Here is a 72,089-nt window from a genome sequence, read left to right as displayed (position 1 = left end):
AGGCACCATTGATGTTTCACTCTTTTCAAATTTAGACAAGTGAATTACAATTGTAATCGCATCTAGTGTTAGTAGTCATCAATAGTTTGTATTGGGTTGTATAAAATTGTTAGAAAATTATAAAGTTGGTAGAAAATTGAAGTAACAATTTTACAATAGAATTGAACGTGTTTTTTGTGATCGGATATTTTTCACTAAATCGACCATAACAGTTGAATGGTTGTCGTGATATGTATACCATTATACTACATTCAATTGCATACCTTAATAACATATTTATTGGCATAGATCGCACCGCCAAAGGTACGATGTATAAGATAACACAATCTAAAGTATAAATTGTCTTGATTTTGTTATGATGATAAATTCGAATTATTATTGGGTTATTTTTATAAAAACATTATCATTTAGGCCATTTGTTTTGCATCGCTTGACGAATTTAGTGCACCATTGACATGATATATCACAGGCACATCTATTGGTATTACAAGTTTTTAGGTTAATTAAATTATGGTCAAGTCAGGTCACGACCACATGTTGGTAATAGGTGCGCATAAGAAAATGATTCCTTGGAGAACTAATTTGTAACGTTAAAATGAAGTTTTACAATGCAACAAAAAGGAAGAGCGAACAGTACACAATGGGTTACAACCAGTTAGGGATATGTTACTGTTACGTTACCACAAGTTAAGACTGTTTAACAGGCATGATTAATATCCAAATATGGTAAGCAATTTGTTTGAGTAGAGATTATAATGAGTATACTTTTATCGCTACCCTGACAAACATTGGACTACATCCCTTGTTATCAGTTGTATCCCATACAACACCTGGGAACGCCGTCATGCATTAGACAATGGGGTATGTACCTTTGAAAGTCATCGTCGCTTGATTTAGTAAAGTCAGATAGGTCCAGATCGGATATAAGCATGGGATCTGCTAAAATGTGCTGAGCATGGGATCTGCTAAAATGTGCTGAACATCAAATTGTTTTCTAATACCATGTCTTTTTGCGGCTTGGATCTCATGAAACCCGTGAAGCCTACGCTCCATCTGCATAACTTCTCGTTGTAGTTTATGTAATACGCTTGCATCACTGGCTTGTGGTCCTATAACAAGATCCGCCGACCTTGTTGTCGAGACGCGGAGGCCATGCCAGCGACAAAGTACCTCTAATTCCATTCTTCGCTCACGAACAGGCTCCCATATGGGTTCATGGTCCATAACGGAATAGCCAGACAGTAGATGATTATTGACGGTATTTTTAAAAATGTGACCAGCTAGTCCCAGAGAGTTGTTGGTGTTAAGCGGAGCGTTCTTGAACTCGCGTTTGGTACTATATAAAATCTTCCCGTCTGGTGTTTCGTACTTGTTGATGGCATTTGTTGGACCCAACGATACTTTCCGTCGTTTTTGCCGAACATTTGATGCTGAGCTTATATGAGATCCTTCGTTTGTGGATTGCACGGCTATGCTGATATCTGCTACTTTTTGGTTGGATGAAAGAAAGGATCGACTGATAAAGAAATAGGTGGGAGAAAAAAAGAGGTAGAAATTTTAACGGAGCACCTGTTTCAGACCATGCATAGTAAATGGTTTCTTCTGGCAACTTGACCAACTGCTTGTTGTGTCATTTCATGCTGTTCTCCACAGGATAGTACTTCTGGGTGAGTAGATGAAGGCATGGCAACCACCTATTAACGAGAGAATAGACTCAACGTTTGGTCAAATGTATAGTGTGTGGATGAAATAATGGTTCAATTCGATTGGATCATGACCTGTACTCCAACAACAATTGGGTCCTGAATACCCAGTTATACGTCAGTCACCTTACTTTTCAAGTGTAACAAGAAGTTACAACTAGCATATGTACGTTACAAGAAATTAATAAACTGTTACAGCTTATTGATGTGCTTGTACAGGCACCTTGTCATTTGCTTGTATGTTAAAACTTAGACAATTTGTTTATAATTGTATTAATGATAAGTATTACAGATAGTATTACAGGCACTTCAATAGGTAGTACTCCTTCAGTACAGAAATGAACTTACAATTGGCGGCTCGGCTTGGTTCCACGTGACCACATAATAAGTAACAGTTTCGCAGAAGAACATGATACTTCGTTGGGACAAGTAATTTGAAAGTAGGGTAACTAATATTTAAAATGCAACAAATTTTGATTACGCCATGTACCATTTTGAGTTACAACTAGTTATATATATGTTACAATTCATTACAACTAATGAATTTGCAATCGGCAGTTTTTCGTCTTATCTAGTTAAAACTAGTGATATTACAACTAGAAATTTCCTGATATTACAACTAGTGAAACTACAACTAGTTAATATCTGATGAACCTTTCCTCTTCTCTTGTTTGTGCAATTGCGCTTGGCACAAACAACAAGTCCTCCCCCCAACACTTTTAATTTCTTAGACACTTTAGTAAGTGTCTAATGAGAACATAAAGATGTTCGATTCGAGCCCCAAAACAATTGATGTAGCGAGGCCTTCTCGAACATCTCATTAAATTAGCGAGATCTTCTCGAACATCATACAACCTACTGGCTGCTATTTGGCACCCAAGAACTTGATTTCTGTGTGAACCCTCTATTGATGACACTGCAATTGAAGTTAGAGGCGGGTTGAAGAATACTAATAATAAATTTCAGGCACGGGTTCATTACCACCCTTCAGTAGAATGATATGGGAAGTGTGAAGTAATTTAAAATGAAAAATGTTTGTGCATATATGAAAGGTGGACGAAAAATTTTTTGTTGTTGAGGGATATACTACTGCACCCGCGCCCTTTTATAGTCCGCCAGATCCGAACAATGTGCTAAAATATCACTGGACAATGCATTCCAGGCCAAACAATTTTGTCATGGCAGTGGAAGCTGTAGAGTTCGATGCATGCCATTGAACTGTGTCACATCTGTTCAGACAATAAAACAAATTATGCAGCTTTTGTCATGAAATGACATGTACACCAAAATCAAGGGTCACGTGGATAAAGAGTTACACATCAGTGGCCTGTACGTTTCACTATGTACGGATTGCATTACAACCAGTTAGGTTTATGTTACAATTCATTATAACTAATGAATTTGCAATCAGCAACTTTTCGTCTGCTCTATTTAAAACTGAATAATATTCCAACTAGATATTCCCTGATGTTACAACTAGTGATAATACAACTAGTTAATATTCGATGAAACTTTCCTCTTCTTTTGTTTGTGCTATTACCCTTGGCAGAAACGATAATTCCTCCCACTGACACATTAAATTTCTTAGACACTTTATTAAGTGTCTATTGAGAATAGTTACAATGATCGTTTCGAACCCCAAAACATTGGGTAGCGAGACCTTCTCGAATATCTCATTAAAATAGTGAGATCGACATTTTTTGCATATGAGGCCAACTAGTATATCACGGGAGAAGAGACTGTAGACTCACATGCAGTGCTTGAACCATGTCGGATAAGTTTCGTTACATAGAAAGCGTCAGATTTGTAGTACCGACAGTGAATATACGTGTTACGTGCTGTTTCTAATCGTTTACAGGACAGCAATGTCGTCCCAAATGTGGAAGCATCATGATGGGTCACATGCTGCTAGTGAACTATTTCAAATCAACTCAGACAATAAAATAAATTTTGCAGCTTGGATGATGTCCTGGTCCTATACACCGACTTTGAGAGGGGTGGAAGACTACTAATAATAAATTTTGTATTCGGGTTCATTGCCACCCTTTAGTAGTATGAAATGGAAAGTGTGAAGTGGAATATAATGAAGGCTGTAAACGATAATGAAAGGGGGCTGTTACAACTTTTGTTGTTGTGGGATATAAAACTACAACCGCGCCCTTTAATAGTCCGTAGGACCCTCCCAATGTCCTAAAATATCAGGGGCCAACGTATTTCAGACCAACAATTTCGTCACGACAGTGGAAGCTGTAGAGTCACATGCAGCTGGTGAACCATGTCATGATTCATTTTGGACAATAAAATAAATTTGACAGCTTTTATCATGAAATGACCTGTACACCAACATTAAGGGTCACGTGGATACAAAGTTACACATCAGTGACTTGTACGTTTCACAATGTGCATACACAGTTACACTCTGTACACGTAAGTAAGAAACCCCAAAACAACAGTTTTTTGGCCAAGATTCATATGTGTAACAGTCTATACCCTTGGTTCCGTATTGTAAGCTTGTTTTAATCCACAATTAGACAATTAATTAGTACTTGTTGACTGTAACTCTAAAATTACTTCAGACATTAGGTGTCTAGTAATAGATTTACGGTGTGTAGCACCAGAATTTTCAGACATTCAATATCTAGCACCAGATTTGCGGTGTATTTTGACGAACAAGATCACTAAATGCAGCCTTGTCGAAAATACTAGCAAATGTCGCATGTGTACGTCACAACCTTTTAATAAACTGTTGCAACTTATTGATGTGCTTGTCGAATGGCACCTTATCATGTTCCTGTATGTTAAAACTTAGACAATTTGTTTATAATTGTTGTATTAACGATGAGTATTACAGATAAACTTTCAGGCACTTCAATAGGTATTATTCCTTTAGAACGGAAATGAAGTTACAACTGGCAGCTCGGTTTGGCTCCACACGATCACATAATAAGTAACGGTTTGGCAGATGAAGATGATACTTCGTTGGGACAGCAAATTTGAAAGCGGGGTAACTAATATTTACAATGCAGCAAATTGTCATGACGACATGTACATATTGAGTTACAACCGGTTAGGTGTATCTTACAATTCATTACAACTAATGAATTTGCAATCGGCAGCTTTTCGTCTTCTGTAGTTAAAACTAGTGATATTACAAGTACAAATTCCTAGATGTTACAACTAGTTAATATCCGATGAACATTTCCTCTTCTCTTGTCTGTGCCATTGCCCTCGGCACAAACCATAAATCCTTTCCCCGACACATTAAATTTCTTAGACACTTTATTAAGTGTCTATTGAGAATATAGAGATGATCGTTCCGAACCCCAAAACAATTGATGTAGCGAGGCCTTCTCGAACATCTCATTAAATCAGCGAGATCTTCTCGACCATCATGCAACCCATTTATTATTTTTTGGCTCCCAAGAACTTGGTTTACGTGGGATGCACTCTATTCATGACACTGGAAGTGAAGTTGGAGGGAGGTGGAAGACCGGTAATAATATATTTAATATTCGGATCCATTACCACCATTCAGTAGTATGAAATGGGAAGTGTGAAGTGAAATAGAATGATGAAAAGTGTAAACAATAATGAAAGGGGGACGATCAAAGTAAAGTTGTTGTGGGATATAAAACTGCAACCGCACCCTTTTATAGGTTGCAAGACCCTCACAATATGCTAAAATATCAGGGGCCAACGCATTTTAGGCCAACAATTTCTTCACGGTAGTGGAAGCTGTTGATGGCACAAGCAGCGCCTGAACTATGTCATTTCATTCCAAACAATAAAACAAATTTTGCAGCTTTTATCATGGAATGACCTGTACACCAACATTAAGGGTCACGTGCATACACGGTTACACATCAGTGACCTTACGATTCACTATGTGCATACACAGTTACAGTCTACAGGTAAGTTACAAACCTTCGGCAACATTTTTTTGGCCCAGGTCAGATGTGTAACACTCTATGGCCTTGCTAAGTTTATGACCCAAATTTACTACCTCTGTGAGCGATTCGTACCTCCTCAACCGAAATAATAGTGTATTATTTCTTTTTATGTTATATAGTAAAAAAATTGGCTTTTACGGTGTTATCGTTTTTGACACAAAGGTGCATTATCAACATTGACCCTGTGACTCGTCGAGATCAACAATAATATTGTTTTTAGGTATAAAACCTTATTTGGTTACCACTTGCACAGCTACAACACCTGCTGCGCCTGAACTATGTCAATTCAGAATATTTAGGTACAAAGCGTGAAATTTGTAGTACCGCCACTGTTGATAAGTGTTACGTCGCGTGGGTAATCAGTTACAGACAATAACACAAATTTTGCAGCTTTTATCGTGAAATAACCTGTACGCCAACATCGTGGGTCACGTGGATACAGGGTTACACATCGTTGAAGTTAAATTTCACTATGTCCATATACAGTTTCATTATTTTTCACGACAACTTGCAAGGTTATGTAAGATAAATTATTGAATTAGTACAGGGCATCTATGGTTTACTACAGCTTGCTCATCAACTAACAAAATGAGAAGCCAACAGTTGTTAGAAGCACCTACTTTGCGTTAATACCATACAAGGATGACAAACTACCCGCCAAACCGTTCACGAATACGGGTCCAATCTGGATAAAGTGGAGTCAGCGAAAAATTGCTATTAGTAGCAACAGAAGGGCGACCGCTACTGAAATCCTCATGAAGGTTTTCATTTGTCGAATGTCGTGTTCGATGCCGTGCATATGGTGCGAGAACGAGGTTGAATCATGGAGCACTCTTCCGGGACTGTCGAAGGAGCTTTCTCTGCTTATAGCCTGTCGATTAGGTGAGGTGGGACAGTAGTTTGTCTGAACTTGCTCGTGATCCCTCCCTATCGGATGTCACCAAGCAAAGAAAGTACATGCTTTTGTTTCACACACGAAGTACAACAACCCCTTCGTTGGTTTCTGTGACTCGACGATCTTCAGGGCTGCCCTTCTTCCACAACTACAGTAGCGATATTGGTACCTTAGATCAGTAGATCCGCCTCCAGTATTGCTAGATGAAGACATTTGAAAGATCTAAACCTCCATTGGAGCAGATGTTAGGAATTGATGTTTGTAATAAGGGATGATGTAATGGTAATGTTTGTTGAACGAGATCAATCACAAAGGTTCACATTTAGGTATGTGGGAAGAGACGATATAGGGAAAAATGTACTTTTCATCCCCAATATTTAAGGTGTTCACTAATTTCGGCCCTAAAGGTTCACACAAAACATATTTCATCCTCATAATTTTGTAATTTTGAACAATTTTGTCCCTAAAGCTTATGTAGAACACATTTCATCCCCATTTGTATTATTAATACGTAATTCAATTATTGATTAAATTATAAAAATAATAACAACTATTTTTTGATACAAGACTATCTCTTTTTTTCCCCTTTAAATGGTGATATGATATATTTGAGACTAAATAAATAGATTAAAAGATAAATAGGTGATTGAAAAACATGTATATGATACAACAAAATAAAATCTTACGAATAAATGGCAATCTAAACCATTTATTCTTTTGCATTAATATTTTTCTCACATTTGTTGGAATGGGTATGTTTGACATTTTTCTTTTATGGCCTATAGTGGAATTGTTTCTTTCCCACTGACTTCATTTTCTTTTGCCAACATTTTCGTGTACCTCATTGTGATTAAGAAGAAAGTAATGGTGGCTAAAAATTTCGTAGTCTTTTTTGTACTAAAATGAGAAAGTGAATAAAGAAAAGATTTTTAAGCTTTTAGTTAATCCATTTTTTTTTTACTAATGGGCATGTTGTGAGCTTTTAGTTCATACTTTATACCTTACCTGTACATTATTTCATCACACACTTTATCGTCTTGACCCCATATTTAATATTTGATGCACAAGTAGTTGACGTGGCTTTACACCTTGTTCAAAGAAGTGTTACGTTTGAGCAAGTGTGGTAGTTACTGACAATAAATGGATACAGATGACAAAGCCTCCAAACTTTAATGCCTGTGGTCGGTATTACAAGTTCTTAGCATATAGTTACGCTTTGTTTTTATAAAAATACTTGTAGAAGGGAGGTTATTAGTGACAATAAATGGTGTCTTTGGCCCATATAATAGGGAGATTTGGAAGGGCAGCGTCATTCCTGTGACGGCCTCACCTCCCCCTAAGGCGAACCAGAGGGTTCGGCGGGCCGCCTGCCCAACTCTCGCCGGGACTCACTCACTTACTACATTCCTCAAGTAAATTACAAGGTACAACTCAAATAATACATCCAATTCTCCAAAAATTACATATCATAAGTGAAGCGGAAACTAGTTCTAAGCGTAGAATGTAGATATACATCCGATTCAATTCCAAATATTTATACAGGCCCAAAAGTACATAAACCAAAACCAAATCTAAACTATACAAGATGTACGCCATCCAGCCACACAGAGATCCAAATACAAGTTCTTCCTTTACTTCGATCCCTGTGGGGAGAAGAAGATAATAGGGGGTGAGCTAGAAGCTCAGTGAGTGACCAGTAAAATCAACAGCCAAGTATATTTCACAATAAAGCATTGATATGATGTCATGATGCGGTAATCAAATGTTCATTTATTGCTCATGTGAGCTAGTGAAGTTCTTGTACTTAAATATCCAACGCTCGTTTAGATCAGGTAACCATGAAACAGAAGTAAGGAGCCATCGTCCTCCAAAGAATGTGTAAACAATAGTGGAGACATTGGTTCTAAGCACAAGACTTTCCAGGAACTCATTGGAGCCAAATTATGTCATGGCACACACCCAAACCCAAATGATATGCAATGGAGTAATAACTGCAAGAATTAGTTCAAAAGTAACTTTGGAAATAGTTGAGGGATCACTCACCAACCACGACTCACGAACCTCATCCATCATTTATTATTGTCTTGCTCAAGTCCAAGCCCTAGATCACAAATGGAAATAAGGACTAAAACAATCAAAGCGGAAAAACAGTAAAGGAATGCATCGGGCGTGCGCGGAAATGAAAATGGTACAAAATGGGTTACACGATTTTGCCCATAACTGGAGCTGTGGTTATCAGATCAAAATGTACTAGGTAGTGTATCGAAGCTTAGACAAAGAGTTACAACTTTCATGAAGACACCTTAACCTAGTTTTCAGTGTATCCAAGTCAAATTTGCCAAATATAGAACTAGAACTCCAAAGGCTAGTTTATCTTTCTCTTGAAAATTTGGCAGCATGCGCCTTGTGTTTACCTAATTTTCCAGCCATTTAGGCTTCATTATTTTTCTCTCAGCCAATCCCAAAGTCATACATATCATAGATTCAAGTAAATAGCCGTTCCATAGGCTCATAACAACATAAGAACAAAAATCAAAGTGATAACAAGTGCGGAAATACAATCTAGCAAAAGACAGATTCGACGTGTGGTTACGGAAATAACACATCCGAGGCTACGCTTATCGGATTGAGGCGTAACTTATGCCATTTCGAAGCTAAGACACAGGGTTACAATGTTCATGAAGATCACTTAGTCCAGTTTCCGATGCAACTTAGTCAAATCCTCAATTTACAGAACCAAAATACAACTAGTCAGCTATTTAACCGCACTGTACTGGAATGGTCGTATCTCAGGTTACCAAGGTCCGATTAAGGTGTTCTTGGAGGTGTTTAAAATATAAGACAGAATACTAAAACTTTCATGTTTTGGTAAAAAGCTAAATCAGTACGGATCCTAGTGAATAAACGTGATAAACTGGATAAACTGACCAAACGGACTACTGGGAAAAACTTTAAAACAGTAAGGGTATTTTGGTCTTTTCATGAGATATGTTGCTCCGATTGAGCTGAAATTTTGTAGGCACCTATAAAATACTATTCTATACGACTTTCATGTTTTACCCTAAGGCCAATTCGGCCTATAACATGCAGTAACAAAACCGGGCAGAAAGAGGGGAAATTTTCCAGAAATCTGGAATTTTCAGTTTTCAGTGCAACCTTCCTTGATTTCTTACTTCCAACACTACCAAAACCCCTTATATAACCTTAAATACAACCTATATGAATCATACATCAAGTTTGGCAGCAAGTCCTCAAACCCTAGTTCATATAACCAAAAGGGAAAAAACCCTCAAAACATGATAGCATCCATGATTCACCATAAATTTGAGTTACCAAGCTAATTTACACAAGATTGAAAGTAAGAATTAGGGAACTCATCATATTTACCTTGATTAGTGTCCACCAAGTGTAGCCTTAGCTTTCCCCTTCACAATCTCACCAACACTTCACTAACTAAACACTCAAAGGTGAGTTTAATCGGTTTATTTCCTTTGTTTTCTCACTTTGTGGTTGGATTCAAGAAGAAATGGAGAAATCTTCTCTTGGTGTTTTTCCCTTCTTTCTCTCGGCCAAGGAGTAGCAGAAATGGAGAGGAAAGTGCAAAATTTGGAGATAAATAGAAAGACCAACTCTTGGTCAAGAAACTCTAGGGTGGCGACACCACCTTTCATTTTTCTCTTTCTTCTCCTTGCTATTTTAAGCCTTAATTTTCGGTCAAAGCAGCTGCCAATTAAGAAGATATTTTGTTCAAAAGTCAATAAGCTTGTATGGTAAGAAAATGGTGGTCAAGTGGTGCGTTCAATCGGTAGTGCGCGGTACCCGCCGGTTCGCGCCGTTTTTCTTAAAAACACACGTACTAGGGTTTTTACTTCCTATTTACTAACCTTGTATCATTGCTTCTAATCACATATTATTTCTCACTTAAAAGTCACTTTTAATCTCCAAATTTGATCCTTGCTCCGTACCGAAAATTCATCCGGCGAAAAAATCACGAAAACCCTAATTTTGCTCCAATCTTGAAACCAAACGTGAAACCCTACTTTCTAGGTTCATTGGCACTTATTGTTGGTGATTGAGTAGTAGGGCCATTATAAAGTGGTATTTGTCAAAGAAAAGGGAATTTTTAAGAAAAATATAAGGAATTTGCACGGCTTCTGGCCGGATTCTCCACAAAACACTATTCACCAAAAAATTTTCCCTTTCCTTCTGCCTCGGGGCGTCACAATTCCCACCAGGCTTGGACTTCAAGGATGCATCTTAATGATTTGAAAATGTGACTAATTTGCATATTTGGAGAACATCTGTAGGACAAATGCAACGTTGCATTTTTTACTGACTTGTTCACATGTCAATTGGCATAGAGACAAGTTACATCCACTTGCATAACGAAAAAATTGCGGTACAATTGGGCGATTGTTCTACAGTTACACATTGTTGAAGGTAAGTTCCAGTATGTGCATACCGAGTTACACTCCGTGCATTTTGCACAAAACTTTCTTGATTGAAGGTAACTATGGTCAAGTGAATGGTGTGTAACACTCTGCCCTCGTAAAAGGGCATGTCGTTAATGTCTATATTTTTTTAGGGTTTTCAAGTAATTGGTCTTCATTGTCCATACTCTTCATCGTACCACAATCTAAATGGTATTGGTGCCATGGGTTTTTATTGTCCATACTCTTCATAGTGCCCATAAAATGCCGTAGTTGGCATAGAGTTACGGCAAATATACATAAATATACTTGTTCGGCTAATGTTATTACTGACAACTACAGCTTGAAGACCGCAAAATACATGAGTTAAAATCACATTTTATGACCAAAACCGATAAATAAACAGTATGATACAAAAAGACGCAGATTTCGTCGCTAATATGGCCAGGTCGAAAAACCACTGTTTCAAAAACATCCTTTGCTACTATACAAAAAGAGTCCTGAATTTACATCCTTAACTATGATGATCTTGCAACCTTTTACTGTTTACTCCCAACCGTGGCGACAATAGTATCCTGAAACTTTGTATTATGCTCCGAACTACAAAGCCGCGCGGTGTACATAATTCGATATTTCGCAACATTTTCCTGCACAATTTCACCTCTTGTATTAGTAAACCTGGGGATTGAGGTATTTATTAACCGTTTTATTGCCACAAGTAGAAAAAATAGATAGTTATAGAATATGATCACACCTCAGTAATTCGCACAGCCAATCTTCCACTCTAGTGTTCAAGAAAGGTCATCGTGAAAATTCCACTATCGAACCTGTACAGATCAACATATTGTGACTCAGAAATATGGACAATATACTAAAGTGATTGTAGTACGCATTGCAATAGTAAGGTATCGGGGTGGTATTCAAAGATCCCATATTTTACATGCGATCGGGTGACACATGAGGTACATCAGCAACTAAGAGTTTGAAAGTTGCAAAGTCAAGTTCCATCCCAAATTTAGCTGCCATTATCAGTCCGAGGGCACGTTGCTGCATGAAACAGAGTCAAGTAACTATTTGTATGATAAAAATTAATGAACAACTCCTATAAACACTCATACCAAACGCTTTAGAACTGTAATATCTTTGCTCTTTGCTTGTTGTGGGTCAGGGTCTAGCAGATGCACTATGCGTTGTGAGACATGGAAGGAGTACACAAACCAGCAGCTGTCTACGAGGACAGGAACAAGAATCTGCAGCATAAAAAAAAATTTCATCAGCACGAGCATAATAGAGTAGTTTACCAATAACTTGCCAATATATAGCGTGTCTCATCAATAGTTACGATAAGGTTATATCCATACCAACTGACACTTAGATGGATCAGCCGCTTTATCAGGCCCGCGGATCTTGAACAACTTCATAAGCTTAGTAGTTAGGATGTCATCGGATTGTGTTTCGAATTTTCAAAGATTCAAAATGCCATCCTGTTAGCAATCAGTACAAGGGGATATAGATGTTTAGGGTGAATTTCACTGACTCGGGTAATAGATTGGTACATGCATTTGTGCGAAACTTTGATAATATTTTATTGAATGGTAGCCATTATCTAACAACAATTTTAATGCTTACAACTGCTATAGGCTCGACAATATAGCGCTTGACTCTACTGGTTGTACTAGCCTCCCCACCCCAGTTTATATGCCGGGCAAATATGTCCATGACCTGCGTAGAGTTACAGCCAAGTAACAGTTACTGCCATTTGAAAAACGTATCGCTCTACCTTACCAAACCAACACAATGTATTATTTCTCGGGCAGAAAAAATATGCCTAACCCGAGTCGAGACATGCATGCCATCACAAAGAGTCCTGAGGTCATCTCGTGTTAGAGAAAGTTGGAACATCTGAATGAGTGTCTCCCTGCCAATACGTGAGACAAAGAGTTACTTTTAAAATTGGCAGTTGTTAGCAACCATGTTCTACAAAAAAATAAATGCTTTATCATAGAGTTACATTCAACTTCAGCCAACAAATACTAGCGCTAATAAATCATGCATTCCCTAATATTCATCAATTTTACTACCTTATGCTAGTTCTTCATTACAAAAAGGATGTTCAAGAAACGTAACTCGGGAGAAATGTTACAATCTTATGGTTACAATTGATACCATTTTAGCCTAAATTGAATTCCAATTCGAAGAGCATAAAAATGCATGAATTGATTACGAATGGACTGGAGGGATGCATTTAACAAATAGTGGCACCAATAAATCCTTAAGTGCCTGTATTATAACCTCATAATCGTATGATAAATATATAGGAACCTTACTTGGGATTCTTATGTACCTCCCACGCGAATGCAGCGATCCTTTTGTCGTAAATGCTGATTGTCACGTGCGAAGGCAGAACGTACTCGGCTGACCGTAGCATGCTGCTTTTCTTCGTTGCCCGAGCTGGCCTGTGCTCATTCTCATCTTCAACAACTGCTGCAGATATCAATACATCAGAAAATCGAAATGTTATGTAGTTCACACTGACAGAATAATGATTAGGTATACATGTTATAGAAAAATTTAATGGGGCAGCACATTGCAATAACGTTTAACCGATCAGCTAAGAATTCTTCAATTCATATGCAAAACTCAAATGTAACTATTAATTCAGACTAAATACTATCAAGGTTTCTATCCTATGGACACAACATAATAAACATTATTTGTGAGTACTTGTACATCAAATTCAAGACACTGTTTTTTGGTTCACTAACCTTTCCTTTTGCGACTATAAGACCGCAACCTTCTCGGTGTGTGTGGCAGATCCAAAGGATGCTCAATTCGAAAGGGACCTGTTGAGTCATCTTGGATGATTGTTGGGGTATCATTTGACTTGTACGCACTGTCTGAAATGTCCTTCCCATCACTTGTGTTGCCAACATTTTCTGCCTCCTTCCCATCAGTGGTTCTCCCACTTTGCTCTTTTCCAACTGTCTTCTGCCTGATCGAATGTCGATTTGTTGGTTCAGTCTCATCGACAGCTCTGGTTGAGGTCCCAATGTCATCATCATTACCGCCTGCATCTTGTTCTTTTTCACTATCATCGTCGTCGTCAGCATTGGAGTCCTTTCCTGCTTCTGCGGATTGATATTCCGAATGATCTTCACTGTCCATATCAAGATGTATTTGCTCTGAATCAGACATCCTCTGTTTCTGCTTTTCATTTGAAACGACCTCTGTTGTTACTGTTTTGGCCCTAGGATGAGAACACAACAATTCTGCAATATTTAATATCCTTTTTTGGCAACTCACTGTCATACTGTACACTTCTGAAAGCTCAACCTGCTTATACATTAACAAACCACAATGAATAACCCGTTTCGACTTAATCTGAACAGATGAATTCATCATATTATGCATTGATCTGTATTACTTCCTCATGGACCTCATGAAATCTGCCTGTTCGCTTTCAGGTGGTGAAATATTTTTCAAGAAAAGTTACATGAAAATGACTAAGGTGTATTTGGCACAAGAATTGCATGAAGTATACAATTAACTTTGTATTTTGCATGAATAATATTCGAGAATTTTGTTTCTCTCTCGTTTCTGTCATAAAATATGGAACAAACGACGTGAGCACACTACGTTTCAAATGTAGCTAGATTATAGCTGAGCACTAGTGTTATTTGTGATCGGCGTTCGAAAAATCTTCCCACCTTTTTACAAAGCTTAACTACTTCTTTGTCCCATACTCCATTTACAACTAACTTTCCTGATTTTGTATGTCAAGCATAGCAAACACAAAATGATTGTATGTTGTACGTCAACACTTAATGATTGTACTTGACAAGATTACTTTCCTAAGTTACGTAGCTGTGGCTGCTTACAAATGATTGTTCAAATTATAAAAAATGTATAACTTTAACTTAAGCAACAATAGAGCATAATGAAGTATCAGTTTTAACAGTTAGGCAGCTTACTGCGATATCATGATGCCCGCTGTCCATCATTATTCCAACTAGTTCAGGGGGTAGTTCATTTATCTGTGCACCAGATTAAGCCTCTTCCTCTTCATGCGTCCCAATCTATGAAAACAAAATCAAACCATCACTTCATAAGTACATGGTATGTGTGGCCTATACATACAAACTAGTAAGTTAAAATCCATCAAAAAAAAATTATCGCTCTTACTAATTTTCCTTTTCCATAACCTCCGAGATTATCGATCTCCAATGCATCCCGTTCTGAAATTAAAGCATCTGTCCATGCCTTTGCTCTTGGTGTAACTCGAGCCACTCTATGCTTCAGTATTGTCACTCGATCAGGGTAATGCACCTGCAATTTAATTAGACACTGACACATCAATTATATTACCTGCAATTCAAGTACTATGCATAAACAACCTTCATGTGCCTACTTAAAATTTCTTTTCGTTGCATCCCCTACTACTTAGATCACTTACTAACTTTCAATATCACATAACTAAACTTACCAGTAGGACAAACATGCAACCCCCAACATATTGGTGCTGCTTTCCGCTTTTCTTCTGTACTTCTAATATCCTATTGCATAGTACATTTCTAACGTACTCTGCCCAGTTTAATGAGGGCACCTCAGTAACCACCTTCGTGCAACCCCATAGCCGAATTTTATGCTCAGCCTGTGTAGTTGGAGCTAATAGACATCCACAAGCAAATGCAACAAATAGTCGCTTGAACTCGTCCCCACCGCTCATGCTTACTAACTCTTCGGGCAGCTCTTTCCATTTGTATGTTCGGCGACTTGGTCCAGAATCTCCACCCTCACTGCTATCAGTATCTTCAACTGGTAAGGGGCCATCATTTGGGATTCCAAGAATTAAACTGATGTCTTTTGCTGTTAAGGGTAGCACACAATCTCTATGTAGCTGAAAGCTACTTAGTGTAGGATTAAAATTGTCGATCAGCCAGGTTGCTATGCCGTTTGGAATGGAGCGACACTTTATTTCCAGCAGCCCTCCAAACCCCAAATCTCTGATTTGCTGTTTTTTTGTTTCATCAATGTTCGATGCTAACCAAACCATCTGATTTGGTGAACAACGAATGGTGTACTTCGGATTCTATAATCAAGTTCAAGCACAAAAACTAGTTAGACATACACACATTATCACGTAACAACCTATTTCAGCATCCATGTCTTGTGCTTACCTTAATCTGCTGTTTTCCCGGTATAGTCTTTCCAAGCCGCGCCATTTCTCTCTTGTACTCCTCTTTCTCTTTTCGATAGTTCTCTTTTCGATTCTGGACTTCTTCCTCGCTCAACTTATCATATGCTGCTTTAACCATTTTATTATACTGCATTGGATGCATATAATCGTGAATCATGTTATATGTAATTCAGCATTTTCTAACACAGATTAATATCAGAAACCTCCCCTAATGTTTATTCTAATCACATGTAGCACCCCCCAAGTTTTCGAAATCACACATAGCATTCCCGACAGTAGGATGTGACAGGTTCTCCTAATCAAAAGGTGAGAAATTACCAAAAAATCACCAACATCTATCCCATGCCACAAACAACCTTAACTCGTTCAGAGGCAAAAAGAAATTCGAATAGGTATTGTTATACCATAACCAAAGTTGAACGGTCATAATTTAAAAATAATCAATGCAGTATACGGAGACCAATACTCCACTACAAGAACTAAGAAGAAAACTGCATACCAAAAAAGATAAAAAAATATCAAAAAATTCTTTTGACAAACTGCTGATAACTGTTCTGAATTATGTAATATTCTTTGTACAACGTGTAACTTTAATTGAACTATCTGTAAAACTTATCAACACAAGTACGATTATTACATACTATACCCATATCTACACTAACAACTTATCACACTTCTGTTGCAAGGATGTACAAGAAGTTTATACAAAATTACAAAATGATCAAAAAATGTTACACTATTTAGGGATGATTGATCTAACAACTGTTCTTATCCCCCTCCCTAATATTAATTAGTCATGCCGTTTCCAGTAATGTTAACTTTTGGCAATGGACATAGTGCCATTGCCAAAATCGCAATTCCTAACTACATAATAACACAATCTAAATGTAGTTCAAAGATGATGGGAATTCATGAGTATATACCCTAAGCGAGCCATTTCTACTACATAATGGGGTATCGCAATCCATATGTTTCCAAAACACCATCTACAAGCAATAATCTAGACACTGAGAATTGCAATATTAATAACTTACAAACTCCATTCGACTACGATGCAGAAAAAAGCTATTTATACGACCGCATTTTCCCAAATATGGAAGAGCAAGTTTATTTACAACTACAACCACATTCTGAAACTATTGCTGCCATTATGAGAATCCATACTCACATTTTTTATCCCCGTTCGGATCAATGTAACATTTTTTAAATAATGTGTAACTCTACGTGAATTATTTGTAAACCTTAATAGCAGAGACGCAATCTATTGTAAAGATATACAAGAAACTTACATAAAATTACAGAATGTTCAAAACGTGTTACACTATTCAAGGATGATTGATCTAACACCCTTCCCTACCTCGCATCCCTCCAAACGATACATATCAGCATACTCCATGGTGTATGAAGATATGTAATTGTGTTACAACCCTGATGCTATCCTATTATTTATTAGATGATCATTTACATATACTAAAAAACAAGATTTAGACCTGTTTTGCTACTAGGAAATAAACTCTTTTTGGGCTATGGGTACAGGTGGAACAAAAATAAAGTCTCTATCCTACAATTCATTTTTTTGCTATCATTTTGAAATAGAGAGGCTGACAATGACACCAAAATTGTCATTGCAGGGGTGCTAAGTGTGATTTCGAACACATGGAGGGTGCTACGTGTGATTAAAAGAAACCTCAAGGGAGGTTTCTGATATTAACCCTTTTCTAATTGTGTTTTTTACTTTTACCGTGCAACAACTATAAACAATTAATGCTTTATTTAGTTCTTAATACATACCTCTGTTATCTTAATGCCTTTCGCTGGAACGGTGCTTTGATACTCCTTCCTACACACATTAAATATTAACCAATTAGATGTGCATTCTACTCATGATTATTATTTTCAATAAACATCAATATTACCTAAACTTCATCCACGCATTCAACGGTGGAACTGGTTCTCTAACTTCACTTGTACCCGCTGCCTCTATTCCTTCATTTTCGCCTAAACTCTTGTTCCGTCTTTCGCTTCTTATTCGTGTCATCCTGTTCATGCATAACAACAAATACAATAAACATATACCACCGAAATCTCAAATACGACATACCAGTTACACGCTAACATTTCTACTATGTTTCTTCTATGTACTTGTTAATCCACACCATATAACATTTATCCAACACTGTGTTCATGCACAATAAACAATACAACCTAACATACATCAATGCAGTCTAAAATATGACATTCCAATTTCAATCTAACAATTCTCTTCTCTTTCTCGCTGGTACCTGCTAATCCACACCATGTAACATTTATCCAACACCACGTAACACTTATCCAACACTTTGTTCATGCACAAGAACTAATACCATAAACATACATCAATGCAGTCCCACGTACGACATTCAAATTTCAATCTAACATTTCTCTTCTCTTTCTGCCTAGTATCTGCTAATACACACCATGTAACAGTTATCCAACACCATGTAGCATCTATCCAACATTTTGTTCATGCACAACAACTAATACAATAAACAAACATCAATGAAGTCCCAAATACGCCATTCAAATTTCAGTCTTAACATTTCTCTTTTCTTTCTGTCCTGTACCTATTAATCTACACCATGTAACAGTTATCAACCAATATGTAAGATTTATCCAACATTGTCTTCATGCACGTGAACTAATAGAACAGATACACTAATGAAAATCACAAAATGAGACATACCAATTTTACACTAACATTTCTACTCTTTGCTTCTCTGTGCCTGTTAGTCCACGACATGTAAGACTTATCCAACATTATGTTCATGTACATCAACTGATACACTAGACATACACCAATGAAATCTCAAATATAACATACCAATCTCTGACTATCATTTCTAATTTGTCCTTCGCCTCTACCCTTTGTCATTTTCTAGATCTTTTCCTTATACTATGTACTACATCTCACAAGTTTTGACTTTCTTATGTTAATGTTTTACACTTTAACACACCGTATCAATGTTTCTCCATGTCACTTTTTTCCCACATAACATAATTTTTAGCCAACATGCTATATTACCCTTCATTGCACTGAATTATCTTGTCACTATTTAGTTTCGCAGTGTATGATACACTCAACGCATTGTACTATCTACTTAGCATTTTGTAATTCAGCATCTACACCCATTTTTTATGCCTACGAAATCCCAAACCCATTCACACATTTTATCAAGCAGTTGTGCCGCAAGATTTCCCCCTCCTTTCCTATTTCTACTTTGTTTCGACGATCACATACAAGTTTACATAACACTTCTATCACGCTGAACTTTTTTACTTACTATACACAAAAGCGTCATAGTGTACACCAAAAACAACCACAAGTAAGGTCCTTCCACTTTGAAGTATAAATTACACACATTACCGTATCATCCCAGGTTTCCACATGTTTTACCTTTATGATTTGTGGTCTTTAACTACTCAGGATCCCACGCTCTTCAACTTTGAAGCTGAGGTTCACGTTTCTTCTTCTTTTACTAAAGCCGATTTTCAACAAAATTGGCCTTCTGCCACCACTTCTTCCTTCTGCTTCCTCTGCTCAGCCTTCAACAATGCCACAGTTCCACAGCTTGACTCCAATGTCACACTGTTCTTGCCAATCTCCTCTTTTTCTCTATTATTTCTCCTCTCGTCTATTGCCCTAGTTTTTGACAGTTATGAATTTCGAATAGTGGCAACTGCTTCGTGGGTCTAAGTGGGAGAGGGTCTAAGTGGGAACCTTCATTTTCAACCTTTCATTTTGGGCGGGAGGACGCTTACCAACGTTGCTGCCGTTCCGTAACTTGCCGTTACCCCAGATACGATTTTAGATTTTTTTCCCTTCTCAATTAATAGAACGTCGTCGTTTTGGTCTCACCTGAAGGCTTGCTGACTTGGACCATTTCTCGCCTCACGTTCAGTCTTGTGAGGGAACCGTTCAGGAGCGGTCCTCAGAAGGACCGCTCCTGCCCCGTATCCTTATCAAATTGGAAAAACTTTGGTATCATTTCATATATTACATATACATGTTTTATTGAGAAGTGAATGGCATACATACAAGTGGCATGGAACATAACAAGATCATATTCATAGAAAAATTATTGTAAATTATATAACATATCAATTATGTCATCTTATTTCGTAAAACATAGTTCATGAATAAGTACATGCAATATCCAGCTATTGAGTATTCAGTCTAGGGATTAACCCCTTTTAGGTGGACGACCAAGAGATCTCATGATTACTCCTTGATCACACAACATAACATAACATGAAATGAGTCAATCAGCTGGGCACAACAACTACCATGACCAACATAACATATCAAGACTATAGCCCCTATTATCTAGTTCACGACCATTTAGACCTTTTCTTAACATAAAATCTTCTAACATGTCACATGCATATTTCTTTCATTTCATGAAAAAATGTCACTAATTTTATATTTCATAGCATAGCAAAATAATTCAAATAAACATACATGATCTATTTTACATATATCAAGTAAAGCTTTCATTTGAGAAACTCATGTTTAACATTTTAAAAACACAGGGGGCAAGTACCAATTATCTCAAACTACTCGCAAGAAATAACCTCAACCCTTGTTATGCTTGTTTCGTACCTATATCAAATGCATATATGTCCTAATTAGTTTGTATTCCCTATTTGTAGATTACATTTCTTATTCTAAGTAGATCTACGATCCATGTCTGGGCATTCTATAGAGTGTGATTGAAAAGCTCCCCAACATAAAAAATCTTTTGTTTTCTAAAAGTTTCCTCATTTAGTAGTTTTCTTGTCAAGTACCAGCTATCTCAAACTACTCACAAGAAATAACCTTAACCCTTGTTATGCTTGTTTCGTACCTATATGAAATACATATATGTCCTAATTAGTTTGTATTCCCTATTTGTAGATTACATTTCTTATTCTAAGTAGATCTACGATCCATGTCTGGGCATTCTATAGAGTGTGATTGAAAAGCTCCCCAACATATAAAAAATCTTTTGTTTTCTAAAAGTTTCCTCATTTAGTAGTTTTTCCCTTTAGAGGCTAAAAAAATAAATTAAAAATGGAAATAGAAAGAAAAAGAGTACAGATTGCTTACGTCTTATGTGTTTCAAAAAAATCTGGGAGTCCTGTTTGCTCACATTGCAACTCATGTACAGATTGCTCATATGTGCTATTGCCAACTAGTTTTCTTTATGTTCATTGTTGAATCCAAGCCAGTTCTGATTCTTTTGTTATCACATTGCATTATCATCATCTCCTTTCATCAACATTATTCATTCTTCATGTTCTTTTTTTGAAATTAAATTCTAAAAACCCTTCAGGAACAAGTTATTGTAAAAAATACTAAATTAAACTAGACGCAGACCTACTAAAATAGAAATAAAGAAAAATTAGGCTTACTCATTACCTTAAAAATGAAAAAAAAAGGAAATCAGATCAAAGATTGTACACTTCGATAACTCAAAGGTGATGAAGAAAAATGAAATATCAACTTAGCAAAAATCGAAGTTTATTTAGCTAATCAAAATTTAGAAATGAAAAAAAGGTTACCTTAATTCTAGAGTTTGTAGAAGAATTGCTAGCTGAATTTAGCCCTTACTTATATCTCAAAGATTCCATAGTCATATTCCGCAGTAGTCGCAGCTATGGCTGAAGCATAGAACAATTTCACTGCCATTGAGGATCACCTAGAATTCAATTGAAACCTGACAGCTGGAGCTACATTTTCTCCCTAAAAGAATTTAATCATTAAAAATTATAATGAAAAAAAGAAGATCTTAGAGGAAAGAAGTACCAAAACTCTTGCTTTAATCCAAAAATTTGACATGCAAAAATATCATAGAAGAATATCAAAAAAAAAAAGAAAAAAAAAATCAAAAAGCGAGCTTGAGAACCTCAACAATCTCGATCCTGTGATGAGTTGAAATTGATCGGAGCAATATTTGAAACCCTAAAAGCGAGAAAATGTTAAGAGAGAGATACAGATTTGGAGAGAGGAAACCACTATTAGGCAGGAAGAGAAAAAAATGGAAAAAAATAGTGAAAACAATGGTGGATTCGACTTCAAGACTTTAATTTGACTATTAAGATTATAAATTGACGCAGTGAGAGAATGAGAAAGAGAAAGAGAAAAATGGGTTTCTCTTTAAGATTAGACTTCCATAACTCAATTTGACTGTGAAGCTTACAAACGAAGATAAAAAGGAAAATGTGTGACAACCCCACCTTCCCCTAAGGCGAACCAAAGGGGTTAGCGGACTGCCTGCCCAGCTCTCGCCAGGACTAACGGTTTAGTTTGGAGCGATCTACTACATTCCGGAACATACAAACGCGCATAAACAAGTCAAAATGTCAAAAAAAAAAAAATGAAACCGGAGTCGGCCATGAATAGTAACCGACACGTCAAAACCCAACCAAACATCAAGCAAACATTCCGGAACATACAAACGCGCATAAACAAGTCAAAATGTCAAAAAAAAAAAAATGAAACCGGAGTCGGCCATGAATAGTAACCGACACGTCAAAACCCAACCAAACATCAAGCAAATATTTACATGTTGAAATTAAGCATATACAACCCAAAGTGGCACACAAAAGTATTCAAAAGTTGATACATGTACGGTTTGCCAAATCAAAAGAGAAACGGACCCAGAAATACATTTAGGGTTTCAATCAATGAGCTATACAAAAGATATGTCCATCTAGCTCAAGTCGGCAACCAACTATCAAATCCAGTCCAAAAGGATTTATTTTCCTGTAAGGAAAACAAAAGGGACAGAAAGGGGTGAGCTTGCGCTCAATGAGGTATCAGACATATAGCAATAAAATCATGGCATTTCACATGTAACAATTCAGGTACACATGCCAGATGTAAAGTAAAGGAACCAATGATTCAAATAGGAAGGATACAGGTGGCTCTCAGGAGCCAAATTCCCATTTGCGTCACCGAAGCTTGATCGAAATAACAGTTGATACTCCGTCAACGCTAAAGGAGTAACCAATACCGTAGACTCCACTTTCTTCGATTCCTTCCACCTCACATACCCCCACCGGGCCCGAAATCCAATCAGATCAGAAATGGTAATACTCAAGTATACCGGAATCAAGAGTCTCAATACCCAAAGATCCCAAAACAGACTACCGTGGTTCGTTATCTAATCGACTAGGCCCTTGCCGGCCCAACTCGAGTAACTGGCCACAGGTGTTGAGCTCAGAGGTCCCAGAAAGGTCGTTGGATACAAGCTTCCAAACGACGTCAGAACAGATACAGATACAGATACAGATGACAGATAACATATTCAGATTCGCACCAAAATTTGGCATATGAACAGACAAGAGAACGAGTGTGATAAAGTACACCCTCATCTCAAACAGAATAAACAGATAGTACAGTCATTCAGATCACAGATTGCAAGTACAGAAACCAAGTTAAGTAACAAATAAGGGGAGTGGTACACTCACCGGTGTCAGTACAGATACCTCAAAAGTTTTTGCCCAAAAGAGAACTTTAATCACCAAGAAACCCTAAAATAATCAAAGTAAAACAATTGAAGGTTCCACTTTCAAAAATCGAGTATACAGGATGCACATGTGAGGCTCGACTACCAGTCGTATGCCTCGCCAAATAATTACTAATGCAAGGGTGCAAAACATGATTTTTTGAAACGAAAAGGTAACATGAAGACCTAGGCTCAAACAACCCAAAAGCCCTTCATTTCTACCAAAAGGCAATTCAAACTTAAAGGAACCAAACGGCCTAGAAAATTGGACAGCATTTCCACTAAATTTGCTTACTTTTCTAGCCGTCATGGCTTCATTATTTCCTCAAATCAGTCCCAACATCTCGTACAAAAATAATCTCATTTCCAAAAGCCGTTCACTAGGCTTAAAGTCATTCAAGTCATTTAGCTAGGAAAATGTCCGGAAAGGAAAGTCAAGCCCTAAAATATTCCAATAAACACAATAAGACTCGATTATAAGTCATAAACCAATGCCAAATACTACCGAAATAGGGTTCCATAAGCATACATAGGCATTAGAGGAAACCAGAAAAATCCGGAAATGGAGTAAGTGTTAACCCGGAAAAAAATAGTTTTTGACATTATTTTACGGTTTTGGTACGAATGGCACTACGATTATCGGATGAAGGTGAAAGACCCACCATTTAGAAGCTAAGAGATAGGGTTACAATATTACAGAAGGTCACTCAGCCCAGTTTTGAGTGTAACCAGGTCAAAAATGCAATCTACTACACCAGAACCGCAAAAACAGATTCACAAAACGCATTCTAGTACAAACATCATAAATCAGCCTACCTAAGTCCAAATCCAGAAATTCCAAAGCCATCTGAAAGCTAAGAAACAGGGATACATTTCATCAGAAGACCTCAACAACCAATTCGGAAGCATTCCTAACTAAAATAACCAATTACAGAAGCAATTCCCAAATTCGGGTAAAACCAGGGCAGCAAGGATAATTCCATCTTTTCTCAAGCTACGCTACTCCGGTTGACCTGAAATTTTGCAGGCACCTCTAAAATATCATTCCCTACAACTTTCATGTTTTAATGCAAGGCCAATTCAGCCTCTAATTCTGAGCTACAAAACCGGGCAGAATGTAATTCAAAGAAACCCTACTTTCCAATTTTCTTTCTAAAACAGAAATTGCTTGCAATTTACCACTTTTTCCACCTTCTAGCTTCCTTAAATACCATTTCCAATCATCATACATAACCACATAATCATATTCATATGAAAACAGAAAAATCCCCAAAAATTATAAAACTTCATCAATTCAACCAAAAATCAAGATATAAACCATAAAAGTGCATCTTATACTACCACCAATCATGATTTAAGCATCATTAGAGGGAGGAGAGGGGTCCTTCTCAACTTACCTTAGCAACACAAGAGGGAGAGCAACTAATCACTTGAGCCTTCCAAACAACTCCACAAAACAACTCACTATCACTCCCTTAAGTGTTTCTATGGAGCAAAACCATGATTCAATGGTTGATTTGGTAGATTGGAGCAAGATTGAAGCCAAAAACTTGAAGAGTTTTCTTTCTTTTGTTGCTTGAAGAGGTCGGCCAAGATGAAGGAGAAAATGGTGAATTTTTGGTATTTTTTTGATTTATTTGGTCAATTGGTAAGAAAATGAATAGTGGTCATACAAGTCAATCCAACCAAATGGTGACACTTGTCACCCTATTTAATGCAAGTCTATCACTTTGTTTCCTCTCACACCAATCCAAATTGCAACCTCTACTTATCTCTTAACACCCGGTAAATTAATTCCAGTATCCAAAACTTAACCTAGTTGGCCGAATTTTACCGAACTTTCCGCACTAGTGGGTCCCACGTCCGATATACATTCTTATTTCTCAAAAACTAACCGATACTAGAAAAATCATTTCAAACCTATATTTACTCATAAAATTTATTTTTTTAAAATTTTTGAATAAAGAAAATGTGGAAAAACGTGCAATTAAAAGAAATTAAAACCTAGAAATTAAGAAAAGTACGGGTCCTCACAAAATGATTTTGATGTTATAAAACTAAAACTAATGTGATGTAAAATTCGAGTTGTTTATGTGTTAGGTAATATGATAAGAAAGTAGTGAAAACACTATTAGGCAGGAAGGAGAAAAAATGGAAAAAAGTAGTGAAAACAATGGTGGATTCGACTTCAAAACTTCAATTTGACTATTAAGATTATAAATTGATGCAGAAAGAGAGAAAGAGAGAGAGAGAGGAAAAATGGGTTTCACTTTAAGATTAGACTTCCATATAACTCAATTTGACTGTTAAGATTATAAACGAAGAAAAAAGTGAAAAATGATTTGATGTTATAAAAATAATACTAATGTGATGTAAGATTCGAGTTGTTTATGTGGTGGGTAATATAATAAGGAAACAAGAAAAATTAAAGAGCTCAAGCGAAGAGAGAAACAAGAAAAGAGCTATTATTTCATTCACTCAAATGAACCTTTAGTTTTCCATTACTTTTCTATCTTATATACAAGAGGGGATTAACCCCTATTTAAAGGAGAAATCACAGCAGCTAGCTTCTTCGAGATGGTGATACAATCTTCTTGTAAAACGTGACAAGCTTATCACCTCATAAGTTTGATAGCTTTATCAATAATCATGCCATCTTTATCAAAAGTCGTGCCAATTGTATCACCTCAAAAGTAATGATAGCTTTATTATCTTGAAAACAATGAAAGCCTTGTCATGTGAGACCCCGCAATTTAACTTTTCTTTATAACCTTTATGTGAACTCACTTACATTTGATTCTTGGTTGCTTTAATGGTTGAATTTGAGTCAAGGGAGTGAATTTTGTTAAAAAAAGTTTCATAATCTCAAGTTGTTAGAAAATCTAGAATTTTCGCAGGAGGCTCTGCGCAGTTTTGGGAAATTGGCTATAACATCGTATAGGAAAGTCGGAATTGAGTTCGTTTATTGCGTTTGAAACTAGATTCAGAGGGCTTCCTACGGTGTAAAATTTAGAGTTTGATTCAATGTTTATAAATTCTAGGAAATTGGCTAAGTTGGCTGAAAATTCTGCCCTGCACAAGTAAACATAGGAATGTTGAAGTAGCTTATGGCTCAATTTGGACCAACTTATGAACTAAATCTGTGACGTCCCCACTTCTCCCAAGAGTGAACCCGAGGGTATCGGTGGGACGCCTGCCTAGCTCGCGCCAAGACTCAAAACACAAAGCTAATAAAACTATATAAACCAAAAGAGTACTATTCACAATATATTCAATCCCAAAAAGGGTATTACATCTTCAAAAGGAGTTATCGAAACTACTATAGAACCAAGAGCAAAAGTAGACCCGAAGACGGGTTCTTTATACATATCACCAAAGTAAAAGAAATATCTTAGTTGTCCAACCATTACAAACCAAACCTAACAATACTAGTGATAGTGCAAAAGGGTTCCCCCACGTCATCCCCAGTTAAGGAAAACAAAGGAAAATGGTAAGTTAAATGCTTAGTAAGTAAACCGGGGAGGGGGGGAAAGCATAAATTTCACATTAAGATAAACAACTATTTCACAAAAATGTCAAGTCAAGTGCAAAAGTAACAATACAAATGAAGGATACAGGTTGGCTCCAAAGTCACGTCATTTGCCAGGTGTGACCTCCTGCCGACCCTCCGTCGACTACACTTAAGGTCCGTAGAACTCCACTTGTACACCCACCTAACACCTTATCACCCTCACTGGCCAGTCACCTCACAAAATTGCTCGAGCGAACGAAATTGAGCTTGGCTCACAAGCTCGGTTCACAAACTTGGTTCACATTCTCGTTGAACCGGATTCACAAACTTGGTGACCTCAGACTAGGTTGGACTGGCTTCGACCAAGCCTCGGCTGGCTCGAATAGTCCATCTAGGTTGGAAAATCAACCCCAACTTACAAACGTCACCCCGAGCTACAAGCTCAAGGGGTTCAAACCCAAAATAATTCATTTAGACATGTCATGTATAAATATGCATATAAATTAGGGTTTAGGTCGAGTGCGATGAAGTACACCCTCGCCTAGGTACCCTTTCATTCACCTCAAAACACATAAGCAAGTTATATACAAAAACAGCCCGAATACTTACACAAAGATCAAGTATAGCAAAATGTGAATATTACGTCACGTATTCCAGCTAGTAGGCCCCACTGGCACCGTCTAGCCCGTCACCGTCAGAAATAAAAGATTGCACCACATTATATCACAAACGGCTACTAGAATGCATAAATAAAGAGAAACGGCAAAACGGGTACGCGCGCGCACGGAAACGACATACGGAAACGGAAATGGCCAGCAAACGGAAACGGAAACGGACAGATTTGCTAGCCCGAACCGTTTGGATTAAAAGTTAGGCTAAGAATGTCGGATCAAAGTGTATGAGACACCGTTACGAAGCTAAGAGGAAGGTGACAATTTTCATGAAGACACCTTAATCTAGATCTGAATGGAAGTAGGTCGAAATTATGGAAAACAGTACCAGAAGTTTGCACTTTAGGGTGACGGACAGGGTCTGTTTGTCGAACCATAACTCCCAGCTCGTAAATCCGAATCAAGAAATTCCAAAGGAATTAGAAACCTATGTCATAATGCTAAAACTTTTATGTTTTGGCAAAAACCTGAATCAATACAGAGCAGGGTGAAAAATGGGTCCAAAGTTCCTGTCAGAACTGTCCAAATTCAAAGGCAGTTCTGACGACCGATCTTGTTTTGATTATAACTGGAGCTACGGAACTCGGATTTGGATACAATTTATACTGTTTCGAAGCTAAAACCAAGATCTACATTTCTTATGAAGGGGTCAACACCCAGTTCGCGCGTTATCCAGGCGAACCGAGCATGATCAGAGGCTAAATCCAAAAGCGTAACACATTCCAGTGTTCAAAACAGGTGCAAGTGTTTTGGCTATAATTCGGGCTACAATGATCCGTTTGACCTGAACTTTTGTAGGAACATTAAGGACTTAAGAAGCTACTGTGACGACCCCACCTCCCCCTAAGGCGAACCAGAGGGTTCGGCGGGCCGCCTGCCCGGCTCTCGCCGGGACTCAGTCGTTCACTACAATCCTCAAATGAATTACAATATAAATATCAAAAATACATCATATGGTCCACAAATATACATCCAAGTCTCCAATAATTACATGTCACAAATGTAGCGGAAACTAATTCCCAAGCGGAAATAATTCCCCAAACTAAACATAAAAATGATTCCAAATCCAAATTGTACAAAATATAGGCCATCCATTCACGTGAATAAGCACAACAAGTCCTGCCTTCGCCTTGAGCCCTGTGGAGGGGAATAAAATATTTTTGGGGTGAGTTAGAAGCTCAGCGAGTAACCAGAAAATCAGTAATCAAATCGGTTTAACAATATTTCTTTTCAATGATGTCATAAATCAAATGATAAGTCCAGAAACAATTACAACATTTACAAAACATTAAATATGGTGTATCAATAATTCAAGAAACATGTACAATGGAAAGCGATAGTAACATTCATGAAAAGATACGTTCGTTCTCCTGTCATTTCTTTTTTTTTTCATTTGAAATTGCATCATTTTCCACCAACCTCCACCAACCTACAAAGGTAATACTCGAGTATACCAAACGCTCACCCAGGTCCCTAATCGCCCGACCGAGTCCGTTTCTGGCTCGAGACGACCGGTAACAAGGGGCAATGGCCAGTTCAGCCCAAAAGGCTTAAATTCATGCGCAAGTAGCATTTAATCATTTATCATGAAAATTTCACATTGATTTAGGTCGAGTGCGATAAAATACACACTCGCCTAGAAAGCTCGTTTTGGAAATCATTCAAAGCACGTAACACGTTATCAATCAATAATACAAGTCATGAAGTCAAGGAAATATATCAAACAAGGAACACTTTCATATAAGCACGCATGATATGCAAGAAAACAGTTCAAAAGTAGCTTTGGAAACAGTTCAAAAGTAAATAATGTAAGAAACATTTCACAAGTACTTTGGAAATAGTTTAGGGTCACTCACCTCCATGGCTCAGAAACCATCCATCATATATCATTGCCTTGCTCAAATCCGAGTCTTAGATCACAAACTCAATGCAAACAAATCCCTTCAAAGTTCGGACAACACTTCCCTTGAATTTACTAACTTTTCCAGCCATCACGACTTCATTATATCCTCATTCCAACCCCAAAGGTACACACACAACAACAAGTTCATCCAATAGCCATTCAGCAAGCTCCAAGTAGTACTAGTACAAGTCAAGCTAGGGAAAAGTTCGGAAATGAGAGTTAAGCTCAAAACCAGAAAAATAGTTTTGGACGTCATTTTGCGGTAATGGCACCAAAGGCACTACGATTATCAGATGAAGGTGCAAGATACACCATTTCGAAGCTAAGAACGAGGGCTACAACAATGTAGAAGGTCACTCATTCCAAATCCCAGCACAACTAAGTCAAATATGCCAAATAACAAACCAGAACCGTAATTGCAGGTTTACAAATTACACTATGCTTTAATCAGTACAACTCAGTCTAAACAGGTCCAAATGTAGAAATTCCAAAGGCATATGGTAGGTAGGACATCAAGCTACATTTCATCAGAGGACCTCAACACCCAAATCCAAAACAATTCCAATCAAAACAACCCATTTCAGACACAGTTCTAACATCCTGATGAACCCAGAACAGCAATAGTAATTTCGGCTTATCTCATTCTACACTACTCCAATTGACCTGAAGTTTTACAGGCACCCTTAAAAAATCAATACCTACAACTTTCATGTTTTGAGCCAAGGCCAATTCGGCCTCTATCTATGACCTAAAATTTCGGACAGAATGAAGAACCAAGAACCCTAATTTTCCAGATTTCTTCCAAAACAGAATTTACTTGCAATCTTCCACTTTTTCCACCTTCTAGCTTCCTCAACTATCATTTCCAATCATCATACATAACCACATAATAACAATCATATGAGAACAGAAAAATCCTAATTAAATATAAAACTTCACTAATTTCAACCAAAATCATGAAATCATCCATAAAATCACTTATTCAACCACCACCAATCACTAATTGAACATTATCAAGATCAAAGGAAAGGTTCCTTAGTCACTTACCATGCAAACCCAAGGAAAGACCCAACTTAGCACCTTTGCTTCTCAAACCACTTCACCACACACCTTAATACCACCAAGAGAAAGGTTTTTATGGAGCAAAACTAAAATTAAACGGTTAAAAGTGAAGATTAAGCAAGCTTGGAGCAAAGAAATTGGAGAGCTTTTCTTCCCTTATTGCTTGAAGGTGGTCGGCCATATGAAGCTTAGAAATGAAGATATTTTGGGTCATGTTTGGTTATTTAAGTCAATGGTAAGAAAGGTCTTAAGGTAAGCCCAATCAAATGGTGACACTTGTCACCTTTAGGTTTAAAACTTATCTTTTTGTCTCTCCAATACAAATATCTTAACACTTTGTAAAATAATATCACTTAATACAAAAATCCAACAAGTTGTCAAAAATATAATGCATTTACCGCACTTGCGGGTCCCACGTCCAAAATACGCTTTTAATTTCTCAAAAACTAACCGATACTAGAAAAATCATTTTAAAACTATTTTTGCTCATAAACTTTATCTGGGGAATTTTTCTAATCAAGAAAATGTAGAAAAGGCGGGCGTTTAAAAAAATAAACCTAGAAAATTAGAAAATTTTCGGGTTCTCACACTTATACTTTTCGGGGCGTCACAATCTCCCCTCCTTAAAAGAATGTCGTCCTCGACATTCCATCTTGTACCAATCAAGTCGAGACATCCCGCAAGGATCACTAATATGGCAAACCAAACCCACAGTCCGACATCCTAAACTTCAAGCCTAGGATACACTACAGAGATCTGAAGCCTAAGCTCTGATACTAACTGTGACAGCCCCACCTCCCCCTAAGGCGAACCAGAGGGTTCGGCGGGCCGCCTGCCCGGCTCTCGCCGGAACTCAGTCATTCACTACAATCCTCAAATGAATTACAATATAAATATCAAAAATACATCATATGGTCCACAAATATACATCCAAGTCTCCAATAATTACATGTCACAAATGTAGCGGAAACTAATTCCCAAGCGGAAATAATTCCCCAAACTAAACATAAAAATGATTCCAAATCCAAATTGTACAAAATATAGGCCTTCCATTCACGTGAATAAGCACAACAAGTCCTGCCTTCGCCTTGAGCCCTGTGGAGGGGAATAAAATATTTTTGGGGTGAGATAGAAGATCAGCGAGTAACCAGAAAATCAGTAATCAAATCGGTTTAACAATATTTCTTTTCAATGATGTCATAAATCAAATGATAAGTCCAGAAACAATTACAACATTTACAAAACATTAAATATGGAGTATCAATAATTCAAGAAACATGTACAATGGAAAGCGATAGTAACATTCATGAAAAGATACGTTCGTTCTCCTGTCATTTCTTTTTTTTTTTCATTTGAAATTGCATCATTTTCCACCAACATCCACCAACCTACAAAGGTAATACTCGAGTATACCAAACGCTCACCCAGGTCCCTAATCGCCCGACCGAGTCCGTTTCTGGCTCGAGACGACCGGTAACAAGGGGCAATGGCCAGTTCAGCCCAAAAGGCTTACATTCATGCGCAATTAGCATTTAATCATTTATCATGAAAATTTCACATTGATTTAGGTCGAGTGCGATAAAATACACACTCGCCTAGAAAGTTCGTTTTGGAAATCATTCAAAGCACGTAACACGTTATCAATCAATAATACAAGTCATGAAGTCAAGGAAATATATCAAACAAAGAACACTTTCATATAAGCACGCATGATATGCAAGAAAACAGTTCAAAAGTAGCTTTGGAAACAGTTCAAAAGTAAATAATGTAAGAAACATTTCACAAGTACTTTGGAAATAGTTTAGGGTCACTCACCTCCATGGCTCAGAAACCATCCATCATATATCATTGCCTTGCTCAAATCCGAGTCTTAGATCACAAACTCAATGCAAATAAATCCCTTCAAAGTTCGGACAGCACTTCCCTTGAATTTACTAACTTTTCCAGCCATCACGACTTCATTATATCCTCATTCCAACCCCAAAGGTACACACAAAACAACAAGTTCATCCAATAGCCATTCAGCAAGCTCCAAGTAGTACTAGTACAAGTCAAGCTAGGGAAAAGTTCGGAAATGAGAGTTAAGCTCAAAACCAGAAAAATAGTTTTGGACGTCATTTTGCGGTAATGGCACCAAAGGCACTACGATTATCAGATGAAGGTGCAAGATACACCATTTCGAAGCTAAGAACCAGGGCTACAACAATGTAGAAGGTCACTCAGTCCAAATCCCAGCACAACTAAGTCAAATATGCCAAATAACAAACCAGAACCGTAATTGCAGGTTTACAAATTACACTATGCTGTAATCAGTACAACTCAGTCTAAACAGGTCCATATGCAGAAATTCCAAAGGCATACGGTAGCTAGGACATCAAGCTACATTTCATCAGAAGACCTCAACACCCAAATCCAAAACAATTCCAGTCAAAACAACCCATTTCAGACACAGTTCTAACATCCTGATGAACCCAGAACAGCAATAGTAATTTCGGCTTATCTCATTCTACACTACTCCAATTGACCTGAAGTTTTACAGGCACCCTTAAAACATCAATACATACAACTTTCATGTTTTGAGCCAAGGCCAATTCGGCCTCTATCTATGACCTAAAATTTCGGACAGAATGAAGAACCAAGAACCCTAATTTTCCAGATTTCTTCCAAAACAGAATTTACTTGCAATCTTCCACTTTTTCCACCTTCTAGCTTCCTCAACTATCATTTCCAATCATCATACATAACCACATAATAACAATCATATGAGAACAGAAAAATCCTAATTAAATATAAAACTTCACTAATTTCAACCAAAATCATGAAATCATCCATAAAATCACTTATTCAACCATAACCAATCACTAATTGAACATTATCAAGATCAAAGGAAAGGTTCCTTAGTCACTTACCATGCAAACCCAAGGAAAGACCCAACTTAGCACCTTTGCTTCTCAAACCACTTCACCACACACCTTAATACCACCAAGAGAAAGGTTTTTATGGAGCAAAACTAAAATTAAACGGTTAAAAGTGAAGATTAAGCAAGCTTGGAGCAAAGAAATTGGAGAGCTTTTCTTCCCTTATTGCTTGAAGGTGGTCGGCCATATGAAGCTTAGAAATGAAGATATTTTGGGTCATTTTTGGTTATTTAAGTCAATGGTAAGAAAGGTCTTAAGGTAAGCCCAATCAAATGGTGACACTTGTCACCTTTAGGTTTAAAACTTATCTTTTTGTCTCTCCAATACAAATATCTTAACACTTTGTAAAATAATATCACTTAATACAAAAATCCAACAAGTTGTCAAAAATATAATGCATTTACCGCACTTGCGGGTCCCACGTCCAAAATACGCTTTTAATTTCTCAAAAACTAACCGATACTAGAAAAATCATTTTAAAACTATTTTTGCTCATAAACTTTATCTGGGAAATTTTTCTAATCAAGAAAATGTAGAAAATGCGGGCGTTTAAAAAAATAAACCTAGAAAATTAGAAAATTTTAGGGTTCTCACACTTATACTTTTCGGGGCGTCACAATCTCCCCTCCTTAAAAGAATGTCGTCCTCGATGTAAAATAATATCACCAGAAACGATAGAAAGCAAAATGAGGGTTGCACTCTGTTGAGTTTATTAAAAAGTTGGAAGTGATGGTGATGGCTCCCTCTTCAGCTCCTCATTGCCACTCTTCTACTTCTGTTGCTCCCAGTATGATCATCCCCACAAAACCCTCAACTCTGTCCAAAGCCCTCTTCTCAAAGCCAGATGGTACCCCTTTTCCCTGTCTTTGTCGTTTCCCAATTCCTTCTCATCTACTACTACTTCTTCCGGCTGCAGCTGCGGGGGCCGCCTTGTATCTGCTATGGCAATGGGCGGTGGTGGTACTAGTAGTAGTACTAAAAAAGAGCAGCAGCAGCAGAAGAAAGCGGAAGCAGAGGAGGAGGAGGAAGTGGAGGAGGAGTTGCCCTGGATAAAGGAGAAGGCATTGGACTTGGTCGAGTTCACGGCTCTGTTACCCAAGCCCTGCCCGGGCCTAGAGTTGGGCAGAGCTCCTTGCCATGGGTTTTGGCTGTTCCCTTGGCTTATTTGGGGATCACCTTTGTCTTTGCTTTCGTTAGAACAGTTTGGAAGTTCAATTCCACCAGAGGAAAACGTCGTCAATTGGTTAGTATTTCTACCTGCATTGCAGCTTTTTTTTTGTTCAGTTCTTTTTAGTTTTAAAAATGTATGCTTGATGCCTTTATCCTGGAATTGTATGTTAATTATTTAAATTCCATGTTTCTTCGAGCATTTATATGTATGTGGTTCGAGAAAAGGAAGTATAGTATTTATGACGTATAGGATTGAGTAATGCAGTTGTGCAGCCTTTTAGGAGACTAATAGCCTCATTGCGCCTTAGATAGGGGATGATTGTTGCACAAAAAGTAGTTGAGCAAGCACGTGATCAAGAATTTAAAATGGTAAAAAAGCAATGAACTTGTTGATTTCCTTATGGCACGAGACATTTGTCTATCTATTTGTCTAGGTTTGGAATCTGGAGCATGGAATACTTGTGTAGGTAAATGAAGAGTCATGATTCGGGAATCGACATGATTATAGCCATGCCACATGTGAGGCTCATTATATTAGCACAATTAAGTTGTGGCTGTTGTGATCTCTATGAGATTGTGGAATTCTTGCATATGCCGGTGCCAGTTCATTAACATCTCACAGGAGTTTGAGGATGAAAGTACATCTCCTGCTTAACTCATTGTAGCATGAAAACATGTACTCAGTTATTGTACAAGATAGGTTATTCTAACATTAGCAGACTAACTGTGTCCTCAACTTCACAACCATAAAAGATTATCTTGTCTTTCTCAGTGTTCCTCATCAGTCATCTCATGATTTCCGACAGCTGGAACAATCATTTAGGTGGTTTCTGATTGATATACTTGCACGTCTTCATAAAGTGGTATCATGCTTGATTACTTTTGTAAATTTATGACTATCCCTTCCTTTTGCACTACAATGCATTTTGATGCGATTGGGTTTATCTGAAGAGCGTAACCTAATGTAAGGGTTATCCCTCCTCTATGTGGTTTAATTTGACCACCCTTGGGGGGTTGAATTAGTGTTTTCTCATATAGTTAACCTCCTTAAAATTAAATTTTCAGGTAAATAAAAATGCTGCACTATGCAAGTCAATAAATGAGCAATTTGATAAGGGAAAAAATCAAGTCGAGCAATAAGCTTTGAAGGGTCTGATGCAGAAGGCAAGTTTCTCTCAGTTGCATATGTTCCAAGAGACTCTTATATCTCTGATTTACATGTAATGCTTGGAAAGTAAGAAGCCTCTTGAATACTAGTATTAGCTGCCATCTAATAACTGTTTACATGTATGTTTAGTATCTACGGTTGTATCATTTACAAAAGTTTCATGTTACATGCCCAGTGATTTGTGTTTAAGCCTTTCTTTAAAGATAATGCCTATGGAATTCTCAATGTCTCACTCATTCCCTAGTCCTCTCCACTTTCTTCTCTTGCTCTATTGTGCCTGTTCCATTCTCCTTTTTGAGCATCTTCTCTTCCCTACTGGCTTCTCTCTTCCTTTTGCCCAGATTGGATTCATTCCTTTCACCGTGTTTCTCTGAGTTCTTCCAATTATTTGGGTTATATTAGCATGTGTTGCTACTTCTATTTCTTTTATTTAATTAAACCTTCAAATTTGGACCAGCACATGCAGCGGACCATCAACACCACTGGCACATCTTAGTTGGCTACTTTCTTTTAGCCGCACCCACCGCAAAAAAACCCAAAACCCAAATCTCACCCCCGAAAGCATGAAAAGGAAAAACAACCAATTTTTCCTAATTCAGATGGATAAGAGCCCCCTCTAATACTTTCTTTTGGAGAAGTGCACTAATGATCCTTCAGTTTTACCATTACAAGGACGTCCCACTAGTTTTTCTGAATTACATTGTTTTTCCTCATCATTCTTATAGACACACACACACACACACACCAAGATGTTGTAATAACTTATGAAAGTCTGAAAAGAATTTAAACCCTAAACTCCAATGCAGAGGTGCACTCATGGGTATTGATTAGTTAAAACACTTTTTCTACATTGTGCTTGACCTCTACCTCTATAAGTATCATCCTGTTCCTAAGTTCTGGCCGTGCTTTGTTATTTTCACTCTTCTTGCACTTGTAACCTTAAATTTTGCATTTGATGAGATGGATTATCTTACTAAAAAATGATCTACAATATGTGCTTTTTTTTTTTACTGGTTATTCAGTTTCTTTCCTTTTTCTTTTTTTTTTCCTGCATACTTGTCAGGGAGTTATATTTCTTTGACAGCATAAATAATGTTTTCACAGACAGGTTTTGACATGGAGGAAATTCTGTGAAAATATATTCGTTATGTGTTGAATGTGATGCCATTCAACCCAGATTTGGTAGCAAATTTGATTCAACTGAGGAAAGCATTAGGATTGGATGATGCTCAAGTAGCTGGAATTCTCAATGAGATCTCAAGACAGATCGTAAAAGAGAAAGGTAAGAAACTAGTATTGTTGTAGTTGCACTTCTATTCTTTCCTATCCTCTTGTAATCTTTGAAATGAACTTAGGACTGGAGAAGAATGTCTTGAATTATAAGATCTCTTCATTTTAGATAACTAAATTCAAACTGCTAATGGCAAAGTTTAACTATCTGTAACATGTAAAATCAATAGAATTTTTAGCAACCACACATGAATTGCATAGTGGGCTTTTTTGAATATGATAGAAATCGCATTACTTTTGCTTCCTCTGCAGATCCATGTGATCTCTCACAAAGTTTTGTTTTTTGGTAAAGGATCTCAATCAGTGGAAAGTGAAAGGAGGAAAGAGAGCTGATTAACAATTTCATTTTGTCCAATTAATGGTGTCATCTATGCGGTTTCCACAGTCTCTAGGACCCTTATTGTTTCTTCCAGTAATCATTTTGTGCACACTGGCTGAAGAAGCAGCCAACAGTTTGGATCAGCAAGCAATTTTGCCTTACAAATTGATGTAGTTAGCCATAAAGAACAGTAGAGGAAGACGTTGCAGGGCTTCAAGTCTTTGTGAAGCATAAAGTTGGAATGTAAAATAAGAAAGTTTGACAAAATTGATGCAACAGAGCTTGTATTAAGCAATAATATGTGCTTTGTCTGCTAAGGAAAAAGGCCTACTGCACAGCTCTATCTCTCGCACCTGATGCATTTTAAAGCATAAGAAGAAATATTAAGTCATAAGCATGTTCTTTTATGAAAAAGTCTTGTGGTTCAGATGTCTGTGTGCAATTGTGCTGGATAATCATTGCATTTACTGACATAGCTCATCGTTTCTATTTCTGATGGCAAATGAGCCAAAAATGAGCGTTCTTTGATCTGCTTTTTCTACTTTCTCTTACTTATGATCTGCGTAGAAATTAACTCTAAAAGGCAGATATGCTTACTGCTGGATGGATGTTAATAGATGTTATCTGCATTCATGCTCATGCAGCATCCTAGACTAGGTGTAGCTAGGACCCTGCTCTTTTGCTATTTCTTGTTTCATTTTTTACCCCAAACTTTCCCTACCTCATATATGTACGTGTATTTTTGGCCAAACTTGTGGAGTTTCTGGGTTTTCCTATAACTTTGGAGCATTGACGAATATGGCATCATGTGATGAAGTTTGACCCACAAAGAATAAGCCTAATAACATGAAAATATGCAATTATGCTTTCAATATAAGTTCACTATTTTTTTTCCCACTTTTCCTTTTGTTTTCACTCTTATTTCTCTTTTAGTGCGCTATTTGCTTGTGGCACGAGGATTTATTTGAAGAACGCAAATTTTAGGCACCAATCTGAACAGGCTCATGCGTACTGTGAGCCAAAACACTAGTATAAACGATAAGTCTTACCAATAAGATTATCAATCAATTAATTACCTAAGTTACAATCAATTATAATTATCAAGTCATATCTTACATCTCTTTAGTAAATACGAGTAATGAAGCATATGCTTTGCACATGAACATGATGCTTTTAGATTTTTTTCCTTTAAAATTTTTAAAATCAATTATTTTGAAGGAATAAATGTAATTGAGACAAAAAAAAAAGTAATATTTAATATTCATATTAATTTTATATTTTTTCTGAACTTAGTTTGCCCTAATCAATACAAATGCAAAACTAATAAATCATTCTTTGTTCCACGAGCACTTTTATTTTGTAACAGTATTTTGTTTTTTGGTTAAATTTAGATGACCTAAATGTTCTTTTCTATTCCATTTGAGTTTAAATTTTTTATTTTTTGAATAATTTATTGCTCCCCTTTAATCATTCTATGAATTGTTTATTAGTTTTAGTGAGATTTTCTAATTATTATTATTTTTTGCTAACAATGGATTGTAAAATGATCTATAATACTATTGTAATTATAAGAGTATCTAAATATATTGAAATTCCATTGTTCGAATTTGAATAGCTTAACTTTCAAGAAAATTGTTTTGATTTGATGAAACTTATCTGTATTTCTCACTGATAACATGCTTTATGATTATAGAGTTTATGTGATTAAAATTTATAAGACATTAAGATTATTTACTATGTAATAGTCAAATTGAACTTGGATATATTTTTATTCACCTTTGAAGTACTCCTTGAAATTGATATTTTATGAAAAAAAATATTTTTTGGCTTAATTCACCATAACTCAAAGGGATGTTTCACCTTTGTAATTATTATTATAATTGGAATTGATGAATATAATATTCATTAATTGTAGTTTAATACAGTTAGTTGTTACAAGAATATGATTGATAAAGTTCATTAAATTTAATCTTTATTGCAATTTAAATAAATAAATTCCCAACATAAAACTCTTTGCCTACCTTGGTACTCTATTTCCTATTATATTTTGTATTAAAGTTTTTTTACTCAATACTAATATACGCAAATTAAAAAGGTGCTCTTAAGACTTAATTTTACTTGTATCCAAAAAATAAATAGACTCATGGTGCTTTTTAAGAGACTCATAGTACCAATGGAAAAGTCTGAAGTAACGATAGTTATGGTAACGAAACTATTTTTACCTGGTATAACAGGTAAAAATACTTTTAGCGACCATTTGATTACCTGTTGTACTGGTCATCTAAATGAAATAGTTCCTAAAATTTTGGTTAGTAAGTTTTGCATAAAAAATAGTAAGTGAACTCGATATATTAGTAACTTTTATGTCTCAAAAAGTAAACTTGAATAAATATGGAACTAACTTTATTTTTTTGAAGTAAAATACTACTATATATCTGAAACTTAGTTTTTGGAGAGTAAGTTTAGTTCAATTAATAGTAAGTTTTTATAGATAAATAATAAATATTGTTGATAGAATAGTAAATTTGGTTAATCATCAAAACTTAATAGTTTGTGGCATAAATTTACTATTTTACTTAAAGAAACTTACAATTGTACGTATTATTTATAAATGTTATGTGTTTGAAGCATTTTAAATATTCCATGAAACCTTTTTTTTTTTGCATATGACCTTATGAAATATGTAAGAATAATTTGTCATATTTTAAATTTTTAATTATGGGAAAATAAACAACTAAGTTCCCAAAATATTTCACTTTTATTGTTTAAAAAATCTAAACTTGTTGGTTAAATTTAAAATAATTCTATTGTCAAAAATAGTTTTTCTCAAATTAACTTTCATGATTAGATGTGAGATACAAATATGCTAAAATTTCCCTCATACATATGTAATGGATATTTCAGACTTATAGTAAAAAAAAAAAAATCTTGTTGTTAAAATAACATATATCATAGTGTACTAATTATTTTAGGACCATTTTATAGGTGAACTAAATTTAATTTAAATTATACAATAGATTATACATGCATGTGATTTTCATTTATAATTATTGGATCCTATTCTTATGAACAATCTCCCAAGGAAAAAAATCCAGATCATACTGATTTTCTTATATGAATTGTTATACTCATTTTGTCATTTTTATTATTATATTATTTCTCATTTTGTTTAGGCTTTTACTCTTATTATTTCTTGTGTCTCAGATGTAAATTTATTAAAACTTTATCATCTTATTATATTCATAGGTGTTAAATTATAAAAATTTTGATATATAAACAAGTAATATTCTATATATAACTAGGAAGATTTGTTGTTATTGTTATTCGAACTTTCAAACTTTTCAAAAATGGAAAATGATTAAAAGCTTATAATACGACAAAATTTTATTACATATTTCACAAGATTTTGTGAAAAGTCAAACTATTTTTCATAGTATTTTAAAATATATAAATAAATTTTTTAAATTATACCTATAATCATGTATTATACAAGTATATTATGAGTACTTACTAACTAAGGTACCAAGAATTAATCATTAATAAAACATCTTATCATTATTTCAAATAAATTTCCTAATACTATTTTGAAATATGTTTTAAAATAAAATAGTACATGTGTCCCATAAATCAGTAAGTTTTGATTATTAATCAATTTACCATGTTATTAGTAAGAGTTACTATTTATGTATACAAACTTACTATTACTTGAATTAAACTTACTCTCTAAAAAGTAAGTTTGGGATATAAAGTAGTAATTTATTTATTTAAAAAGTAAGTTTAATATTTATTCCAACTTACCTTTTGAAGTATAAAAGTTACTAATTTATTACGGTTAACTTATTATTTTAGATAGAAAACTTACTTTCTTATTTTTAAGTGTTATCCTATTTAGGTGGATAGACCTATCAAATAATCAAATGATCGCTAAAAGCAAATAAAAAATGAATCAAAAATGGTCATCCAAGTGTTATCCTATTTATGTCTTAAAAAGTAAATTGAAATAAAAATGAAAGTTACTTTTTAAAAAAAAATAAATTACTACTCTATATTCGAAACTTACTTTTTGGAGAGTAAGTTTAGTTCAAGTAATAGTAAGTTTTCACGGATTAATAGTAAATCCTGTTGATAAAACAGTAAATTTGGTTAATCATCAAGACTTACCAGTTTGTGGCATAAATTTACTATTTTACTTAAAGAAACTTATATGAAACAAGTATTAGGAAGTTTATTTCAATTAATGCTAAGATTTTTTTATTAATGATTGAAACTTAATATTATAGTTAGTAATTGTTGGTAACGTAAATGTATAATATATGATTGCATGTATCATTCATCAATGTTATGTGTTTTAAGCATTTTAATAAATGTATGTATCATTTACAAAGGTTATGTGTTCTAATAAATTTATTTTCTAGGTCACAAGTATAAAAGTTAAATTTGTACTAATGTGGCGTAATCTTTGAAAACTATAGTAAATTTACCCACATATTAAGTTTCGTGAGATTCAAATATATTTTGTATCATTTACAATATGGATTTATATGCACATTTTTCTTTATCAAACTTACTTTTAATTGGCAAATAGTATGTAAATTATTATAAAATGTCATTTTATAATAATCATAATTTGTATAGGTGAATGGTATATAAACTGCTAAAATTGTCAATTTATAAATGATCAAATCTTACTACTTTATGGCATATATTAGTTTGGTCAACTAAAAAATTATCGTAATTAAGTACACGTTGGTTGTTGATTTGAAATTTGCACCCCTGTCACTATTTCGTTATTTCTACCACAAGTTTTTCTAATCAAAGTAAAACAAAGTCAAATATCTTTTCCTTTTGTATGTAGTATTTATATTTAGTAAAAAATTAAAAACCATGATTACATTTCATAATTTCTAATGAAATTAGTAACATTTTCTAAATAAATTGGAATAATTTGTAAAATATGTTATTTTTTTACCAATATAATTAGGGATGGCAATCGGGTCCAAATTGGAGTGGCGGGTCGGGTTTAGACCCAGGTATAAGAGAAAACTGGCTGATCCGAACTTGACACGCCAACCTGAAATGGGTCAGGATATCTGACCTGAATCAGAAAATTCCGGGTTGTCGGGTTGGCGGGACGACCCCAATGACCCAAAACTTAATTTTAATTTATTAATTTACCACTATAAATTCTAATTCACACAAGACTAATTACATAATCAAGTAATAAAAATTTAAATAAATAATCCCAAACCAAATCTTTGGGTTAAATTAAAAACACCGTAAAAGCGTTTTATTCCAAACCAAATATAAAATAAATAAAAGCAATATAAAAGTAAAAAATAATATAATACATTATTTGTCCAAATATAATAATTTCAACCTCGAATAAGTTAAATAAATTCATTTAGGATTAAGTGATTAATGCCTTTGCAAAAAAAAGAATAACTTAGTTTAGTTAGGTAAAATAATTTTTAATTCATAAACAGGTGATCGAGTAGTATTGGATCACCCACGGTTTGACCCGAATTCGACCCATTTTCTTTTCGAGTTCGTCAAATTCTACTCGATTCTGACCCGAACCCGCGAAACCTCAATCCGAATCAATTAATTTCGTGTTAGATTCATATCGTGTTTTCAGGTCGTATCGGAAATTACCACCCCTAAATCTAATCAAAAGAAATTTGCACTACTAAAAAGCAAGTGGAAGAAAAGATGATGGCATAAGTATAAATGTGAGCAACTATATACATATCACAACATAAGTTTAGGTTTGATTTGTTCAAAACATAGGTAATTTATTCGTTAGTAGATATGAAATGCATATTAATTTTCTACAAATGCAAAATATAATTTCATATATACTAACCATTAACAGAATATGTAGTTTGAACAGGATCAATTGAACGCATATTTCGTTTGTTTAGCTATCATTTATTTTGTTACTTGGGTTGAATATTTACATTTGAATAGAGTATTGATATTGGAACTTCAATTATTCTTAATGAACTTCAATTAAGTGTCAATGACAACAATTGCTAAAGTATAGTTTTCTTAAATTTTTTTGAAAAATGACAAAAAAAATTACATTTTTTTGTGAAAATATCAAATTGTTAATTCAATTCAAATAAATTTTATAATAACAAATATTATTCCTCAAAATGGTTGCTTAATCCGTATCTATGCCCGTACTAGTGTCGAATGGATACCTAAAATAGGAAATTGCAACAAAAAATAATTTTTACAGGAAAGGTGCAAATAAGTAGAACTTTTGCTAACTTTAACCCAAAATAAAAAAAAAGGATAGGCTTTTTTGTAGTTTTGAATTCAAAAGTGTTGTGGTTGTGCTAGAATTCTTTATTAAATTTTGAAACAGTTAAGAATTCAAGAGATAAGTACCAAGGTGACTTTTATTAGCCATTAATTTTAGTTAGAGTAGGAAAGGTCGATGCCCTAGTAACGCTTGGATTTCTTTATGCCCTAGTAACGCTTGGTTTTCTGATGTTGAAAGTACATCAGACGAAAGTCTCTTCCTCCACCGCCACCACTAGTACTTATTTGGGGTGACAATTTGTGAATTATGGATGAGCGACAAATAAATGATGTAAGTAAATTATGGTGTGAGATTTTATGCTTGTAAGATCTTTTGTATATTTTATTCCCTCTCATAGGCATGTTCTATTATAGGTATTTTTTTATATTCACCATATTTACTGAATATTTATTCCTATGTTGCTAAAAGTTATTTTCATTCTCTTTCTTTTGGAAGCAAGGTGAAGAAAACAAACTCCTTTAAAGATAGATTTTTTTTTTGTAATAGAACGCTGAGGTTAGAAGTGTAGCATAATTGATGTCGTTCATGGTAATGCACCCCATAATTGCAATAGGAGGTTAATATTGATTGGCTTAGGATATAATATGGTAACGCACCCCATAAAGAGTTTAATAATTGTTGTCGTATCCGCATGTTTCCTTAATTTGCTGATAATATTCTTGTGATTACTTTTCCTTGAGTGACCATTCAATTGTAGTATGGAATCTTTTGACAATGGTAATATGATAATATTAATTTATGGATGAAACGTAAACAGAAAGGCAGAAAGACTTGCACTACTTATAATAAATATATAATCACTTGACTTCTCGTGGCCAAGTACCCATAGTTATAGTACTACATGATTAAGTAGATTTTGTTTCTGGGTTTTATCGACAATCTTATTTCTTGTACTGTCTATTGATTAATATGGAACTATGTTGATAATTATTATTGTTTTTTATGTAGGCTAAAGTTGTACGAATTAAGTGGAATTCACTATCCCCTACAAAGAAATCAATATACAAAGAGCGTCATCGAAAAACTAAAGCTGACTACATTGCAAACAATAGAGATGACAATGCCAAGGTAATGTAATGATATGAATTATAAAATTACTTATTGTTCTAGAAATTTGTAATACAATCTACTAAACTAGGTTATTAATCTTTCTTTGAAATATGTGGCATTGGTGATGGAATTTAAAGATATCACTTATTGCTATGTTTCCATAATATCTGATGTTAGAGATTAATCATAGTTGTGCTGCGTATTTCAGTTAACTATTCCAACCAGAACATCACTCCGAGGCGTACATGACATCATACAAAATCTAGTTCCGGAACAAAGAACCTTAATCACGGGAATTGGCATGGGAAGCTTACTTGAAATTAGGTGCAAGAACATTCATAATGCTTTATGTGAATGGTTAATAAATAGATTTGATTATAAAAATTGTACACTGAATGTTCATGAAAAGGTCATTCCAATAACTACAAAAGATGTTGAGATAGTCTTAGGTCTAAGTTGTACTGGGCTTGACGTGAGTACAAATCGATGCATAGCAGATGATGTTAAAAAATTGTCAATTGACCTTGGTTTTCAAGAGTCTGGTTTAACGCTTAGCAATTTGAAGGCAAGGTTGCTGTCAAGTAATGGTAGCTGTGATGACAATTTTAAAAGATGTTTTATTTTGTACATGTTGGGAGCTATCCTATGTCCAACTACCGGACTAAGTGTTAAGCGCGGTTTTCTTCGAGTTGTGCAAGATGTTTCCAATCTTAGCAATATCAATTGGAGTAAAATGATTCTTCAAGAGTTGATCACATCTGTGAAGAAGAAGCGTGAAAAGAATCAGCTTGGGTTGCGTGGCTGTATTTATTTTCTTATGGTGAGCATTTTTTAATTTTTCTCATGTCTTGTAGTATTACTAAATGTTCTTAATGTTATTATGCATTTTTTCACTTGTGAAGCTCTTTTATTTGGATCGTGTCACTCCGCAAGGATTGGTATTTGAACCCTTTGCAAACAAGTCACGTCCTCGAGTTAAATTTTGGAGTGATGAAGAAGTAAAACTGAAGGTTTATTCACTTACTTCGTACTACGGAATTTATGGCCTAGATAAGGTACAAATTAAGTGTATATATACTTAAATTCTTGATTTACTTATGTTTGATTATGTAGTTTGCATGCTAAAATTAATTATAAATTGATGAATTTATAGTTCACCATATCCTTATATTTTTTTGTTTGTTCATTCTTGTTTTATGTTTTCATGCCTATATTAGCATTTTCTAGTAATGATAATTTCTTATATGAATATGTTGGTAGTGATAATTTGCTTTAATTTAACATGTATAGATTCAAGTTATGGTCGATGACAGCGACGCATCTATTCCCTCTCCAATGGCTTACATAGCAGATATTATGCCCATTTTGGATAAACATTATTCTAAAAAATTTGACAAGGTTGATGACAGATTGGAGAAGATTAACGACAAACTTGACAATCTTGCAACGGCGGTCTATGAGTTGTCTACTATGATTGCGATGCAAAATGATTTGCATGTGCAATCTGGTCAATTTAAGAAGGAGACATCATTGCATAATAAGGATGAGTTGCAAAATATAGAATATTGCAATGAAAGGCAGACTTGTGGTAGTCACTCTAGCATTAAAAATAAAGGCGGTCCTGTGGATGAAGAAATTGATCCGAAAATCCATCGCTCACCTGTTGCACGTAAAGAAGAATCACTTGACACACTATTTGGTCCTAATCATTATAAAGTGCCACCTTTAGGGTCCCCTCCAGATAAATATGGTGTGTTAAAAGACTTTCGAAAAGGAGTGATGCGCATGGTTAGGAAAAATCACAACACCCTTGTTGACTCGCAGATTGTGAAGAGCAATAAAAACGTCCGACTTGATGACTTGTTTGATCATTTGAGGGATTATTCTGATGGCGATAAAAAGGAACTAGTTGATATGGGAGACTCTTCCACTGCGTGTGAAGAACAGGAAGTAAGAGCATATTCAAGTTTTGCCTCTCTTATGGAACTATGTGATGATATAGGTATCAAACATAATGCCAATGATATGGAGAACACAGATTCAAGTCTTAGCAATAACACAACTAAGAAAAGGAAACTCAATAAACAGTCAGAGTTCAAAAATTATTTGCCGATTGAAGACAAGGTATGCAATATGGTTGTTTCATTTCAAATGATACATTTAACATATTACATCTTTATGATACATATTTGAAATAATTTTTACATTTCATATGGTTTATTAAACAGCTTGCAGGGCAAGAAAGAATGTTTGCCGAAAAGTATATATTGCAGCAGTTTTCCAATGATAAAGCGCGAATCCTGGACTACATATTTAATGAAAAATATAATCAGCAGTAATATATTTAAGCAACACAATATTGGATTTTTCATAACAACTATTTTAGCATTAGCATTGTTATTAATTGTAGACTCAATTAACAATTATTTGCAGCGAACCAATTGTGCATATTGGACAAGAGTTTGCCTCAAGAAGTGATCTGGCATGCTTGAAACCGAGAACCTGGCTTACTGAAAGTGTGAGTTTTCTAATGCTTAAAACCCTGATTTTTGAAGGTAGATATACCATCCAACATGTGATGATTGTACGGGGTAAAGGTGAATTGTAATATATTTGCAGCCAATCAATCTTGTTGCAAACATGCTTCGGATAGACTTTGAGGAGAACCATAAAGATCAAACATATAACACATGGTACATGCCAACTTTCTTTACGGTAGGTTGACATATCATTAACGGGTTATGTTTGTCATTAATTCATATTTTTTTGATAATTTTGTAAATTTTGGTAAAATTGTGCAGTGCAAATTACAAAATGCTGAATCTGACCTTACAACTATTTCAATATATTTTGATGCTGATAGATATGGAGGAGACATTGAGATGTGTGAGAAGGTTCATTAAATAATGTTTACAATTTATGCATATTTTTTGGGTTTTAAACTAATTTTTATTAAGTAATTACATGTTCTTGTAGATATTTGTCCCAATAAATGAAGAAAACCAACATTGGTATTGCACACTAGTTGACTTTGTTGAAAAGAAAGTGTACATACTGGATTCGTTGCCTAATTCAACAAAGCAACGAGGTGTTGTGGTTAGAAAGCTAGTAAGTATCATTTAAAGTTGTGTAGCAAATAATGATATGGACATTTTGTGTTACAATCGCGATTTTATTTTTGGATAATAGGTGCAAGATCTTGATACTGTACTACAGCACAAATTTGGGGATAAGTACAAGTTTCAGGCATCGTTATTTGAAGTTGATGAATCTGCTAACATTCCTAAACAGCCGAATGGGTAACTTTCATTAATTATGCTGTTGTGCAGTGCATTGGAATCTCTTCCCTCATTTATTGTGATGATTGATTTACATGCAGCTATGATTGTGGTGTATACGTTATTAATTTCATGAAGTCATCTGAAGTAGAACAAATGAGTTCACTCATGGTACAGTTTTGTAATTTAATATGAGTTTTTTGTGGTGAATAATTTTGAATGTCATTGGTACCGTTATCTTTACTTGCATGGTTAACTCACTAATTCTATTATGGTGTCATGATTTTTCAGTTTCAATCCGAGACTGAACGTTTTAACATTGCAATGGAATTGGTCCTACACCGTAAGAATGCATGGGGATTTCTTCTACAAGATCATTTACAGAGAAGATGAACAATAAAAATATTTGTAGTTGGGAAAAAATTCTAATTTATCTTGGCTATTTCTAGCTGAATACCAAGTATTTTATAAGGCAGAAGAACGTGCTTTATATTTGCTATTCTCCTAGCTCAATAAATGTGCTTTATATTTGAAGAGAGAAGCGGTATTCTCCTGAGTGCATATAACAAACACTAATTTGCTGCGAGACTTATGGGATATACTTGTGATAAAAGGAAAAGTGATCCATCCATTGTCATCCTTTTGGCGGGATTCACTACAAGAAATTTGGTCATCAGTGACAACTGATTATTATTACAGAAAATGTAAAAGTCGTCACTAACGTGTTTTACTGACAACATTTTAGTTGTCACAAAGTCGTCAGTGAATCTCTGTCGGTAAAGGTACACAGTCACAACATTAAATGTCGTCGGTAAATGTTATTCATTAGTGACAATATTTTTTGTCAATAATAAATACATATATAGTGACGACATTTCACCTTATCAATGATGCTCGTAGTAGTGTCGTCAGTAAAATCCTTTTCATAGTTGCCGTTGGTATTGATTGGTGACTCACAACTCTTTAGAGTCGTCACTAAAAATGGCTCTTTACTGACAACATTTATCATCACTATATACCTTTTTGTTATACACCCTATTTAGTGACAACTTTTTGTTGTTAGTGGAGAAATTTGATTAGTAACAATATATTGTCACTATGAAACCTGATACAAACGATTGTCCTAAAAGCAACCAATCCAACAATACATCAAAGTAGAACCATATAAGGCCTGCTAATTAATATCTAAAAGCATCCATTATACTAAAAAGGAATCCAACAATTCATCAAATCAACAGAACCATAAAAGGCCTGCTAATTAATAGCTAAAAGCATCCATTATGCTACAAAGGACCAAAATATAATGTTTAAGTTCAATGTCATCCTACAAATACTACAATAGAAGTGGTACTGTGTAACCCAAATTGTTCATGCAAAGTCAATCAAGTTTACAAAAAGCATCCGAGCCTCAAAAGTCATAAAAACTTCCAAAATACTTCACGAGCCAAAAAAGAAGCTTTATCTTCATCCTTCTTGAGTCCACTTAGTAGCTGTGAATTTGGCACAAAATCTGACATAGTAGCATTTGTCTGCATAAAGTAGTATAACAATAGTAAGTAACAAGCATTTTGAAAAGGAAAAAAATCTTAGATTTACTTATCACAAACTCAAATAATGAGTAGGAAATTATTAAGGAAAAGAATAAAGAAGGTGAAGAATTATTAAGGAAATTATTAGACAACCAAGTAGAAAAGCTTCCCAAGCATGTCAAAGCAGCTACACAAGAATCATATAATATCATGCCAGATCAACAACACGAGCATCACAGGGTAGGGAGGTCCAGAATTAACTGAATTTCTTACAAAAAGTAGAATTAATTGAATAAGTATTATGATCCTGAATCCCTGATGCCAAAACATAAATTAAACTAATGCAATAACAAAACTTTTAACAGCTAGACTTACAAAATATCCAAGAAAATCTTTTTGTTGAAGCTCCAAATAGGGTACATTCGATATTTGTTAGACACACAGGCACACTGAGAGAGGGAGGGGGCAACAGAGAGAGATAACAGAATATGCATGCAGCAAACCAAAATCCTTTACCCAGTCATAATTCTTTGAAAGGAATTCAGCTACAGTTTATTTGTGCCTTGTCAAGAGTTCCTGCAATGTGACGAACTTGTCAAACCTGATGCTTGATAAATCCCAGATGAAATTACAAATGATTGCTATCACTAGTCAAAGAGTGCACAGTTATCACAAGACAACAGCAGAATGGTGGATTGCCAATTGTGGAAAAAGAGTAAACAGCATAAAAATTAAGCAAATGCTATAGAAACTACTCTCCAATTGCAATCCCAGACATAAAACTTGGTCAACATTTCTTTTCCAACATAATTTTATAGAAAAGACTAGCAAAGCACATAGCTTGTAGCACCTTTCTACTTGAAGCATTAGTAGGTACATGAAGCTCAACCAGCAACATAAATATTTACAAATCACTTGAACAAATAAGAACAACAAACTATGGAAGGAAGGGAAACTAGCCTAAGCACAGCTTATATACATTTGCTTTACACATTTACAGGAAAAAGGACTTTCTGTAGTAAAACAGCTCTTGCACTTTTAGTCAGAAGCACCTTACCTTGAAAGTTGCAGCAGCATCAGCAGCAATATCGAAATTTGGAAGTTGAATATAATCAAAAAATTTCTTCATATGCTCCGATTCCAAGACATACCTGTGAATGATGGCAAGTTTTAGAATATGGAAGTTAAATAGGTAAAACAGCTCATAAAGAAGATTACTGTCAAATAATCAGAGCCAAAAACAGGAGGCAAACGTATGATGTTATTTCCCTTTCCAATACTTAAGCCCAAAAATCAAATAAGCAAAATTACAACCAAAACAAAGATTAACTTTCTGCACCGTGCAACAGTCTGATGGCGTATACATTCTCTAAGCATAGCACCATAGTGTAAAGCCATATCTGTATTCTCCAACTTATACCACCACCAACCTTGGCCGATTTGTTAGATAACTGTTCTAGTTCATCTACATGAGCTGTCATTTCTTCCATTTTCAGCATGATGCTAGAAGCTATCAAGTCAAAGATGCTATCATGTCAGTCAAAGAGGCTATCAAGTCAATGTTTGTGTTGATGTATGTTTTCTGAGATTTTTACTTAAATTCTTTGCAATACAAATGAAAATATTACAACTTTGGACTCCTACGCAATCTATACTCAAGTTGATCATACCCAAAGATTGGCCCCCAAAGATTAATTCTTAATTCTTAGTCATTCAAATCTTTTGATGCGAACTCCAATAGCTCCCAAATAAAACAGCCTAGTAACTCAGTTTTCATCGCTAAAGAATCAAATACTCATAGCTATCATTACTTTTTTATGCAAAAGTCGACATTTTTAGGTAAAGACCCCGGTTACTAGGTAACGAAAACCAGCAGACTATAGCTCAATGTAATAAACTAAACATAAAAGCACAAGCAATAATACAAAGGGTAAAAAATAAAAAAGTCGTTTATGGTTAAGCAAACATATAGAAAAGCCCCTTGTGATATCAAAACATACAATCCGACATCTCGTGATTTGAATTAAATTGAAAGATGATGAAAATCGTTAAAACTAACGTATTTGAGGCACATGCGCTTGCTTTGCAACTAATAGTACCTTAAAGCAATTTTTTATAATTAATTTTCATTTGATATACCTATTTTACCCCTTATAGAGAAGCCCCTAGTGGTTAACTTAACCTACAAAAAAGCCCTCTATAGCTTCGAAACATATACGTTGGATTTAATTCGAAACTTTCAAGAAATATATTGGAAAGAGAGTAAATATTCTTGATAGAAATCAACCGCGGGTCTTATGTACACTACTTTTGGGATATGGTAAAAGTTTTAAATTTGGGTTTTTACTATTATAATATTATCTTAGAGTCTTTTTTAAGAACTTAAAGTAAGAATTTTGAGAGTCTACTTTTTTTTTGTATAAAGTGAAGGAAAATTTGACAAAATAGTTACTTATATCTTTCTCAAACTTTCGAGTCAGCAAGCAAAACTAGACCCTACGATACTAGTATAAGATTTGTAAGTGTTCATGAAAAGCGAAAGTAAAAATTGTCAAGGTCGACAAAGCCATCAAAAGAGGATGATTGTGAATTTTTTTGTAATTATGGTGCTATCCCACATACAGATATTAATCAATCTAGAACAACTATTTTATGTATGACAGGGATAAATGTTATATATTTTGAAACCACAATGGACTTTTCTGTAATTTGGCTTAACCATAGGGGATTTTTCTGCATTTTATCCTTATATGTATCTGGATATTTTTGTCATTTTATCTATCCACATTAGTTTTGACAATTTCTATCACCTCTCCAATTTGGTTCAAACTATGACATGCTGAATTGTATGTTTCAAAACTACAATGAGCTTTTTCGTATATTCGCTTAACCACAGGTGGCTCTTTTGTTTTTTACCCTAATACAAAAGCATACTTCATATCTCAATAATAAGGGGAACTAAGATTGATAATTAGGCCAAATTCACAATAAAAATGCTAGAAAATTATTTACAATGCCTAGAAAAGTTAGCCAAAATTGAAAAGATCTCATAATACCAAATATTCACCAAAGAAATGCTGTATAGTAACACCATTTAACGCTTAACACATACACAAATACAAACCTAACAGTAATAAAACTTGAAATATAAGCCATTGCCTTTCAGGAAATCGACAAAAATTTTAAACAATTTAATCATAAATTTCACTTAACCTTTCTACCCCTCTCCTACACTTAAGATAACATTGTCCTCAATGTTAGGGATAAAATAAAGAATTAATAACATGAAAAGAACTGAAAGTGAAATTCTCCTGACAACAAATGGAGTGCCAAAGACCAAATGCAGTGAAATATGAAACATTTCACCAAACATCTTATATGCATTCACAAATTAATCACATTTAACTTAAACGTCTAGTCTCAAGTCCTTTCCTAGATGTTTCATATGGCTATTAAGCATATTTTACCCGTAGACAATCAAAACTACAACCATTTCCTAGATGTTTCAACGGACATTTTCAGCCCCAAAATTGCAATAAAATCTTCAAATTCTCAGCCTTGATTTCGCACGAAAATCTTGACAAAAAAACAAATGCAATATAAATAAATTACAGCAATGTAGTCAAACGATTTCAGCAATGTTTTCTGTGACCTGTATTGGGTTGTTTCACAGACATACTGGATTCTCTAAGTACTATAACTCACTATAACTCAGGATGCTTACAGAATTAATACAATAAGACATTATTTTCACTTTTGATGTTTATATTCGTATATTAAGCATGCTTACCATCCACAAGTAAGCAAAATCTGATTTGTTGTTTCCCAAGCACTTGAGTGATGGATGGATTTGTAGATGACTGTGCTTTGAAACAATGTTTCAAGTATCTGAAGGCTGGTCATTTTAAGTCACTGAACTACTTTTTTTTTTATAAACTTGAATATTCACTAATAAATGCGGTAACTTATCAAGGTTTTTGTAACTTATTAGAGGCTTTTTGGTCTGCATTCTGTCCAATTCAAAATGTAAATCAACTTTGGAAAATTATAACCTTGCCTACCCTCTTTAATTTGCTAGGTCTTTGTTCACTCAGTAAAAACTGCACAAAGCTAGTTAAGTTTCCCGCTAATAAACATGCACAAATATTTCAAATACCTCTGTCATGCCCAATCTACACGTCATTCTCTTCTTACTAGATTGTCCATCCCAAATCTGGAATTTATGCTTTACTCATTAACTGTCATTAATTTTACTTTGAGATACATTTTCTGATAACTGTTTTCTCTTCGTTTTGTCTCATCTATGAGATGCCTTTTGTTTTCTTTGTTCAGGGAAAGAAACAAGAACTAAGACTAGAGTCCCTTGCAGCTCTGGAGAAGGCATTGAGGAATGTTTTGACTGTTTTAGGACTGATGCCAACTAGTTACTCAGAGGTACATACCATTAATCTTCTGTTGTTTTCTTCTTTTTATGGTTACTTTTTCAGATATTGAATGTGTTACTTCTATGTCAATTTAGCATTGACGTTGTGCATATCTCTACGCTATTGAAGATCTATTTACTAACTACTTTCAGTAAACATGGTTTCTTCTGGACTGCCTGTCTTTTCAAACTGCTTAGATGCTTACCTCATTTTTAACCTTTCCTGTTCCCAATAATTTCACAGTACCGTACAATATTGTGGGCAGAATACCAACTGACTGCATAGACAATGCCTACTATGGACAACTTCATATTACTCAACTGGGAAGAGTCTCCCACAAAATGGAAAAACTCTGGACTGTGAATTGGGATGGCAGCAGTCTGTTCTTAAAGCAAACAAAGAAACATGCATGAAGGAACCTTACCAACCATGTTGCAAAGGGAAAATGATCAAATAAATTCTCCGTCAAGAGAAACAGCAAATTTTGCATAGAGTTCAGCAATGTTAAAAAATGGCCAATGCTCAAAAGTTAAAAGCATGATTATGTGTATTCTGTTTTTCTAAGCAACAGTAGTCCATAAATTGACCAGAAATCCGAGAACGATGATAATGCAATTAAATAAACAAAATCTCATCTTATCAATCACGTCTTAAAAGAATAACTTATTTTGCAGGATGACAAAAAGGCTTCATAAATATGAAAGAATCTATAGTGATCTATCCATGACATACCAAGAACGATCCCTTGAGCACCTCTGTAGTATGAGCTTGTCAAGGTCCTGAACCTCTCTTGTCCAGCTGCAAAAGGTGTCATGAGCCCCATCAGATCACGGAGAACAAAATATGCAGTAATAGGACAGTGGAAATAAATAGCCAGAGGGGCGTACTATCATCAGAAAGTAGTAGCTTGGATTATTTATGAAAAAGGAGGCTAAGCTTATTTTAAGTCATGAATCAAGGATCCCAACAATAAATTTCCATTAGCAGCACTAGGAAAAAGAGGAATACAAACCCAAATTGGGTCTGATCATGGTGAAGTAGGACTGATTGTCAGTTTCTAATCTTAAGGAGGAAGAAGTTGCATGATCAGCTGCGATGGCAAGACAAAACCTTCTGACAGATAAGAAGATTTACATATAATAACAACTTCTGGGGAAAATGTTAATTAGGATGGCACGGCATGTTGAGAACAGTAGAGAAAGTACAAACATTTGACTTGTACTAGGTAAAGCGCAAAATGTCCTGCTGTATTTTGTGAAATTACAGCTAGTTCTATGTCCAAAGAGATTTACCACTTGAGCCTATGATAGGAAAAAAAAACAACTAAAAGTAAAGGTGTATCATCATATTTGCACAAAAGAACTTCATAAAGAGAATTCGGAAAGCTGCCATAAACAGTTAGCAAAACTATAAATGATAGGATCTGCTTACCGGTATCCCAAATTGTAAGCTTCAACTTCTTCCCACCAACAGTGAGCGGCTTGATCTTAAAATCCACACCTGGAATGAGGCACAAAATCGTGGGTTAGCAGATGCAGATTAAGCTGGCTCACAAATTCAACTCTATATTGGAGGGAGAATCCTTGTTGTCTGATAGGATACATAAAAAAAAAGGGGCTGGTGTATCGACCAGTCATGTAATTGTAGCCAAACGAACTACAGATTCTAAGGATTTCACCAAGAGGAGGAAAGTTCAAACTAAAACAATCACTCTCTGGCATACAGTCTACATAGAAAAATCTATACTAACATGTGGTGAAAACTTGCTGCCGAGAAATCTCCATATTGATCCAATTAATGTGCGCCCCCTGGCTCTTAAAAACCGATTTGACAACCAAAATTTTGCTAATTAGACAGTGACTAATGATTTGCAATAAGTGCAATGGATGATTGGAGACGACAAATTAGTTCACTCAAAATCATAGAGCAGAACAGGAGACGCTACTTGTAACAGTAAAATTGAAATCTGGCATCAAAATCATTGTGCTTTAAAGGTGAGATCACTCAGTATAACGCTACACAATAATTATCATAAAAATGTTCAAGAATTAGCAGGATTTGGAGCCACAATATACACATGTTCAAGAAACCAAAAGGAACTTAATGAAAGGCTGCAAGAATGGGGAGCACAGGGTTTCAAAGTCTGTGGTTCAACTTGCGATAAGGCTTCAAGACCATAAAGAGAGGAACTAATAAAGAACGTCTCTTCCACCTTCGACGGCAAGCTGAACTTACTGGTAAGAGGATGTGGATTGACTACTTGGATCCTCTGAAAACTTTGCAGTGCAAAATTTGTTACTGTTTGTCTATATGGATACACATAACATGTTTATTTCTTTTATTTTATATCATTTTCCTAATTTATCGTGTTTCTGGTAAATACAAGTAACATCTGTTCTCTGGTATAATCTCATCATTTGACTCTCATCCAGGGACACTTTGTGCGTGAACTTCTGAATGGTACCTATCTAAGGCAGGACTAAAACCAAATTTAATCCAATTTTGGTTTTGTTTCTTTTGCTTTTTTTTTTTTCTCACTTGGGTTATTCAGCTCTTTACATGATGACAGATCATTCAGTGCCTAGAACGCTGCATTTGTGCTGACAACCTATTACTTTCCTGAAATTTGTGCTTTCTAGAGTCTCTGTAATTTGGTTGGAAGTGCCCATTTACTATTTTCAGAAAAGAACTTACTTTTAAACCTCTGTAAAGCTCTAAGCAAGATGCCTCTGTAGAGAATCTACCGACGGTTGAGTCAAAAGATTTTGCGATCATAGTCTAGCTAGATTTAAAAAAAAAAAAATTGATCAGTACCATTTACTGATCCTAGAAATTACTGAGTTGTCACGAATTTTTTTTTGAACCCAAGAAATTAATTTTCTTTCTTAAGCAATTATAATCTACATGCAAGAGTTTGATGTTTATATACATCATATATATGTATATATATTCGAACAATTCATGGGCTGTCATGTTACATCAATTTAGTTACGTGCAAGTCCAAGAAACTTCATCACGACAAGTGTTAAAGGATGCTTATACATATATATATAGGTAAGGTCTTTTCATAGTTAGTTTTCTCTGCTTTCTTGCCATGTTTTCGTGCTAAAATCTGCAGTAAAATTACAAAAATGATCCTCAAAGCTGAATGGGGGTATGAAGGTTGTAGGTGACGCTTGGAAATTAACTAGAAACAATACATGCTGTCTAATTAAGGCCTTAAAACAAAAAAAAACTTGGACTTCTTGATTCTTTTGCAAACGGACATTTGATAGCTAGCCCAAATTTCTCTTTGACATTTCACCAAACATCTTATATGCATTCCCAAATTAATCACATTCCAGAATTAACTGCTTTTGCCATAAATGCCGACACCCTACTATGTTTCACATACAGGGTCTAAGTCATTTCCCATACATTTTTCAAGTTGACAATCAAATCAAATGAAAGATAAACAAATTAAAGCAATATAATGAAGTGATTTTCAAGCAACATGATAGTCTAACCTTTCGGCTGATATTTTTTATCCGCTCTCTTGCTTGATACCACCACCCAGCCTTAATAAAATTCTCAACCTTTTTGTTGGGTCTGCATATGCCCGATCGATCAAGAAGTAGAGATGGAAAGTGTGAACTGAAAAATTTTGCAAGGAAAAAATTTCTATTCCATCGTGTCCTGAGGTGCGAAACCGTCTGGAGAGGCAACCAACTTTGGTGGGGCAAAACCGTTTTAGAAATCGGTGGTGTTTTACTAAAATATGAAAATTTTTTACTTTTAGTATTAGTAAGTTTAATTTAAACTAAAGTAAATTTTGTCAAATAATAAGTAAATTAAATTACTCAAAGTGTAAATTTGTATTTCTGAGTAAAACTTATCTTTTAGACATATACTTACTATTTTTAATTAAAAACTTACTAAAGTTAATATTAATTATTTTAATATAATATTTAAAAAGTCGCTAAAAAATTCGATTTGTCACTAAAGGTAATAGAAACCTGTAATAGCAGGTTTTCCTAACATCGTTACCATAACTATAGTCACTATAGCACTTTGGAGTTTCTTGATCTGTGACAACATTTGAAAAGATTTGATCTAGTTATCACTATATAGTTTAATGAACACACAATTTAATAACTAAAATTATTTATCTACAAATCAGTAAAAACAATAAAGCTTGGCAACTAACAAGGAAAGGCAGTCACTGCATTAGAAAAAACCAATATAGCATATTAGGTACTTGAATATCATATTTAAGTTTTATATCACCCTACAAATATTTTGATAAGTAGTAGATGTTCCAAGTTCCATATCTAAGTACGCAGCTTTACGAAAGAAATCTGAGTCAAAAAACAAAAAAATATTGCCGAACCACTGCATCAACAAAAGACAGCTTTATCCAATTTCCTTCAGTCAAAGCTTTATCTCTAATGTTCTTTAGTCCTGTGATAACTACTGATCTCCTAAAAAGTTCGAATGAACTATCTGCAATAAAATAGTACAATAAGTAGGAGACAATCAAAACTTTAAAAGAACAAATAACTTTGGTTAGTTTACCTACCAGAAAACTAGAGTCTAAAATAAACCTTAGTAAAGACAAAAGCAAGTAGTGGCAGAAAACTCCGAACAACCATAATGCCAGAAAAATTCTCATTGGCTTCAGAAACTCACTAATAACAAAAGCCGGACACACATGCTCCAAGTAAAAGCATTTCCAAGATGAGAATGAATTATCAAGTAAGAGCAATCAAATGTCAAGACTAAACATTTATGTATGAGCAGCTGCAACCGTATCCATATGAGCAGCTGCAACCGTATCCAAGTATAGGTGGAGTAATGTAGATCACTAGACCAAACTATACATGAAAAATCAACTCATGTTCAGTGCAAGCTATGTCACACCAATGGTCAACGAGTAAGTGCAAAGATAGAATTAGCAAACCCAAGAAAATAAAAAATACATACATACAAACCAGGCTTACCTATGTTTTTACCCCTAATGTATATCAGAAGTGACGAAGTCAGGATTTAAAGGTGTGTATATAAATATAAATATACATATATATATATACATATATATAAACTCTCATAATATAAACTAAAATTATAAAAAATTAGGAGGAGTCAACTTTGTTTTATACATATATTTACACACTATGAATTAAAATTTTCTAAACTTAGCGGGGTCATGGCTCCCCTCAACCTCCTTTGGCTCTGTCATTGTAGATCAGGTTACAACTTATAGCATCTGACAGAATAAAGGTCAACTGAACTCTCTTTTCGCTTCCCCAAAAACAAAAAAAAAAAGGAGAAACTTTTTTGGCTTTTTTGTTTTTCATCTTGAGAGGAAAATAGTACTTGTGGTGTTGTTTCAGTATGAACATTTAACTAAGCAGAATTAAGTTTGATTTTTAAGCAGCTTGCACCTGTCAGGACTGAAAAAGAATAAGAGGTCAATCATGGGACTGTGTGCTGGCATTCTAGCAGCTTCTTGCAAAAACAGTTGAAGTAAAAACAATTATCATTCTATTCATCAATCATGCAATAAATTAGAATTGAGTGACTAAGATTTCTATGGAACTATGTTAGTTGCTCTTCAAATGCAAGTCCTTTGAAGAATAAACATTTAGTTGAGTGGCTTCCTAATGAGTTTTTGTGTAGAAAGTCTATGTTATGATGACTTGTGTGATTACCCCATTGCCTACCACCTGAAAGCACAAGTTGTTAGAGATCATGGTCACCTTTATGTACAGGTAAACTAACACGCTCCACATTTTCTCAATTCTTAGATCCTGAGATGAATTAAACTCCAAAATGGTGACATTTGCTAAGTAGTTTAATTATATACTAGTTTAATGACTTGTTGAAGCCAAAATCAGTAACAAAAAGTGTTTAAGCCCAAGTTACTATAGTAAATTGTGTGTTATCTGGAATATTCCAAAAATTACCCGATGGGGACGTTGGATAAAGGCTTGAGGTTTCACAGTATTACCATGTCAAAGCTGCATCCTCATTTATCGCTATTCGCTATGGATCCAAATCAGTTCACTCAGTTCTCTTCATACTAACCAGGCAATCTAGGATTCCAGACTTAAGGTTGTCATCCTCTCTAATGAGTTGTGCTACCACATCACCTAAAATTAGCTGTTAAGAGGACTAACTCAGCTCCTCTCTCTTGCACCTGGTGCTTTGTAAAGCTTAACAAGAAATTTTAAGTCATAAGCATGTTCCTTTATGACAAAGTCTTGTGGTTCAGATGTCTGTGTGCAAATGTGCTGGACAATCATTGCACTTACTGATATAGCTCATTGTAACTATTTTTGGTGGCAAAGGAGCCAAAAAAGAGCTGTTATTTGATCTTCTTTTTCTGCCTTCTCTTACTTATGAAGTTATGACCGGCACAGAAATTAACTCCAAAAAGCAAATATGCTTACTGCTGGATGGATGTTAAGAGATGTTATCTGCCTTCATGCTCATGCAGCATTGCTATTGACTGACAATGGTTGATTGCATTTTCAGGTCCTGCTGTGATGGATTGTCAGGATATTCGGAGAAGGGTTTCAAGAGAAAACTTGAAGTACAAGCTCTGTTTGGGAAGGTTTTTTAATCTTTCTAAGGTAATTTTGATAGCTTTTTGCTGAAATGCTCCAATGTGCACCTTGCATAACTAGTTTTTTATTGTGTTATTCTGGAATCACGGTTTTTGCATAGTATACTTATTCACTAACTCGCAAACCATTTTGTAGTTCCTCCCACTCTCCCCCCCCCCCCCCCTCCTATGGTAACTTTCTACCAGATTTCTTCTTATGGTAAGAAGTGGGGTGTGGTGGTGGCAAGAGGTGAGGGGTGGTAGTGGAGGAAGAAAGGAGGGTGATATTTTATTTTTATTTATATATTTATTTATAGATAATAGGTAAGTTGTACTTGGGTTGTTTTTGGATTAATCTTACTGTAGACTTGTATTTGAAATTCAAGGTTTTCCCAAAACTGGGAATCCGTACAGAGCCTTAAGTATAAACAAATATATTGTAACATTTGGTTTATTCAGAAACCTGCTCTAGTTTCACAACGTAGGATGACAATTTGGTCTTCACATGAGTTTAACTCCATATACTTGGCGTGCTAGTGATTAAATTAAACTTCAGAGAAGTCCATGTCATTCTCGGTGGCTGTGAGTGAACTATGATGTACTAATTTTATGTACATCGGTCTTGCTCAAGGTCTATCCTAGTTACCAATGTCATCCTTCTTGTCTTGAAGTTCACATGGATCTCTTTTCTGTTTGGCATCTTGTTTGAAAAGTCCTCCAATCTAATACTTTAGTTTCATCGATGGTATCTAAGCTTGTCTAGAAGGAGAGAGATTTTCCTGTTGAATTGTAATCTTAATCTTGGATAGGACTTGTTCTAAACCCAGTTTTTGTATCGCCGATATGCATTTCGGTACATTTTAATGCATTATTTAACTTTTTGTACCTATCTACCAGCTGCCTGAGTTCAAGGGATAGCTCGATAACTGTCAAAGAAATATTTGGAGTTGCTGAGTAAGAATCTCCGGTGGAACCTCTTAGTCATTTTAATTTAAAACTTTCTACTCAATTGACAATTTCTTGCTTTTCAATTCTCTCAGTGAGGATGCAGAAAATATCAGGTTACACACAGTTTCAGAAGCTGGGGATCTGGATTCACTGGAGAAAATGATTGATTGGTCAGAATCTGAAAATTCTCCAGATGAATCATCCAATGCTTCGTGATTCTCACCAAATATGCAAAATTTTGGCAAAATTGTGGTGGGATATAATGCAAATGCAGTAGGATCAAGGAGTGCTCGGATACTATAATGTCTTGAGTACAGTCATAGTTGGACACGTTCGAGCTTACTATTTACCTAGTTTGACAGCTGCAATTAAGTTTTCTAGATTATTCTGTTTGATCACATATTTCTTTGCTATTTGAGCAATCTTGGTGAAATACTTTTATGGGCTATGTCTAATGAGAAGTATCCTGCTTTTGCCACAAAATTAAACCAACCAAAAAAGCCACTGATGAAAGTGCTCTAGGTCTTGGCCTTAAAAGACGTTGAAGTAGGCAGTTCATTGGTGGTCTAAATGTTCTTTTGGTATCCTGTTAGCTCTCGAGTCTAGTTTGTCTTCAGAGCTTCATGGCAACACTGAGATAGCATTATAATAAATTTTACCAATTTTAGTTTCTTCCAGATGAAAACATTAAAGTTAACTGTAGCTGAAAACATCTTTTCGTTTTCTAGGCTTTCAAAGCATTGATGTTTACCACTTTTAGTTTCTTCCAGGGCGAAAACGTTAAATGTAAAGTAGTTTTGATTTACTTGTGGAAAGCATCTTTTGTTTTTCTAGACTTCTAAAACATAAATGACCCTCCAAATCTCAATCCACTCTTTCAAGAATAAAAAGCATTCGAGGGCCTTCTTGCTCAGTTAAAACTAATAACGGGATCAATCTACAGATTGTTATTAACGTTTACAAAATGCCTCTAGTCATTCTAGTGAAAGAAAACTTCCTTGTGGTGTCTAAGGAATCTCTTGGTAATAATAGACTGGAAAAATACCCCATCGAAGTTAATAATTCAATATATGAGGTTCCATGGAATCGAATAAGTACATTCTGTCTTAAGACATATGTTTGGATTTTTTGGATTCTACAGACCAGAGAGGAGGGTGAATTTTGTATTCCTTCGATGGCTTTTCCTCTTTCTTGATTTCGCCATCCTTTTTCTTGATCTCATCGTCTTCTAAAATGTCCTTAGAAAATGCATCAGGATTTGCTTTGATACAATTCTGCAGAGCCACAAATGGATGAACACAGTCTGAGCCCTACAAGGAAAGTAGCAAACAAATTAAGAGGCTGCAAGACAAGATAGACATAGAGACAAAAGGTAAAAAAAAAAAAACCTATGACCCTCATATATTAATGGCAAAACAGTGAGAGAGACTACATTACTATATCCTATATTAGGGATTGTGTTTTCTTATCCTATTAAGCATTAACAGTGTGGAAGTCGACTACAATACTTTCTTCTTGTTGAATGACTAAAAGAAAGGACGGCAATATGAAGATCATATCTCCCAGACACTGATCTAACCTAAGTGCATTTCTCAACCCAAACAATTAGAACCTTGGAAATGCAGGTTGGAAGGTTTTCAAATAATAACTGCTAAAAATGTGCTCTATAATGACTACTGGACTAAAAGTTAAGAACACAGAGAGACTACATTACAGGGCCCAATTTCCTGCTAAAATTTTAGCCTGGTGTAGTTAACAATCGAGTAAATTTTGATTTGCAATAGAGGTTATATTATCTGCTGGCAGCATAAGATGAGGCAAGCCACTGACAATTGCACCAGTATAAACATGTGGTGGTGTATGAGTGCGAGCATAAATGTTCATATCAGCACCATGCAAGCTAGAACATGAGAAAAGCAAAGGAGACGAGATTTCTTGGAAAAAATAATTTTACAGTGATCATCAGGTATTCCTTTCTCAAGATTAAATCTTTGAGTACCCAAGTAAATATTATGATTTAGAGGTTTTGATAAGATTGATTTCATCTCATTTTCAAGTTGGTTCTTCATTTCCCAAGCACAAGTAATGTGGTCAAAATTTTGGCTTTAGGTACTTGCAGTCTCTCACCAATATTCAAGCATCACAAGTCCTTGAGAAACACAAAACAAGAGTGCAAGGACGGGCTCTATGCAGACACAGACAACATAACAGGGATTATTTCTTAGGCAATTGCAGCTAATTCCATCCATCTATCTCCTCCTATAACAGGGGAGGAAGAAGGGAATGTGGGTATTTTCTTGAGCAATTGTGGCCGATTATCCGGCCCTTGATCTCCATCTATATCAGATTTGGTTTCACATAAGCTATGATAATTTAAAGACATATAAAAGGTGGTATAACCTAAAAGAGCCGCAACCATATGAACATTGCACAAACATTTGTTTCTGGCCCTAAACGATTTAAAAAGACATTTCTTCTTACACTTGAATGATAATGCTTGGCGCAGCAATTTGCTAGTGTTAATCCAACTTTAAAAAATGTATTTCAGGTGGTTTTTCAGTAACTCAAATTGCATACTGAATCAGTAGAAGGCAGAAAATGAAAAAAAGGAAAAAAAAATATGATTGTAGGTTTTGGTGATTACCTTCTCTGGAGCAGTGCTCTTGAGGAAACAGAGGAAGGCATTAGAGAACTGGAAGCCACAAGGACCTGTCCTCAAATGAGCAATGCAAGGGCATTCCAGTGCTCTCTGAGCTTTTTCCTCCACTGACTTCACATTTGAGGCCACATAAATTTCAGTCAGTCCCAAGTTTGAACCACAATATATTAAAAAAACTCAAAACAGAAAATTGAATCAGTAGTTTTAATTAGTAATAGTTGGAAACTGAATCCATCCTACCAAATTCTCATCTTCATCGCCAAATGCTGCAGCTTCTGCACTAAAAAAAGAAAAGTTATTAACTTTTGAGCAGGGTTTCGGGTTTAAGGCTCGTCTACTCAGTCCAATATTAGGTCAAATTACAAGAAGTAATAATCAGAAAAAAAGAAAGGATGGAGGAGTATTGGACCAGCAATTAAAGAATCAAGAGATGAATTCTGATCATCGGTGGCGGCGCCGGCAGGATGAGCTGAAGAAGGGTTCTTTTCATCCTCTGGACCTACTGGTTGGCTCTGTACTTGTCCCATATCTCATCAAAATTGGAAGCCACAGAGATGAAGAAAAAAAAGGGGAAAAGGCAGCAGCAGCAGCAGCCAAACACATTGGTTTGGACTTGAATTTTGAAGTTGGAGTTGGAGTGGGGTGTTACTGCAACCCATGTAAAGTTGTGGAGTGATTTGCAATTGATCGTTATTGTGCCATCAAAATTGCTATTTAATTCATGGGATAATTACAGAAACCTCCCCTGAGGTTTCTGACATTTATACTGACCTCCCCTGTGGTTTGAACAATTACACTAACCTCCCATGAGGTTACTAATCCTTTGCAAATTCAGTCCAAACTATTAAAATATTGTTTTAGGGAGTGAAATTAGAAGTTTTTACCAAATTTGTCCTTTGTACTACATGTCCAATGAATGACAAGGTACTACAAATCAATTAACAATTAATAAACTCTAAGAAGTATAGTTTATAGGCAAATACGCATTACCTATTTAAAATACCGGTTCTTTACGGGTATTTTACTTTCAAACATTTAATTTATGATAAATATATCAATATTTGTAAGTAAAATTCAAAAAGTGTTACAGTAATATTCTTGCAAAAAGGAAATCGATAGGTTATTCATTTAATATAAATTAAATATTTTTTAAAAAAGAAATGGCCCATAAAGTATTAATTTTTTATGGTTTTCATCCATTACATGAGTAAAGTATTCATTTTTTATGTGTATTTTATTATGAATCATTTAATTTATGTTAAATATATAAATATTTGTAACTAAAATTAAAAAAGTGTTATATTAATATTTTTACGGAAGAGAGATTGGTAGGTTTTGTATTTAACAAAAATTAAATATTTGAAAGTAAATACAAATATGTATTTGAGCGTAAATATTTGTATTAAATTAAATGTTTGAAAATAAAATACCCGTAAAGAACCGGTACTTTAAATAGTTATCGGTTTTTTATGTGCGAACACGCATTACTCATTTAAATTACCGATTTTTTACGGGTATTTTACTTTCAAACATTTAATTTATGATAAATATATCAATGTTTGTAAGTAAAATTCAAAAAAGTGTTACAGTAATATTCTTGCAAAAAGGAAATCGGTAGATTATTTATTTAATATAAATTAAATATTTTTTAAAAAAAAGAAATGACCCATAAAGTATTAATTCTTTATGGCTATCATCCATTACATGAGTAAAGTATTGGCTCTTTATGGGTATTTTATTCTGAATCATTTAATTTATGTTAAATACATAAATGTTTGTAATTAAAATTGAAAAAGTGTTATATTAATATTTTTACGGAAACAAAGATTGGTAGTTTTTGTATTTAACAAAAATTAAATATTTGAAAGTAAATACAAATCTGTATTTGAGCGTAAATATTTGTATTAAATTAAATGTTTGAAAGTAAAATACCCATAAAGAGCCGATACTTTACATAGGTAATGCATATTTGCTTATAAACTATACTCCTTAAAATTTATTAATTGTTAATTGATTTGTAGTACTTTGTCATTCATTGGACATGTAATACAAAGGACAAATTTGGTAAAAACTTCTAATTTCACTCCTTAAAACAATATTTTAATCGTTTGGACTGGATTTGCAAAGGATTAGTAACCTCAGGGGAGGTTAGTGTAATTTTTCAAACCACAGGGGAGGTCAGTGCAAATGTCAGAAACCTCAGGGGAGGTTTCTGCAATTATCCCTTAATTCATTGAATTGAACCTAACTTGGCATAATTTTTGGATTTTTTTTATATGACTATATTTACAATTACGCCATTTTGATGCTAAGTATTTGAAGAGACGTTCATAATATCAATTAAAAGAAATCTCAAGTGCTGGTACAGTAAAACCTCTATACAATAATAACCTAGGATGATACAGATTCTATTAATTCAAAAAGTTATTAATTTATGAAGTGTACTTATAATTTAGAGAAATACACATTTAATTAACTAAAGTTTTATTTTATTTTATAAAAATGTGAATTATTATATTAATAAAATGTGGCTAAAAATTTAAGGAATACATACCAATGCATATTTACTTGATTTGCAAGTATAATTTAATGAGTAAATCTTATGTACACTGACAGTGTATACACTATCATCCATTTGATTCATGACATGTGTGTAAAAATTGAATTTTAAATTCAAATTTGGCATAGTTGTCATTTATCAAATGCTGATAGTGTATACTCTGTCAGTGTAGAAAAGATTAATCCTAATTTAATTCTATTAATGTCTTCAATAGATGTATAACTGATATCATTTTTCTATTATCAAGAGATAAAAAAAAAAATCTTACGAATACTAAATGATAGATGTCCACTCCCATTTTATTAAATGCATACAATGAATTAGATTAGTAATATTATGCATATAAGTGATAAGGAAGTCTTCTCATAATAAACAAACACAAAATGTTCTTACATCTCATTGTTAAACTATGACTTTCGATCTAAAAGGTGTTCATAAATCAACCATGACTGATCAAATATGTAAAACATTGTGTGAGTATAGTACAGAACATCCCTGTGCACTCAAAAATAGTTGCAGCAATGGAAGCTTGAAAAAATAAAGAATATTAGACTAATATTTTTGAAAAATATGATATATAATTTTAGTGAATTATTAATTTATGATATGAATGGGACCAAAGGGTTATGTGAAGTATTGGTATGAATGGGACCAAAGGGTTATGTGAAGCATTCAAAAAAATTATTATCTTTTATTTTTATATTTATGTAGATTTTTTATTATCTTATTATATTAGTAAAATTATTAATTGAGCTTGTTAGCTTAAGTTACCAGGAAAAAATTATTATTTAATAGAAGTTATTAATTTATTGAGCATTAATTTATAGAGGTTTCACCATACTTGTATTAACTACAATGATTTTGAAACAAAAATAGAATAGTATTTTCTCTTTTTTAATAAGAAAAACTGCAATGATTCCTCATACTTGAATTTTGTAATTTTTTAGTCCCTTACTTTTAAAATAATTCATTATAATCCTTTATGTATAAGGTATCATACTTTTTGACATTTACTTTAACAATGTGTTTTTTGCCCCTTCACATATTCAAAATAAACCATTTCATCCCTATTCTCATTTCTAGCTACATTTTCACCTTTAATTCTAATTTTGAACTAAATTGAACAAAAGCTCCCAAAAACAAACATTCTTAAGGTATCTAAATTCATTCTCTGAATTCTAGAATATTATTATAATTGAAACCTTCCAAGTTCAACTAGTTTTGTTTTAAATTTTTATTTTTAAAATTTTCAAACTAGGTAAAGTTTCAATCTCAAATTTAGTGTTTATAATTTTTGTTTGAAGTCCTTTCAGGTCAAATTGAAATATATTCTTTGTAATAATGTATTATAATTAGATTTCAGAGTTTTGTAAATTGTTTTCTATTTTTTAATATGTAAAAATTCTTGTCTAAAACATGTACATTAGTTAGCTCAGGAAAATTTTTGTTTTCATTTTCACTCTTGGCAAAGTTTCGCTTAGCTATAAAGTGATTTCTTTAAAAGATCGACTTTAAACTTTGTTTCTCAAAAATCACGATAATCTACAAATTAGCAAAGAGCTACTCTAACATACCCGCATCTTATCTGACACAAATCTTTTGGTCACAATATTTTTGTGGGCAATAACTTAATCTTCTTTCTCGAACTAAGCTAACATCTTCCAAGTTTCTTGTCTGAACCTCCTTACATTTGAATTAAATAAATGGAAGCTTGAAAATACTCCTCAATCCATTGAGCACAAGTTTTGATGTCCGCATCATTTCCTCCCTCTAGAAAAGGATTTGTCCTCAAATCCAAGATGATACCTGTAGCAAAGGTCTTCAAATCAATGCCATCAAGTCGTTCCACAATTTGCAATAGTGTAGACTCCTTAGGCAGCAACTTTGGTTGAACACTTACTAGAATCACATCTCCACTTCTTTGCAAATCAACCACCAAATCCATTTGATTTGTAGGTGTCGTGCCCCATTTTTAATAAAATAAATAAATGGTTTAAAAAGTGAATTTTTATTTGAAAAATGAATTTTGATTTACAAAGAAAATGAAGAAAAATATGGGTCTAAATGGGACTTCGAAAATGCGACGATTTTACCCAAAATATAGTTTAAAAAGGGTTTTTGAAATAAAAATCGGAGTCGCCACTTGGTATAGAGTTAAGGTGTACCAAGTCACCTAAAATGAATTTTTTAAAGAAAAAGGTAGAAAGAAACCCCTTTTAAACGACTCCTAGTCTACGTAAACCAACGAAAAAGGTTCGGGAGTCACATTTGACGAAGGGGAAGGCAAGAATAAAAATTCAAGGCACCCCTTCGACCTAGCCAAGGCTAGTTGCGTGATATAGTCAAAGATTTTCTTGTTTTAACCTTAAGATTCATCACATTTGGATGTACTATATGAATGCATACCCTAGATCTAGGAGGGCATCGGGGGCAAAATTTCTATTCAAATCTTGAATGGTGCCAATCACATTAATTGTGATACCCAATAATGACTCTTTGGAGAGGTCACGAATAATGCAAAAATATGAGACTCTAAGAAAAGGAAAAGGATAAAATAATTATACAAATATACATGTCTTAAAGGAATGCATCATGTCGGGTACGGGGGACTAATGTTCGTGACTCAATTTTCCCTTTTAATAGAGGGAATACGAGCGTGCTAAGGCTAGAAAGCCAAACTCGTCCATATCCCATATTCAAGGGGTGTTCCCTAATCTAATCAAGCAAATGCACTACCCTAATCCTAATTCTAAAATGAAATGCAAGTCTAATGTTATGTATCATACAAAGGGGCAAGTAATATACATATAAGGGAAAATATGGGGGAAGGGGTATACATATATAAGGAAAGTGTCATGCAATATGGTGAAAGAGGCCCTAAAAAATAAAGATATGCATGAGATGAAGTGATTTTATCACACAATCATGATCTAACGCGCGAAGGGCTCCTAAGGGTCTAGTGTTGGACTAGCCCCTATTTCTACTTTCTCACTAGCGTTGGACTAATGAGAAATCGAACAAAGAGCCACAACTAGCATTGGACTAGTGCGGATTCGGGAACGACGGCCTCAACTAGCGTTGGACTAGTGTGGTGACGACATGCATTTATTACAACCAAAATAAATCATGTAAGACCTAATAAAAGCATGTAAACACATAAATCACATATAGCACATAACACATAAGCATGATATCTAGATGCAAGACCCTAAGAAAGCGGTAACACATAGCACATAGACATGCAAAACACACATAAGGCGAATAAAGCGAATAAAGCAAATAAAGCCCTAACTATTACATTCGGGGGAAGCCTACTACAATCTAAGAGGGGAAACGAAATAAAATAAATAAAATAATAACCTAGCTATTACAACTTTGGCATTCAAGTGCCTTTCAAATGATTGAAATTGAAAATAACTATACAAAACTAAAACAAATAAAGTGGATAAATAAATAAATAAATAAAATGAAAACATTCAAAAGGCATGCAATTAAGCACATAAATCACATAGACACATAGGGTCAAATAAAGTGAAAATAAGGGATAGAGTGTACCTTCCTTGCAATGGTAATCAAATGAAGGAAAAATAGCTTCAAAACAACAAAAGGGTCAAGGCACCAATTAAATAGTAAAGTATAGACAAAATCACCAAATCCCTCACAATTGCAACTTAAATGAAATCAAATAATATATAATTTCCTAGAAAGTAACTTATTAATCAAATTTCTAAAAAAACTATCAAGGACCCAATTGCAAATATTAACCCAAGCACTCAAGCCCAAGTGAAACATTTTTAGGAACTTCAAGGGTCCAAGAGCAACGAAAGGGTCAAATAATGATTGAAATTGCAATTACTTTAGGACCTAATTGCAAGAAATTAAAACATAATTGAGCCATAGTAAGATAAAGGGAAGCTTAGGGGATTAAAGTGCAATTTTGAAAATCATTTTTGCATGCAAATTTCCATGCAAAGCTAAGGAAACATTGTCTGCAACAAGAACATTTCTAATGACAAGCATTCTGCAATTAAGAAAACACAGCCGCAAGTCATTTCGCACGCCACCTTCCACCTCAAGCACAACTTTGATAAAAAACTTTCAACCAAAACATTTAAACCTTAATCTAAAAAAAAACAAATAAACACAATTATCCTAAGCCAAACAAGCAAAGAACTTGGAAAAGACATCATGCAAATCTGGAACACAAAAACTCCACTCTTTGGTAGCTAATGATGCTTCCTTCTGCAATTTTCCTGCTGCAACTTTGCAGCTTAACTCACGCAAACTTCACACCAACAAGATGCACCAGACGCGCGAGTTTATCAACCCAAAAACAATAAAAGTCTCGACCCATTTAGCTAACACAAACTGGACAAGGTTCTTGATTTGTCGAAAAAGAGAAAACATGCAACAACAAAAGAGAACATGAAACCAGAATCAAACAAATGTGAGCTCAGACTTTAGTTAGAACAGCTAAAATCCTAAAAAATGAAAAGAAGGCCGCAGCTGCAACAATTTTAACTACTTGTTGCAGTCTAATGGTATGCCGCCTATTGCTACTTGAAATGGTAAGCAGGCATATACATGGCATCACCATCACCCAGCACGCCAAAGCAAAAGAAAAGCTAAACCCAGCTAGTGTTTTCAACAATCCAAACAAGTAAAAATTCAACCCCAGAAATGAAATCTTCTTTGCAAAAAAAAAAACAAACAAAACACGGAAGACCTTGACTGACTTCAAGTGCAGCTACTACTTCAACCCTCTTTCACTAACTCGAATGCAATGAAATACAGCCTAAGACTACAACAAGTAAATCATCCCAACCCCAACCAGAGTTTGGCAGCAGAGCAAGCTAACAACATGAACATCTACGGAACTCTAACTCAAACACTTCGAGGAAGCAAAACTAAAGTCCAACCATGACAACAAACCAGATCCATTCAACAGGCTTTCTATCCATTTTTATTTTCATTAGCAAACGTATAGACCAGGTGGATCAGATTCTAGACA

The 72,089-nt window shown here is 34.8% G+C and overlaps 1 protein-coding gene, 1 long non-coding RNA gene and 1 pseudogene across 2 annotated transcripts; 1 reads left to right on the top strand and 2 right to left on the bottom strand.

The window, feature by feature from the left end:
- The first annotated feature begins 34,546 nt into the window (after nt 1-34,546).
- LOC113696714 (uncharacterized) lies at nt 34,547-62,307 on the top strand (annotated as a pseudogene).
- LOC113695261 (uncharacterized) lies at nt 49,595-58,068 on the bottom strand. The gene is made up of 6 exons (XR_003449549.2): nt 57,832-58,068; nt 55,757-55,825; nt 55,058-55,123; nt 50,959-51,052; nt 50,418-50,477; nt 49,595-49,901 (listed from the first exon to the last, which is right to left on the bottom strand). It is a non-coding gene; the product is annotated as an uncharacterized lncRNA (long non-coding RNA).
- Nucleotides 62,308-62,734: 427 nt separating the features above from the next.
- Nucleotides 62,735-65,120, bottom strand: LOC113695377 (mitochondrial intermembrane space import and assembly protein 40 homolog). The gene is made up of 4 exons (XM_027214456.2): nt 64,928-65,120; nt 64,759-64,793; nt 64,504-64,629; nt 62,735-63,169 (listed from the first exon to the last, which is right to left on the bottom strand). The coding sequence occupies exons 1-4, from the start codon at nt 65,043-65,045 to the stop codon at nt 62,966-62,968; spliced, it is 483 nt and encodes a 160-aa protein (XP_027070257.1). The 5' UTR covers nt 65,046-65,120; the 3' UTR covers nt 62,735-62,965.
- Nucleotides 65,121-72,089: the final 6,969 nt, after the last annotated feature.

The sequence above is a fragment of the Coffea arabica genome, chromosome 6e (genome assembly GCF_036785885.1).
Source record: "Coffea arabica cultivar ET-39 chromosome 6e, Coffea Arabica ET-39 HiFi, whole genome shotgun sequence".
NCBI classification, from domain to species: Eukaryota; Viridiplantae; Streptophyta; class Magnoliopsida; order Gentianales; family Rubiaceae; genus Coffea; species Coffea arabica.
Note: the sequence above shows the minus strand (reverse complement) of the source record. Positions and strands in the feature narration are given on the sequence as shown.

Coding starts and splice junctions, on each gene's coding strand:
- LOC113695377 (XM_027214456.2), bottom strand. CDS start 65,045: ATGGGACAAGTACAGAGCCAACCAGTAGGTCCAGAGGATGAAAAGAAC. Junction 64,794..64,927: donor TCTTGATTCTTTAATTGCTG/GTCCAATACTCC, acceptor TTTTTAGTGCAG/AAGCTGCAGCATTTGGCGAT. Junction 64,630..64,758: donor GCGATGAAGATGAGAATTTG/GTAGGATGGATT, acceptor TCAAATGTGAAG/TCAGTGGAGGAAAAAGCTCA.